We start from the raw sequence: 72,089 nt of genomic DNA on the forward strand, positions 1-72,089 counted from the left end.
TGTTTCGTGCCATTTCTGTGGAGCAGTGTGGTGAATCAGACTGGATTATTAACTCTAGTCCTTTAGCTTCTCTTGTCTCATTTGTCCCTAAATGCGCACTCCATTCTTTACAACCAAGTGCGCCCACAGCCGCATACTTTGACAGATAAATACGGACAAAAGCTGCTATTGTTTTTAAACGACGTGCTTTTAGTGGTCGACTGCATCTGTAGTATTTCCCAGCACAGAGCACGAGAAATAAAAAGCTTGGTGTTTTGGAAATTGTGCTTATTCGCCATTTGTATTAGTTAGGAAGACAGATACCGCCCTCATGTCTGTTCAATAAATGTGGGGTGAAATATGAGCCAGCAGCCACTTAGCTCAGCCCAGGAAAAAGACAGGAAACAGCCCATATATATAGAAGTGGGCTAACCCTCCCTAGCCTAGCGGGCCCTATGGGATTAACGAGAAGAGTTTGTGAAGTTCAGTGTAGCGTTTCTGGTTGTTGCCATCTTGGCTGTGCTAATGGTGTGTTCCATTTGTACTCAGAAGTTGGAATTTCCAACTGGAACGTTCCCACCCCGAAGTTACATTTTCTACTCAGAAAGTCCTGGAAGTTGAAGCTGGGAATGACACACCAGAGTTATCGGCGTTTCAATTCCAGAACATCTATGAAACCTCTTGCCTTGTCCGAACATAACTTGGTGGAAACGTAACACACAGGGCGGCCATCTTGGTAACTCAACTCTGGGGTGGTGAGGATTCTCCAACTTTCTGAGTAGAAAATCCGACTTTGGTGGGGCGTTCCAGTCGATAATTACAACTTGGAAATTGGAAATTCAAACTTCTGAGTATAAATGGAACTCACCATGAGTGGAGTTACCAAGATGGCCACCCCATGTGTAAACTGCAATTAGAAGCTCCTGTAATATTCGGTTTATATGCACTTCTGATTTGTTTTTATTGCTTTATATCGGTTGTACAGACAGTATTTTTCCACATACATACGTTGAAATGCTGTTACAGTGTAATCTAAGTTTTTCATTATGGAAACTACAAGTCCATGTCGCGCTAACTAGCGTTTAAAATTAAATGCAATAATATTAGGTAATACTTTTAAAAAAAAAATTAAAAATTTTGCTCTGAACTAAAAAAAAATTAACTACTGAACACACCAAGTTTCCACCAAGTTATACGGACAAGGCAAGCGCTTTCATAGACATGGCCATCTTGAACGCACCATTAGTCAGTGCAAAACTTTTTTTTTTTTGAACTGAACTGAAACCTCCTCATAATGTAAACTGCTGCTCATCATCACAACACTTTGGACTTGAAAAATTCATATAATGTTACACTATTGTATTAAATCAAAAGGACAAAAAATTGAGCCAAAGACAAAAGCTTTATTTCTGTCCTGTCCTTCTCACAAGCCTTACGGATAAACAGTTTAGGGGCCCTGAATGAAACGTTTGTTTCATCCTCTTTATTTGCTGGTTCTGAATCCTCCTTCATGTCAGTTCAATCCAACACTTCTGCTAAACGCATAACAGAATAGACAGTCACACTTCAAGACGAGTAGATGACCTTCACACAACAAAGGTGATTCTGATTTATCTAAACTTTAAAACAGTCTGCTGAGTGTTGAGTTTCACACATGAAGTGGGTGTTTTCAGGCAAGATGAGCACGTGTGAATTTGCAGTTTCTTTTGTCAGTGGTGCCATTTCACTTTCTATGGACTTCCAGAGCTAAATGCTGAAATAATAATACACAAAACAAAACGAAAAAAAAAAAAAAAAACTCAAGGACACCTAGCATTTGATAAACCTCAGAAAGCCAAGACATTAAATAAGATTAGATCAACTTCATAATTGTCCCTGACAATGAAATCAGGAGAGCCACTCTGGATCGACCCTGGCCTGTCCATCTAAATGTCAGCAGCGATATCTTGGATGGCAGTGATTAGATTTTAATAAAATTTTGCCGGGGTGCAGGGCGTGGTGGTTGTCATTGCCTCGCTGTGGCATTTTACAAATTACAGTCTTATAACCAGAGTGGAGCAATACAACGTTCACCTGGACCATCACGCACAGTTTTCTAGATGGCGTCGAGATAAACTGTCAACATAAAAGCAGTATTAAAACACTACCCATTCAATTCAATGAGAAGGTGTGTCCAAACTTTTGACTGGCTTGATTTCTGTTAATTTTTTATGCCCTGAGAGAGAGTAAGGGAACTTTATGAAAAAAGAAAAAAAAAAAAATAAAATAGAGGAGGCAGACTTTTTTGATTTTTTTTTCCCATCATGCACTTTGAGAAAAAAGTCAAAATTTTGGGAGAATTTTTTTTTTTTTTTTTTTATTTTGAGTAAAAACTTGAAATGTAATTCAGAGAAAAAAGTCGAAAGTAGAGCTTTGAACCGGCAGTACTGTATGTGTTCGGTACCGCCAATACGCCGCTGAAGAGTACTGGGGCTTAATTAATATAAAGAATTTACAATCGTATCTTTTCAGTTATATTGCCAATATATTGTATTGGATTGTTGCATGTAAACTGTGTTGCATCACCACAGTACATCTGTGTCTGGCTTCAGGACTCTATGGAAGGATAGGGACACACTCCTGAACCTTGGATTTTATGTCCCTCACTTAGTGGACAGTCCAATATATACATACACATAAAGATAAAAAACTGAAAAAATAAGTCTTAGTGTTAATTAAGCCCCAATACTCCTCTGCGGACTATCGGTGGTGCTATGCGCATGCGGTACTGATGGTTAACTTTTGACTTTTTTCTTGAAATTTTGACTCTTTCTAAAAATTTTGACTTTTTTCCTCAAAGTGCACAATGAAAAAAAAAAAAAAATCTTCGTCATCTAATGTTTTCTCATGGGTGGCTCTAGATCTCTTCCGTACAAATGAATCATAAAAACATGCAGCTTTTGACTTAATTGTCCACCTAAGCTTCTGTTCCATTTTGCAGCAAAAAATTGGTGAATCGATTCCTCATGATCATTTAGCCATTTATGTTCCTTTGGCAAATATTCTAAAAAAACATGACAAAATGGAAGCCTGGTTTATGATTCAAGTCAACTCAAGTCACAGTTTATTTATAGAGCACATTTAAAACAACCTCAGTCGACCAAAGTACTGTAAAGTTGCAGAAACACAATATAGTTAATCATAAATATTACAAGGGATAATAATCATTCAATTTAAAACAAATTTAGATTAAAAAGAGACTCTAAAAAGATAGTAAGAGAGAGAGAGATAGAGAGAGAAGATTACTCACTTAGCTGGGAGTGAATGCCAAGGAAAAAATATGGGTTTTTAGGAGTGTTTTAAAATGCTCAACAGACTGTGCAGCTCTAACATGGAGAGGTAGGCTGTTCCACAGCTTAGGACCTGCGACTGAGAAGGCTCGGTCTCCACGAGTGGAGAGCCTGGACCTGGGTACTGCCAGGAGCAGCTGGTTTGACGACCTAAGTGCCCTAGCAGTGGTGTGCAGCTGTAAAAGCTCTAATAAATAAGGTAGTGCCAAACCATTTACACATTTAAAAGCAATTACTAAAACTTTAAACTGAATCCTAAAATTAACAGGCAGCCAGTGCAAAGATGCAAGGACAGGGGTAATGTGCTCACACTTTTTCTTTCCAGTCAGTACGCGGGCAGCAGCATTTTGAACAACCTGCAAACGGCGCAGTGCTGTGTGGTCAAGGCCAACAAACGAGGAATTACAAAGCTCAAAGCTGGAGAAGGGAATTGACGGTGACAGTTGACACTAAAAGCTGGACTTGAGAACAGATGCTACCCCTCCACCAAGACTGGTGGATCAGGGGGAGCTGAAATACACACAATCTGGGGGAAGCAGTTCAGAGAACCGGATAGACTCACCGATCTGAATCCACGTCTCCATCAGAAGCATAAAATCCAATTCACGAGAGGTGAAGAAGTCACTCAGAATAAAAGTCTTGTTTGCTAGCAATCTAGCATTCAGGAGAGCCAGGCTAACAGTCGTCTCTTTGCCGGCCTGGATGGACGCACACCGTAGCAGTCAAAGGATCCTGAAATCCACACCTTTGTCATGGACCCGGCGTCTGGGAGGGGGAACCTCCGTCAGCAGGTGAGGGCAGTTAGCGACCGGGCACGGCAGAACAGCAAGCCGAATCCAGTGAAGGTACGTATTTTGTCAAAGCAGCACATAAGATCCTCTGAGAGGATGGCGAGGATCAGTCCGGCAGGTAGATCGCTTAAGGATCTTGAGTTTCACCAAGATACCTGCCCCCTTTCCGCATCTGCAGGAGCGTTTCCTCCATGGAATAACAACCGGAGACCGCAACAGGTAAGCTGGAACCGCCGCCAAGGGAGGAGGGAGACCCGAGGTTTGATCACTCAGATCAATTTCTGGCAGTGTGCTTCGACATGCTCCAATGTCAAGAAGTACTTGTCGATCATATACCAACAAGGTAGAGGAACCTTGGCGCAGAAAGCAAAATAATACAGCAACAAACAAACAGAGTAGAGCCTGGAGACGGCAAGCCACACACACTGGTGCCATCAGCATTTTATACTACGTACCTGTGCCCAATATTCCTTTGAGTTATTTTAGATGTCCGTGCATCTTCGCTCAGCATGGTTTAACAAACCCAAAAGTGACTCAGGCTATGGAAAGACTAAGATGCTAAACATCCAATGGATTCAAGGGTCAATGCGGAGGCCAAGTTCTGAGCCAAGCATCTTCAGCCTCAGTAGAAACAGATTTATTAGACCAGGCTACGTTAGCCTAGACCAGAACTGCTTCGGTGAAGCTGAAGCTTCTAAATCTGACTCCGTTGTTCCAGCCCATCCACCTCGAGGTTAAACATGTTGAACGCATTGTGACACACCTTTCCGCTCACTCCAATTGCAAAGAGTGGTTAACTGGGTTTCCATAGTACCACAGCCTTTCAGATCTCTCTCAACAATGAGGCGTTTCCATCTGCAGAACTGCTGCTCACTCACCGAGATCTCATGTTATCTCCATTCTGATCTTTGGTACTGACATGAACTGAAGCTCCTGACCTGCATCTGCACTGTTTTATGAACTGCGCTGCTGCCACAGACTGTAATTTTCTAATAGGATAGCTGCATGCATAGTCAGCTCCTGATACATAAAGTGCTTGGTGAATATATAAGTTAAGTTTAACGCCCTGCTGGGTGAAGAGAGTCAGCTAGCGGAGCTGGAGCTCCTGTGATACTCAGCTCTACGTAGGAGATGATGAAGCTAATTGTTTTCAACCGCCACTTGCGAGCCGCATTCACCACCTCACAGGGAGCGGCTGCGACCGCTCGCCGGTGTCCAGGCATGTGTTAAAAGCTTTCCCACAGTGCAACTCGCCCTGGACTCATTTCACACCCTTTGTTATTGTGCGGGAGCCCAGTGGTGCGTTACACCGAGTTTTATATTTTGTTGTCAGTGCGTAATTGAGTGTGCACGTTTCTGTCTTTGCGCGCACCACATATGTTCTCGTGTATGTTTTTTTTTTTTGTGTGTGTGTGTGAAAATTTGTGCCTGCGTTTGGGCTCGTCATCCAGGCACGGCGGCCAACAATAAAGGCAGCTATGCCTCTCAGCGTGATTTGTGTCACCCAGAAGATTCGCCTAAGCGAGGAACATTTTCCACATGCCCGCACCTCTCCAAACACTCAGTGGGAGAACATTCTTCTAATCCAATTTAGAACAGGGGAAACAGATTTTGGTCTCACAGCGCCGCTGTGAAAATATACTATTTTTTCTATACTTGCCTGTAGGAGTTCTTCGTATGTTCCTAGAAAGGATGCAACTATGTTTGAAAAGTTCCACCTACCCAACTTTCAATTTAGAAAAAGGTGCGAATCATATAACTCAATGTATTTTTGTGTCTTAAATTCTCAAAACGACTTTAATTAGGTTGATTAACCGGAAAGAGGGTACACATGGTTACTGACTAAGAATAAAAATAACCCGCAGAGGTCACACCACCATCTCTGAAGTGGTCACTGTGCTATCAAGATCTTAAAACATCTCTTACATGCTTTAAGTGAATATGTGAGCAAAGGCTAAATGTCACCGTTACGTTCCCTTAACCGCCGGTTTCCAGGATCCATCCGTAGTCCAGATACGGGTGTTTGTGTGTGATGCACGAATCTGTAAAGCAGTATCTTGTCACATGTTGCCTTCAGGCACAATGGAAAGCAGTATCTAACATGATCATATTGGTTTTCCTCCCCCACATAAAAGATGGCTGTGCAGGCCGTAACAGTTATTGCACATGGGGAGTGATCTTGCATGTAGGCGTTCATCCGTTTAGATGTTGTTCTCGTGTATTTATATGTATTTTTATGAAAGTGCCTGTGCACAATACACGTTTCAACACTTTGATGTCAAGTATATCACACGTGTGTGTTTGATACAAAAGGAAACAAGAGTGTGTTTAACTGTTTGCGTGCTCCAGTTCTCAATACTGAAAATGAAAGATGGGGGAAACATACATATCATTCTTTGGGTAAGTCTCAGAGAAGTAAGCTTGTGATCTGTTTGGCTGAAGTCAAATAAGCTTGTGTCTTTAGAAGCCCTGTGAGGCAACTACAATCAGGGCAGAATAAATTCTCTCTAGCACTTCCCTGCCTGCATGGCTTTAAGTAAATGATGTTTGCTCAAATGTCCTCTGTTAGGTGACTGAACCTTCATACGTTTTGCCTCCGTCTCTAATTTAATTTTTAAAAATCTAAATTGTACTTTTTGGGTCCTCATCTCACGGATCGCTGTTGTGAAGTTGCGCATGTTAAAATATACACGAGTAAGGTCTGATTTTTTCAAAGTCATTTTTTTTTTTTTTTTTTTATTATTATCACATTTACTAAATGTTAAACCCCCCCCTCAATGCAGCCACCACACAACAGTGTGACTTTCAACCGAGAGATTAGCTTAGCCCTACTACAACTGCAAACTACGAAAACTGCTCAGCTCTGCTCAGTACAGGAAGACATCATCTAACGGTGGGGTTTTCAGCATTTGTTTGCCTGAAGGAGACAGAGACACATACTTGGTCTTCAACTTGTTGTTTCTGTACCAATGCTCCCTCAGCAAAACCTCAGAGCACATTCTAATTTCATTATTTGTCTTCTAAATAATAATAATAATGATAAATGCTATAGTATTAAAACAGGGTTTTGGCATTCCCTTGGCCATTTAATACAAGATACAGTTTAGCAGCTATTTTAAATGATAAAATTGTAATTAATAACAAATCTCAAACTGTGAGAGAAACAAATACATGAAAAGATAATGACACCAGGCGGTTACAGAAAGAAAAACAACAAGAGAAATGAGTAGAATAGAGACACATTTAACACATTTAACAAAGGAAAACACATACCTGCACAAGGCACAGACTACAGTGTTTTCAGATTGTTCTTTATGCACCTCTGCTCCTGAAATACAAAGTAGAGTTAGCATTAGCTACTTACCATATTCCGCGCTAGCATGAATCTTGTTACAAAAGTCAGACTCCAAACCTCCAGAAAACTCATATCAGTGCTCCCAAATAACACAAAACCATCAGATAACGTGTCAGCAATCAACATAATTGCCTTACATAAAAATAAATAACACCAATGGCTGAATTTACGGAGGAATACCTCTAAATAACACAGCAACTAACAGCTAACACCAGCTAACCTTGGTGACGTCTCAAAGCCAGCCCACTGGGCGAGGGCAAACCGGAAGGAGCTACGGAAACTTGACAGGTACACAACAGACAATGTGCGAGATGAACATTTGCAGAGGAAATTGTAAAAGTAAACAGAGTCAAACTGACATATTCCAACATATTTTACAGATATGACGCGAGAATTCTAAAAATAAATAAATAAATAAATAAATAAATACCCACAATTCAAAACTGCAACTGAAGATTTCATGGATACAAAATGACTCCAAAGGCACCAGCTAGCTGAGGGTAAACAATCAGAAAGTGTTAAAGAGTTGTTGTCGCATGTGCCCTTAACACTGATGTCACTGTCTTGCTAGGCTAAACAGCTGCAGCAGCAAATCATTGTTATGACTTGCTCACATCACATTGTCACATCACTGTGAAATCATGACATCGCTGTCATAATCAGTTCCCAGCGAAGCCACGATGTCATCATCAGGAACAAAAACAAATGAGCTTGGCTGTTCTTGGTCCTGATGATGTCATGATGACATTGCTGATGATGTCATGATGACATCATGAAATTACCAGCAGGAGTTTTCATATAGGACCTGTTTCTCATAGTCACCAACAGTTTAGAGGTTGGGCTGGAAGGTCCAACCTCCTCCGCTGACTCTGGTCTGTTCAATCCAACAGCCAGATGATCAGCTCACTGTGGCTGCAGGTGGAGGTCTCAGCCTCCTGAAGACACCAAGCGGAGTTTGAGTACCCTAATGACCCTAGGGGCTATGCTGTCTCCAAAGGCAGGTTGGTCCTAGGTGAAGGGACAGACTAAGAACGGTTCATCAGGAACAAGAGCAACGGTTGGGAAGACCCTGAATGAAGAGAAGAAACCAGGAGACAGTGTACCCGGTCTGGAAGGCTACTGGGGCCCATCCTGGAGTCAGGCATGGGGCTGGGGCTCGTGGGCGATCCGGGCCCAGCCCAAATTGGATCATCATCTGGGGTCCAGTAGAATATTTTAACATCCATTGTCTCTAATGGATCTCTACTGCTGCTCCAGAACCAAGAACAGCTCTGTTTTATGTGTGTGCATCATGACCTGGCACACACACACAGCTCATTATTTATGGATCTCCACCCTGACGGTAGTGAATGAATGAGGCAAACACCTGTAGTAGTTAACAAGTGACATATGAGGAAGTTTATCTCTAACACATACAATACTGTTGAGAGAAACTAACACAGGTTAGTGTTGAGAAGTGTTCAATTTTAACTAAAACATTTCCGCATGTCACGTACATCACTGTATCGGAAGTCAGTAAATGCTAATACATGGAAAATGACAGTTAACGTAAGTAGGCTATTAGAGTTGTTACAGCTGATGATAAATTTTGAGCATAGCTTGATTAAGCTGTGCATGTAAACGTACTGAATGAGTCCTGATTTGCATTAAGGACGGCCTACACTCAACAGGGGTGCTCCTACCTAAGCAGCGTTTTGCCTCATTCATTCACTGAGGTCAGGGTGGAAATCAATAAATAACAACCTGTGTGTGTGCGCCAAGTCATGATGGACCCCATATGATGTCAGAGTGAGAAACTGAGATGGGATCAAAGGAAGCATTTTGTTGTATTGAGTTTGGATCCACGACATCAGCCACAACGACAGCATGGAGCTGATCTGACGATCCAAAGGGTCACGGCACCAGTGTGATGGATTGGATGAGGGCGTAAAGGAGGACATGATCCAGAGGGTGGCTTTCCAGCATTTCTTTGCCTGTAGGGGACAAAGACATATCACATGGTCTTCAGCTTGTTTCTGTACCTCTGCTCCCTCAGCAAAGCCTCAAAGCACATTCTAATTTCAGGATTTGCCTTCAAAATAATGACAATAAATGCTGTAGCATTAGAACAGTTTTGGCATTACATTGCCCATTTAACTCAAGGTACACTTAAACCGATATTTAGGAATAATACAATTGATTGGAAACTCCGTTAAGTGTAATTTGCATCAAATCTCAAACTGTGACAGAAACAAATACACGGGAAGATAATGACACCAGGCGGATACAGAGAGAAAAACAAGAGAAATGCTGTGGAATGGAGAAAGTACACGGACACAGCTACAGCTTTAACACATTTAATGAAAGAAAACACACACCTACAGAAGGCACAGACTACAGTGTCTTCAGATTGTTCTTTCTGCATCTCTGCTCCTGAAATACAAAACAGAGTTAGCAGTAGCATTAGCTACTTAAGCCGCGTATCATATCCCGCGCTAGCATAAATCTCGCTACTGAAGTCAGACTCCAAACCCCTTGACAACTCAAATCGGTGCTCACAAATAACACAAAACCACACTGGATAACGTGTCACCAATCTACATAAGCGCCCTACAAGCTAATCAATGACGTCAACTGCTGAATTACGAAGGAAAACCTCTCAATAGCACAGCAGCTAACAGCTAACACCACTTACCCTCGGTGACGTCTCAAAGCCAAAGCCAGCCCACTGGACGAGGGCAAACCGGAAGGAGCTACGGAAACTTGACAGGTACAAAACAGACAATGTGCGGGATGGACATTTGCAGAGAAAATTGTAAAAGTAAATAGAGTCCATCTGACATATCTCAACATATTTTACAGATATGATGCGAGAATTCTACAAAAATACCCAAGATTCCAAACTGCAGCTGTAGTACGTTTAAAACTAAAACCGTTTCAAAACAAATGCATCAATTGGACAGTTTAAACAGTGTCTAACGAGTTCATAATCCACGACTGATACACGGAGATGAGCAGTGAACAAAAGTCAAGTGTGCACCATAAGTCAGATTATTCTTGCATCTGATCCGTTTAAATTCAAGTCGAACACATTTCAGCTATCGGGAGGTTCTGGTGCTATGCTGCGCTGCGCCGCGGTCGCCTTGACACTCATAGGTGTGATCTGCAGTAGGAAGATTGGAGCCTTCCCACTGTCCCGATTTGGGGTCCACCGGGGAGCTGTGAATGCCAACGCCCCCGTAGCGCAGTTGGAGCAGCGCCTGCACTAGTGCTCCCGCTTTTGTGACTCTTACATAAAACACCCTTTAACGCATCTCATCTTCTACTATCGCTTAGCCTCACTCGTATCGCCTACCACCGTTCAACCCACATGTGAAACATTTCATCGTTTCTCTTCTGTCTGATCGTGAATGTGTTTCACAACCAGAAGGTCCGGGTTCGAATCCGACTGGGGCCTTTCTGTGTAGAGTTTGCGCTTCCTGGCTATAAGTATGCTCCTGCAGCGAGTGCTGGTTCTAATGACTGGATGACGTAGCTTGAGGAGATCAAAGGAGATCCTTTGTCCCAGTCATCAGACAACGTCACTCTTTAAATGGTCAAATACAAAGATATGCTATCAACTGTACATCGTTTTGAACCACCACTCAGTTATTTTACAGACATACATGTTAACACAGGGATAAAAAGGGATACACTATGACAATATGTAGGCTGTACATGTGTCTGGAATCCTATACAATATGCTGAGGTAATGCCTTGTTTAAGAAACAGTCCTCCAGGTTTACCTCATGCTGTCAGCCAAGCCAACTCCAGTCTTGTCAACTTGTTGGATGAGCTCACAACATCATAACTGGCCCCTCTTCCATCCCAGCTCTCCCCAGAACCTCTCCTCCTTCCCTCAAGGTCAGCCTCTCCACTGTATGTTCCTCCTTCCTTGTTGGCAGCGTGTACTGAGGACCAGCGTCTAGAGGAAGAACAAGGCGTCTGAAGCTGCTGCTGCAGGACACGGACCAACATCTGACAGGAGATGATGCAGTGCATCTGGTGTCTTTGTCATTTCTTTATCAAGTCGGTATTGTTTGTTTACATGTCCACACAGTGCAAATACCTCTGGACAAATAATAATGGTTGACAACAACCATTATAGAAGTCTGCTTAATGATGTCTCCATTCTCTTACGACTCCGTCTGAAAAGACACAAGGTGAACTGATTATGTGCAGTCAGCAGTAGTAGTTTGCCTTCTTCAACACTTTCCCTGAGTTGTGCTCTGGAGGCGTTTTGTATGAACAAAGCTTGTGCTCCACGTTTGAAGCCCTTCTCCCTATTTGTCCTAGCCGGGGTTGGAAGCAGTGATCTTCAGGTCCTCAACCAGTGCCCTGGAGCAGGGAGTTTGCCTTTGGAGGCTGACGTGCAGTCAGCGATGGTAGGGTCCCACAGCACATGAGAACACGTGAGGTTAAAACATGATGAAATTAAACAGTATGATGGCTCACATTAAAACAGCCACAGTAAAACCAAACACTGTGGCATCTGAGTCAAGGAGAAAGGTCATTTAGAACATGGTGTAACGAGTGTAGAGAAAGACACGATTCAAGGTGTGGTGTTCCAGCATTTATTTGGCTGCACAAGACATGAGCTCATACATTTCCTTCAAATTGTTCTTTCTGCCGCCAACAAACATCGATGAACTTGTGCAAACGAATGGAGAAAGTTTGTGGAGACAAAATGACTCCAAAAGCGCCACCTAGCTCAGGGTATCAGAAAGTGTTAAAGTGTTGTTCTCCAATGTGCCCCTAACACTGACGTCATTAATTTGCTAAACTACACAGGTGCAGCAGCAAATCAAAACACTGTAATGGCTTGCTCCTGTGACTAGTTAATGCCAGTCAAATACAACTGAAGGCTGTGTGTTTGTGTTGGTCCATGACTAAAACTGAGGCCTGTGTAATGGCAGGATTATGGACTTAGCTCAGTAACTTCAGGGTTAATCCTGGGTTTCCCGTATCACGAAGCTGGATTCATAACCATGGTAACTTACTCTGAATGGGTAACCTGCTTCAGGTCAGGGTAACTTTCAGGATTTATCTGAATCCGATAAAAGGCTCCACCCACCGGCCAATCAGCTGTTCGGGAAAGAATGATGTGCCCTTTTGAGATTGAGATTGGAGCCCAAATCACGAGAAGAGCGTTACGGCGTGAACGCATCTTCCAGGAGATAACCACACAAAGAAGAGGATATTTTTGCCATTTGTCCCCACTAAGCTCAAACACAGCTAAGGATCAGGATAATTTCATTAAGGCCAACAACTTGATGTATCTAACTCTGGCATCAGTTTCCAGCTGTAAAGTCGCCCATATAAAATCATGAAATTAAGAAATCCAACTCCGCAGATGAATTTTTTTGTGCTTGGTTTGTCCCACGTTCTTTTTACTCTAGAGGGATTACATCTGGGGGAATGAGTCTGTCAGACACACGATTCATCTATGCAGCATAGTGATTGGGTTTCATGGCTGCGTTAAACGGAAACTAATTGAGCCATTGATGTGTAATTTATGCATTTGTGCAATCCTTTGCCATGCCATTTGGCGTCTCTTCGGCGCAGTCACTGTGTTTAACTTTTTTCTTCATATTTGAGGAGAATCAATCTTTGCTCCTTTTTGCTGGCGGATCAGTGCTAATGATTGTGATTGGTCTGCTGCCTCGGAACCCGCCCTAATACGTGCACCATGACCGATTCACAACAAGACAAACCTGGGTTGAGTTACCGAGTTGATAACCAGTGTCGTGAAACCGCTTATCCAGATTGTCATTGTTGTGGACAGGTTCAGCTGGATAGGTTGGGAGTAACCCCGGGTAAGTTGAGCTTGCTTCGTGACCCAGGCGTCTTGCGTTATAGTTCTTTTGTGACGGCAGCGTCAACAGAAACACTGCACCCTCATCAACAGTGTATTATAAACCTGAGTATATGGACAACTGGAAGCGTAGACCGCTCCAAAGGGTCATGGTACCAGTGTGACGGATGGATGAGGGCGTAGAGGAAGACATGATCCAGAGGGGGGTTGTCCAGCATTTCTTTGCCTGAAGAAGACAGAGACACATACATGGTGTTCAGCTTGTTTCTGTACCTCTGCTCCCTCAGAGCACATTCTAATTTCAGGATTTTCCTTCTAAATAATAACAGTGACAAAAATAATAATAAATGCTGGAGCATTAGAATAGTTTTGGCATTACATTGTCCATTTAACTCAAGGTACACTTTAACAGCTATTTAGGAATAATACAATTGATTGGAAACACCGTTAAGTGTAATTTGTATCAAATCTCAAACTGTGACAGAAAGAAATACACAGGAAGATAATGACACCAGGCGGATACAGACAAAAAAAAAAAAAACAAGAGAAATGCTGTGGAAAGTACACGGAGACAGCGAAAGTTTTAACACATTAAACAAGGGAAAAACACAGACCTACAGAAGGGGAAAAACTCAGTGTCTTCAGATTGTTCTTTATGCACCTCTGCCCGTGAAACACAAAGTAGAGTTAGCATTAGCGTTGGCTACTTAAGCCACGTAACGTATCCCGCGCTAGCATAAATCTCACTACAAAAGTCAGACTCCAAACCTCTCGAAAACTCAAATCGGTGCTCACAAATAACACAAAACCACCCTGGATAACGTGTCAGCAATCCACGTAATCGCCCTATATGCAAATTAATAACGCCAATGGCTGAATTTACGGAGGAAAACGTCTCAATAGCACAACAGCTAACAGCTAACACCACTTACCCTTGGTCACGCCTCAAAGCCAAAGCCAGCCCACTGGGCGAGGGCAAACCGGAAGAAGCTACGGAAACTTGACAGGTACACAACAGGCAATGTGCGGGATGGACATTGACAGAAGTAACTGTAAAAGTAAATAGAGTCCATCTGACATATCTTAACATATTTTACAAATATGATGCGAGAATTCTACAAAAATACCCAACATTCCAAATTACAGCTGTAGCAAGTTTTAAACTAAAACCGTTTCAAAACAAATACATCAATTGACCACCTTAAAACAGTGTGTAGCAAGTTAATAATCCACGACTGAAATATGGAGATGAGCAGTGAACAAAAGTCAAGTGTGCACCATAAGTCAGATGAGTCTTGCATCTGATCCGTATAAAAAGTAGTCGAACATATTTTACTTGTGCGGACGGCCAGTGCTATGCTGCGCTGGAGCTACAGTCGCCTTGTCATTCACGGGTGCGGGCTTGATGGCGCCCCTCGCGTTGGCCCAATTGTGGGGACGCCTGGGAGGCTGTGAATGGCGAAGGCGACAAGTAAGTAGCACAGAGGCAGCGGCCGTTCCGTTTTTTGCAGCGGCTGCACTAGTCCTCCTGCTTTTGTACTTGCATAAAACACATTTTAACGCATCTCATCTTCTACTACCAGTTATTCTCACTACGGTCACCCACATCCCTTCAACTCAAATGCAAAACATTTCGTCGTTTCTTTTTGTCTGATCGTGAAGATGCCTCACAGCAAGAAGGTCCGGGTTCGAATCCGACTGGGGCCTTTCTGTGTGGAGTTTGCATGTTCTCCCTGTGTCTGCGTGGGTTGTGTCCAGGTGCTCTGGCTTCCTCCCACCGTCCAAACATATGCTCGTTGGGTTAATTGGTGATTGTAAATCGGTGTAGGTGTGCAGGTGAGCGTGGATGGCTGTATCTCTCCCTGCTTTACTCTTGCGACAGATTGGCGACCTGTTCAGGGTGTACCCCGTCTCTTGCCCAGTGACAGCTGGGATAGACTCCGGTAACAACCGTAACCCTAGTGAGGATAAGCGGTAGAAGAAGATGGAATGGGATCATGAAGCTGAGCTTGATGTTGCATTGATAGGAGTTCAGCCCTTGGACAAATCTCCCTGTTTTCCTGGCTATAGGTATGCTCCTGCAGCGACTCCTGGTTTTAATAATTGCATCAAGTAGCTTGAGGAGAAGAGAAAGAAACACAAGCGAAATGCTGTGGAATGGAGAAAGTACACAAACGTTTCAACACATTTAACAAAAGAAAACACATACCTGCACAAAGCACAGACTACAGTGTCTTCAGATTGCCCTTTCTGCACCTCCGCTCCTGAAACACAATATAAGAGGTACAAGCACTGTAGCCACGTAACATATCCCGCGCTAGCATAAATCGCGCTCAAAAATTCAGACTCCAAACCTCCAGAAAACTCATCAGTGCTCAGAAAACAATACAAACCCACTGGACAACGTGTCAGCAATCCACGAAATCGCCCTACATGCAAACTAATAACCCCAATGGCTGAAAACGTCTCAATAGCACTAAAGCTAACAGCTAACACCACTTACCCTTGGTGACGCCTCAAAGCCAGCCCACTGGGCGAGGGCAAACCGGAAGGAACTACGGAAACTTGACAGGTACACAACAGACAATGTGCGGGATGAACATTTGCAGAGGAAATTGTAAAAGTAAATAGAGTCAATCTGACATATCTCAACATATTTTACAGGTATCAGGCGAGAATTCTAAAAAGATACCCAGGATTCCAAACTGCAGCTGTAACACGTTTAAAACTAAAACCATATCAAAACAAATACATCAATTGATCACCTTAAAATAGTGTCTGGCAAGTTAATCATCCACGACTGAAACACAGAGATGAGCAGAGAAGAAAAGTCAAATGTGCACCATAAGTCAGATGAGTCTTGCATCGGAGACGTATAAATTCAAATCGAGTACAGTTCCGCTATCGGGAGGTTCTGGTGCCATGTTGCGCTGCGCCGCGGTCGCCTTGACATTCATAGGTGTGATCTGCAGTAGGAAGATTGGAGCCCCCCCACCGCCCCGACCCGGGGCCCACCGGGGAGCCGCGAACGCCAACGCCCCCGCAGCGCAGCCGGAGCAGCGCCCGCACCAGCCCCCCCGCCCCCGCGACCCCCACACAAAACACCCCCAAACGCACCCCATCCTCCACCATCGCTCAGCCTCACTCGTGTCGCCCACCTCCCTTTAACCCACATGTGAAACACTTCATCGTTTCTCTTCTGTCTGATCGTGAATATGCTTCACAACCAGAAGGTCCGGGTTCGAATCCGACTCGGGCCTTTCTGTGCAGTTTGCGTTTCCTAGCTATAAGTATGCTCCTGCAGCGAGTGCTGGTTCTAATGACTGGATGACGTAGCTTGAGGAGATCAAAGGAGATCCTTTGTCAAACAGTCATCGGACTGTACAATGTCGCTCTTTAAATGGTCAAATACAAATATGTGCTATCAACTGTACATCCACCACTCAGTTATTTATGTCAATGCACCATCTAGTACCAGTGAGAAGCAACGATGGAAGCAGGAGGTTGTATTTACTGGAAATGCTGAGTTCAACTTACCAGTAGGTTAAAAAAAAAAAACAAAAAAAAAAAACTGTGATCTGAGAACTGAAATGGCATCTTTAAAAAAGGGGATAAACTATGACAATATGTAGGCTGCTTCATGTGTCTGGAATCCTAGACAATATGCTGAGGTCATGCCTTGGTTAAGACACAGTGTGCACACTTGATCTTCAGGTCCTCAACCAGTACCCTGGAGCAGGGAGCTTGTCTTTGGAGGGTGAGCGTTGCAGTCAGCGTAGAAAGGGTCCCATAGCCCATGAGGACACGTGAGGTTGAAACACGATGGAATTTAAACAGTGTGATGGCTCACACTAATAACCAACAGAAAACTAAACACTGTGACATCTACGTTCAGCAGAAAGGTCATTTAGCACATGTTGTAATAGATGTGATGAGGGCGTAGAGAAAGACACAATCCAAGGTGAAGTTTTCCAGCATTTATTTGGCCACAGAAGACATGGACACATACATTGTCCTCACTCACTGACTCCAAAGGCACCAGTGTTCTAGTCCTTTTGTGATAGCAACGTAAACAGAGACACTGCACCCTCGTCAACAGTCTTCTATAAACCTGAGTATGTGGCGATGTGGAAGGGTAGCCAACGACAACATGGACCTGATCTGAAGATCCAAAGGATCACAGCACCGGTGTCACGGATGGGATGAGGGCGTAGAGGAAGACACGATCCAGAGAGTGGTTTACCAGCCTTTGTTTGCCTGAAGAAGACAGAGACGCAGAGATGGTCTTCAGCTGGTTTCTGTACCTCTGCTCCCTCAGCAAAGCACATTCTAATTTCAGGATTTGCCTTCTAAATAATAACAATAATGAAAATAATAAATGCTGTAGCATTAAAATAGGTTTTCTAAAATGGGTCCCAGCTGCTCCAGGCCATTGGTGCGTTTTCCTCACGGGGGTGGGTTGAAGGTGGCTTTGTGGTTTGTGGTGTCCTCCAGATGCTCCTCCTCTCCATGTACCTCCTTGGTGTTCTCTGTGCTAGGTCACCCTCTGCATTCCTTGCTTGTATTGTCTGTCACAATAGCTTCTCCTCTGGGATCCTGGAACTCTTGTCGTTGTGGTTTGTGTTGCATTCAGGTCCTGGAGTCTCCAGTGAAGATGAGAGAATTAAGAACTTACTTACCTTCTACCTGTGGCTGCTCCTCTGGCCACTATGATGCCAGGAGTAAGCAAGTCTTTTCTGGGGCTCCTGGTGCCTTCAGGTCCCTGCTCCTGAAGTACGCACTAATGTCCAGAGTGGGAGTAGTTGCTCCTTTATCATCAGTGGGATCCTGGGGCTCTTCTTGGAAACCTCTTCCACTCCCCTCGTATCCATCCAGCTCTAGACTTGAAGACAAATAAGAAAACACTTACAGTACAGCACTGTCTCTGTATCCTTCTGAACCTCAGTTGTGATGGTGTGGTATACTTACACGTTTTGAATTTACATAACAAAATCTGGTATTTATATATTTTCACACTATGTTCATGTCATGATAACTTCATTGGAAAACTGACAGAAACCAACAATGTACATCAGTATAACCTAACCAGTAACCCTCATTTGCATAAGATATAACGATAATCAGAATATTTTCCCCCTGTACTGTTCTTGCATCTTGTTCATTTGTTCTCTACACATCATCCTGGCAGAACTTGTTTTTTCATGTGGTGTCCAACAACTATTCTGTGACTGGTCAGAAATGAAAAGTGGGCGTGGTTGATGCAGAAAAGGGGAAATGCTAGCGGGAACTCAGCGCTCCGAGATGCTCATACTCAGTGTGACTGCTAATCTCTCCTGGGTATTGAGAAGAGATTGAGATATTTGCTTGACTTGTTTCTGTAAATGACCAGGGGGCTGTTAGTCCCTGTCCTCTTTCCCTATGAATGCTGCTCTAACGAGCCATTAGTCAGAGGCTCCAGTCTGAAGGTGTGAATGGGGTTAAAACTTGATAGGGACAGATGTTAAGAAGGTATTATAAATAGATGGCAGATTATATCTCAATCCATCTCCTCTGTTTAGAGAAGGTGTCTTCAATCTGACACAGACTGGAAAAGACATCAGTCTTCCCTGGCTATGATTTGGAAGTCTTCAAAGAGTGTTGTTTGGCCTTCAGGTGGAGGTGGAGCGCTGAATAATTTCCTGATGAGCGAACTCTCTTGTGTTGGTACATGCGTTTGGGGATGAGTTGTTTGATTTCCCTAATGTACAAGTCTATACATTCCTCACTGCACTGAACAGCATACACTACATTACTCTACTGTCCAAAGACAAGCTGGTTGGGTTAACCGCTGGTTGTGAATTGGTGGTAGGTGTGAAGGTGAGCGTGAATCTGTCTCTCAGCGCGGTAGCGACTTGACCACACCTCTCGCCCAATGACAGCTGGGATAGACTCCAGCAACCCCTGCGACCCTAGTGAGGATAAGTGGCAGTAGAAGATGAGATGAAGTTTACCTTGATGTTGCATTGATAGGCATCCAGCCTGTGGATAAACTTTCCTAGTTTTCCCAAGCTCAGTCTCTCCACTGCATGTTCCTCCTTCCTTCAGGTCCTCAACCAGTGCCTTGGAGCAGGGAGTTTGCCTTTGGAGGCTGAGCGCTGCAGTCAGCGTAGGTAGGGTCCAGCACCATGTGAGGAGGCGTGAGGTTAAAACATGACATGATGAAATTAAAGAGCGTGACAGCTCATGTTAACAGCCAACAGTAAAACTAAAGACTGCGGCATCTGAGATGAGAAGAAAAGTCATTTAGCACGTGGTGTAATGGATGTGATGAGGGTGCAGAGGAAGACATGATCCCAGGTGTGGTTTTCCAGCATTTATCTGCCCGCTGAAGACATGGGCACATACATTGTCCTCAAATTGTTCTTTCTGCCACAAACAAACACTAATGGTCAATCACTGTGTGTTTGTCTTGCTAAGCTACACAGGTGCAGCAGCTTATCAATACATTGCGACATCATGTCATCGCTGTCATAATCAGTTCCCAGTGATGTCATAGCGAAACTATGATGACATCATCAGGGGAAAAAAAAAACAAATGAGCTTGGCTGTTTTTGTTCCTGATGATGTCATGATGACATTGCTGATGATGTCATCATGACATCATGAAATTACCAGCAGGAGTTTTCATATAGGACCTGTTACTCATAGTCACCAACAGTTTAGAGGTTGGGCTGGAAGGTCCAACCTCCTCCGCTGACTCTGGTCTGTTCAAGCCAACAGCCAGATGATCAGCTCACTGTGGCTGCAGGTGGAGGTCTCAGTCTCCTGAAGACACCAAGCTCATGCTTACTGTGTAGCGCCCAGCCAATCCAGTGGAAGGCCATTAGTGGCCCTTTTAGTATTTTCTCCTCCTTGAACCGTGGTGGAGGAATTTGAGTGCCCTAATGACCCTGGGGGCTATGCCGTCTCCAAAGGCAGGTTGGACCTAGGTGAAGGGTCAGACTAAGAACGGTTCATCAGGAACAAGAGCAACGGTTGGGAAGACCCTGAATGAAGAGGAAAAAACAGGAGATCCAGGCCCCAAACTGGGGACAACCCAATGCTTCTCTTGATCACATCTCAGTTTTGCGCTCTATATGCAAAAGAACTCCGACAACATCTGGGGTCCAGTAGAACATTTTAACATCCATTGTCTCTAATGGATCTCTACTGCTGCTCCAGAACCAAGAACAGCTCTGTTTTATGTGTGTGCGTCATGACCTGGCACACATGTACAACTTATTATTTATGAAGTTAGTGAACGAATGAGGCAAACACCTGTAGTAGTTAACAATTGACAATATGAGGAAGTTTATCTCTAACACATACAGTACTGTTGAGAGAAACTAACACGGGTTAGTGTTGAGAAGTGTTTAATTTTAACTATAAAAAGAGTCAATAACAACACAGGAGTGTTAATAGTGTGAACCCATATAGACACTTTAAAAGTGTTAATATTGACGTTTTTTGCATGTCCTGTACAGTACTGTATCGGAAGTTAGTAAATGCTAATTACACAGTTAACGTAAGTAGGCTATTAGAGTTGTTACAGCTGATGATAAATTTTGAGCATAGCTTGATTAAGCTGTGCATGTAAACATACTGAATGAGTCCTGATTTGCATTAAGGACGGCCTACACTCAGCAGGGGTGCTCCTACCTAAGCAGCGTTTTGCCTCATTCATTCACTAAGGTCAGGGAGGAAATCAATAAATAACAACCTGTGCGTGTGCGCCAAGTCATGATGGACCCCATATGATGTCAGAGTGAGAAACTGAGACGGGATCAAGGGAAAGATTTTCTTGTATCCAGTTTGGATCCACAACAGCAGCCACAACGACAGCATGGAGCTGATCTGAGGATCCAAAGGGTCACGGCACCAGTGCGACGATGGGATGAGGGCGTAAAGGAAGACGTGATCTAGTGGGTGGTTTTCCAGCATTTGTTTGCCTGAAGGAGACAGAGACACATACATGATCTTCAGATTGTGGTTTCTGTACCTCTGCTCCCTCAGCAAAGCCTCAAAGCACATTCTAATTTCAGGATTTGCCTTCAAAATAATAACAATAAATGCTGTAGCATTAGAACAGTTTTTGGGCATTACACTGCCCATTAATTTCAAGGTACACTTTAATAGCTTTTTATGAATGATAAAAGTGACTGGAAACCCTGTTATGTGTAATTAGTATCAAATCGCAAACCATGAGAGAAACAAATACACGGGAAGAAAATGACACCAGGCGGATACAGAGAGAAAAACAAGAGAAATGCTGTGGAAAGCACACGTACACAGCGAAAGTTTTAACACATTTAATAAAATAAATCACATACCTACAGAAGGCACAGACTACAGTGTCTTCAGATTGTTCTTTCTGCATCTCTGCTCCTGAAGCAGAAAATAAGACTTAGCATTAGCTACTTAAGCCACATAACGTATCCTGCGCTAGCATAAATCGCGCTGAAAATGTCAGACTCCAAACCTCCAGAAAACTCATATCAGTGCACAACAAACAACACAAAACCATTGGATGTCGTGCCTGCAATCCATGTTCTGTCATCTACGTTAAAAATAATTTGAATTCTGAATTCACAGTGGAAAACCTCTCAATAGCACAACAGCTAACAGCCAACGGCCAACAGCTAACAGTGTTACAGCTAACACCAGCTAACCTTGGTGACGTCTCAAAGCCAGCCCAATGGGCGAGGGCAAACCGGAAGGAGCTACGGAAACTTGACAAGTACACAACAGACAATGTGCGGGATGAACATTTGCAGAAGAAAATTGTAAAAGTAAATAGAGTCCATCTGACATATTTCAACATATTTTACAGATATGATGCGAGAATTCTACAAAAATACCCAAGATTCCAAAGTGTAACTGTTGCACGTTTAAAACTTTAACCATATCAAAACAAATACATCAATTGACCACCTTAAAACAGTGTGTAGCAAGTTAATAATCCACGACTGAAACACGGAGATGAGCAGAGAAGAAAAGTCAAGTGTGCACCATAAGTCAGATGAGTCTTACATCGGAGGCGTATAAAAAGTAGTCGAACATATTTTACTTGTGCGGACGGCCAGTGTTATGCTGCGCTGGAGCTACAGTCGCCTTGTCATTCACGGGTGCGGGCTTGATGGCGCCTCCCGCGTTGACCCAACCGTGGGGACGCCTGGGAGGCTGTGAATGGCGAAGGCGACAAGTAAGTAGCACAGAGGCAGCGGCCGTCCCGCTTTTTGCAGCGGCTGCACTAGTCCTCCTGCTTTTGTACTTGCATAAAACACATTTTAACGCATCTCATCTTCTACTACCAGTTATTCTCACTACGGTCGCCCACATCCCTTCAACTCAAATACGAAATATTTCATCGTTTCTTTTTGTCTGATCGTGAAGATGCCTCACAGCAAGAAGGTCCGGGTTCGAACCCGACTGGGGCCTTTCTGTGTGGAGTTTGCATGTTCTCCCTGTGTCTGCGTGGGTTGTGTCCAGGTGCTCTGGCTTCCTCCCACCGTCTAAAGATATGCTCGTTGGGTTAATTGGTGATTGTAAATCGGTGTAGATGTGCAGGTGAACGTCCGTCTGTTTTAGTCTTGTGACAGACTGGCGACCTGTCCAGAGTGTACCGGTCTCTCTGGGATAGACTCCGGTAACGTTAACCCCCACGAACCGAGTGAGAACGTGGTAGTAGAAAATGAGTTGACACGGGATCATGAAGCTTACCTTGATGTTGCACTGACAAATCTTGCTGCTTTCCTGGCTATAGGCTGCTCCTGCCAGTGTTCGTTGTAATAATTAGATCAATTAGCTTGGGTAGAAGAGAAAGAAACACAAGAGAAATGCTGTGGGATGGAGAAAGTACACGAACGTTTCAACACATTTAACAAAAGAAAACACACACCCAATGAAGGCACAGACTACAGGGTCTTCAGATTGTTCTTTCTGCACCTCTGCTCCTGAAACACAAAATACGACTTAGCATTAGCTACTTAAGCCACGTATCATATCCCGCGCTAGCATAAATCGTGCTGAAATTCAGACTCCAAACCTCCAGAAAACTCACACCAGTGCTCAGAAAACAACACAAAACCACTGAACAACGTGCCAGCAATCCACGAAATAGCCATACGTGCAAATTAACAATGACAATGGCTGAATTTACAGAGGAAAACGTCTCAATAGCACAACAGCTAACACCACTTACCCTTCGTGACGTCCCAAAGCCAGCCCACTGGGCGAGGGCAAACCGGAAGGAGCTACGGAAACTTGACAGGTACACAACAGACAATGTGCGAGATGAACATTTACAGAGGACATTGTTAAAATAGAGTCCATCTGACATATCTCAACATAATTTACAGATATGAGGCGAGAATTCTAAAAAGATACCCAGGATTCCAAATTACAGCTCTACCACGTTTAAAACTAAAACCATATCAAAACAAATACATCAATTGACCACCTTAAAATAGTGTCTGGTAAGTTAATAATCCACGACTGAAACACGGAGATGAGCAGAGAAAAAAAGTCAAATGTGCACCGTAAGTCAGATGAGTCTTGCATCGGAGACGTATAAATTCAAGTCGAACACAATTGAGCTATCGGGAGGTTCTGGTGCTATGTTGCGTTGCGCCGCGGTCGCCTTGACATTCATAGGTGTGATCTGCAGTAGGAAGATTGGAGCCCTCCCACCGTCCCGATTTGGGGTCCACCGGGGAGCCGCGAATGCCAATGCCCCCGCAGCGCAGCCGGAGCAGCGCCTGCACCAGTCCCCCTGCCCCCGTGACCCCCACACAAAACACCCCCCAACGCACCTCATCCTCAACCATCGCTTAGCCTCACTCGTGTCGCCCACCTCCCCCCAACCCACATGTGAAACATTTCATCGTTTCTCTTTTGTCTGATTGTGAACATTCCTCACAGCAAGAAGGTCCGGGTTCGAATCCGACTGGGGGCTTTCTGTGTGGAGTTTGCGTGTCTACGTGGGATGTGTACAGGAGCTCCGGCTTACTCGTTGGGTTAATTGGTGATTGTAAATCGTTGCAGTTGTACAGGTGAACGTGAATGGCTGTCTGTCTCTCTGCGTCAGACTCCGGCAACCCCCGCGACCCTAGTGAGAATGCGGTAGTAGAAAATGAGGCGAGACGGGATCATGAAGCTTACCTTGATGTTGCATTGATAAAGGCACAGCCCTTGGACAATCTTCCGGTTTTCCTGGTTATAGGTATGCTCCTGCAGCGAGTGCTGGTTGTAATAATTAGATGACGTAGCTTGAGTAGACACTCTTTAAATGGTCCAAGTATATGGTTTCAGCCACCACCACTCAGTTATTTTGCACAGATATACATGCTAACACAGTCTTATCATATTATCTTCCTTTTCCTTTTGCTATTACATGTTGATTTTTTGCTGATATTGTTGGTGTGTTATGTTGATGTTTGTGTACAAGCTACTGGACACTCGAATTTCCTCCAGGGACCGAATAAAGTATTTTTCTTTTCTATTCTGTTGTCTATGTCAATGCACCATCTAGTGAAAAAGGGATAAACTATGACAATATGTAGGCTGCTTCATGTGTCTGGAATCTTAGACAATATGCTGAGGTCATGCCTTGGTTAAGAAACAATGTGCACGCTTGCTCTTCAGGTCCTCAACCAGAACCCTGGAGTTTGTCTTTGGAGGGTGACCGTTGCAGTCAGCGTAGAAAGGGTCCCACAGCCCATGAGGACACGTGAGGTTGAAACACGATGGAATTTAAACAGTGTGATGGCTCACACTAAAAACCAACAGAAAACTAAACACTGTGGCATCTACGTTGAGCAGAAAGGTAATTTAGCACATGTAACGGATGTGATGAGGGCGTGGAGAAAGACACAATCCAAGGTGAAATTTTCCAGCATTTAACACGGACACATACGTTGTCCTCACTCACTGACTCGCTGACTCCAAAGGCACCACCTAGCTCAGGGTAAACAATCAAAAAGTGTTAAAGTGTTGTTCTCCAATGTGCCCTTAACACGGACGTCATTGTCTTGCTAGGCTGCACAGGTGCAGCAGCAAATCAACACATTGTTATGACTTGCTCCTGTGACTAGTTCATGTGAGTCAAGCGCAACTGAAGGCTGTGTGTGTTTGTATCGTCAACAGTCTTCTATAAACCTGAGTATGTGGCGATGTGGAAGGGTAGCCAACGACAACATGGACCTGATCTGAAGATCCAAAGGATCACAGCACCGGTGTCACGGATGGGATGAGGGCGTAGAGGAAGACACGATCCAGAGAGTGGTTTACCTGTCTTTGTTTGCCTGAAGAAGACAGAGACGCAGAGATGGTCTTCAGCTGGTTTCTGTACCTCTGCTCCCTCAGCAAAGCACATTCTAATTTCAGGATTTGCCTTCTAAATAATAATAATAATGAAAATAATAAATGCTGTAGCATTAAAATAGGTTTTCTAAAATGGGTCCCAGCTGCTCCAGGCCATTGGTGCGTTTTCCTCACAGGGGTGGGTTGAAGGTGGCTTTGTGGTTTGTGGTGTCCTCCAGATGGTCCTCCTCTCCATTTACCTCCTTGGTGTTCTCTGTGCTAGGTCACCCTCTGCATTCCTTGCTTGTATTGTCTGTCACAATAGCTTCTCCTCTGGATCCTGGAACTCTTGTCGTTGTGGTTTGTGTTGCATTCAGGTCCTGGAGTCTCCAGTGAAGATGAGAGAATTAAGAACTTACTTACCTTCTACCTGTGGCTGCTCCTCTGGCCACTATGATGCCAGGAGTAAGCAAGTCTTTTCTGGGGCTCCTGGTGCCTTCAGGTCCCTGCTCCTGAAGTACGCACTAATGTCAAGAGTGGGAGTAGTTGCTCCTTCATCATCAGTGGGATCCTGGGGCGTTCTTGGAAACCTCTTCCACTCCCCTCGTATCCATCCAGCTCTAGACTTGAAGACAAAGAAGAAAACACTTACAGTACAGCACTGTCTCTGTATCCTTCTGAACCTCAGTTGTGATGGTGTGGTATACTTACACGTTTTGAATTTACATAACAAAATCTGGTATTTATATATTTTCACACTATGTTCATGTCATGATAACTTCATTGGAAAACTGACAGAAACCAACAATGTACATCAGTATAACCTAACCAGTAACCCTCATTTGCATAAGATATAACGATAATCAGAATATTTTCCCCCTGTACTGTTCTTGCATCTTGTTCATTTGTTCTCTACACATCATCCTGGCAGAACTTGTTTTTTCATGTGGTGTCCAACAACTATTCTGTGACTGGTCAGAAATGAAAAGTGGGCGTGGTTGATGCAGAAAAGGGGAAATGCTAGTGGGAACTCAGCGCTCCGAGATGCTCATACTCAGTGTGACTGCTAATCTCTCCTGGGTATTGAGAAGAGATTGAGATATTTGCTTGACTTGTTTCTGTAAATGACCAGGGGGCTGTTAGTCCCTGTCCTCTTTCCCTATGAATGCTGCTCTAACGAGCCATTAGTCAGAGGCTCCAGTCTGAAGGTGTGAATGGGGTTAAAACTTGATAGGGACAGATGTTAAGAAGGTATTATAAATAGATGGCAGATTATATCTCAATCCATCTCCTCTGTTTAGAGAAGGTGTCTTCAATCTGACACAGACTGGAAAAGACATCAGTCTTCCCTGGCTATGATTTGGAAGTCTTCAAAGAGTGTTGTTTGGCCTTCAGGTGGAGGTGGAGCGCTGAATAATTTCCTGATGAGCGAACTCTCTTGTGTTGATACATGCGTTTGGGGATGAGTTGTTTGATTTCCCTAATGTACAAGTCTATACATTCCTCACTGCACTGAACAGCATACACTACATTACTCTACTGTCCAAAGACAAGCTGGTTGGGTTAACCGCTGGTTGTGAATTGGTGGTAGGTGTGAAGGTGAGCGTGAATCTGTCTCTCAGCGCGGTAGCGACTTGACCACACCTCTCGCCCAATGACAGCTGGGATAGACTCCAGCAACCCCTGCGACCCTAGTGAGGATAAGTGGCAGTAGAAGATGAGATGAAGTTTACCTTGATGTTGCATTGATAGGCATCCAGTCTGTGGATAAACTTTCCTAGTTTTCCCAAGCTCAGTCTCTCCACTGCATGTTCCTCCTTCCTTCAGGTCCTCAACCAGTGCCCTGGAGCAGGGAGTTTGCCTTTGGAGGCTGAGCGCTGCAGTCAGCGTAGGTAGGGTCCAGCACCATGAGAGGAGATGTGAGGTTAAAACATGACATGATGAAATTAAAGAGTGTGACAGCTCACGTTAACAGCCAACAGTAAAACTAAAGACTGCAGCATCTGAGATGAGAAGAAAGGTCAGTTAGCACATGGTGTAATGGATGTGATGAGGGTGTAGAGGAAGACGTGATCCCAGGTGTGGTTTTCCAGCATTTATCTGCCCGCTGAAGACATGGACACATACATTGTCCTCAAATTGTTCTTTCTGCCACAAACAAACACTAAATGTCAATCACTGTGTGATTTTCTTGCTAAGCTACACAGGTGCAGCAGCTAATCAATACATTGCGACATCATGTCATCGCTGTCATAATCAGTTCCCAGTGATGTCATAGCGAAACTATGATGACATCATCAGGAACAAAAATAAATGAGCTTGGCTGTTCTTGTTCCTGATGATGTCATCATGACATCATGAAATTACCAGCAGGAGTTTTTATATAGGACCTGTTTCTCATAGTCACCAACAGTTTAGAGGTTGGGCTGGAAGGTCCAACCTCCTCCGCTGACTCGGGTCTCTTCAAGCCAACAGCCAGATGATCAGCTCACTGTGGCTGCAGGTGGAGGTCTCAGCCTCCTGAAGACACCAAGCTCATGCTTACTGTGTAGCACCCAGCCAATCCAGTGGAAGGCCATTAGTGGCCATTATAGTATTTTCTCCTCCTTGAACCGTCACTTTATCGTGGTGGAGGAATTTGAGTGCCCTAATGACCCTAGGGGCTATGCCGTCTCCAAAGGCAGGTTGGTCCTATAGGTGAAGGGTCAGACTAAGAACGGTTCATCAGGAACAAGAGCAACGGTTGGGAAGACCCTGAATGAAGAGAAAAAAACAGGAGATCCAGGCCCCAAACTGGGGACAACCCAATGCTTCTCTTGATCACATCTCAGTTTTGCGCTCTATATGCAAAAGAACTCCGACAACATCTGGGGTCCAGTAGAACATTTTAACATCCATTGTCTCTAATGGATCTCTACTGCTGCTCCAGAACCAAACAGCTCTGTTTTATGTGTGTGCGTCATGACCTGGCACACATGTACAACTTATTATTTATGAAGTTAGTGAACGAATGAGGCAAACACCTGTAGTAGTTAACAATTGACAATATGAGGAAGTTTATCTCTAACACATACAATACTGTTGAGAGAAACTAACACGGGTTAGTGTTGAGAAGTGTTTAATTTTAACTATAAAAAGAGTCAATAACAACACAGGAGTGTTAATAGTGTGAACCCATATAGACACTTTAAAAGTGTTAATATTGACGTTTTTTGCATGTCCTGTACAGTACCGTATCGGAAGTTAGTAAATGCTAATTACACAGTTAACGTAAGAAGGCTATTAGAGTTGTTACAGCTGATGATAAATTTTGAGCATAGCTTGATTAAGCTGTGCATGTAAACATACTGAATGAGTCCTGATTTGCATTAAGGACTGCCTACACTCAGCAGGGGTGCTCCTACCTAAGCAGCGTTTTGCCTCATTCATTCACTAAGGTCAGGGAGGAAATCAATAAATAACAACCTGTGCGTGTGCGCCAAGTCATGATGGACCCCATATGATGTCAGAGTGAGAAACTGAGATGGGATCAAGGGAAAGATTTTCTTGTATCCAGTTTGGATCCACAACAGCAGCCACAACGACAGCATGGAGCTGATCTGAGGATCCAAAGGGTCACGGCACCAGTGCGACGATGGGATGAGGGCGTAAAGGAAGACGTGATCTAGTGGGTGGTTTTCCAGCATTTGTTTGCCTGAAGGAGACAGAGACACATACATGATCTTCAGATTGTGGTTTCTGTACCTCTGCTCCCTCAGCAAAGCTTAAAAGCACATTCTAATTTCAGGATTTGCCTTCAAAATAATAACAATAAATGCTGTAGCATTAGAATAGTTTTTGGGCATTACACTGCCCATTAATTTCAAGGTACACTTTAATAGCTTTTTATGAATGATAAAAGTGACTGGAAACCCTGTTATGTGTAATTAGTATCAAATCGCAAACCATGAGAGAAACAAATACACGGGAAGAAAATGACACCAGGCGGATACAGAGAGAAAAACAAGAGAAATGCTGTGGAAAGCACACGTACACAGCGAAAGTTTTAACACATTTAATAAAATAAATCACATACCTACAGAAGGCACAGACTACAGTGTCTTCAGATTGTTCTTTCTGCATCTCTGCTCCTGAAGCAGAAAATAAGACTTAGCATTAGCTACTTAAGCCACATAACGTATCCCGCGCTAGCATAAATCGCGCTGAAAATGTCAGACTCCAAACCTCCAGAAAACTCATATCAGTGCACAACAAACAACACAAAACCATTGGATGTCGTGCCTGCAATCCATGCTATGTCATCTACGTTAAAAATAATTTGAATTCTGAATTCACAGTGGAAAACCTCTCAATAGCACAACAGCTAACGGCCAACGGCCAACAGCTAACAGTGTTACAGCTAACACCAGCTAACCTTGGTGACGTCTCAAAGCCAGCCCAATGGGCGAGGGCAAACCGGAAGGAGCTACGGAAACTTGACAAGTACACAACAGACAATGTGCGGGATGAACATTTGCAGAAGAAAATTGTAAAAGTAAATAGAGTCCATCTGACATATTTCAACATATTTTACAGATATGATGCGAGAATTCTACAAAAATACCCAAGATTCCAAATTACAGCTGTAGTACGTTTAAAACTAAAACCGTTTCAAAACAAATGCATCAATTGGACAGCTAAAACAGTGTCTAACAAGTTAATAATCCACGACTGATACACGGAGATGAGCAGAGAAGAAAAGTCAAGTGTGCACCATAAGTCAGATGAGTCTTGCATCGGAGGCGTATAAAAAGTAGTCGAACATATATCACTTGTGCGGACGGCCAGTGCTATGCTGCGCTGGAGCTACAGTCGCCCTGTCATTCACGGGTGCGGGCTTGACGGCGCCCCTCGCGTTGACCCAATTGTGGGGACGCCTGGGAGGCTGTGAATGGCGAAGGCGACAAGCAAGCAGCACAGAGGCAGCGGCCGTCCCGCTTCTTGCAGCGGCAGCACGAGTCCTCCTGCTTTTGTACTTACATAAAACACATTTGAACGCATGTCATCTTCTACTACCAGTTATTCTCACTACGGTCGCCCACATCCCTTCAACTCAAATACGAAACATTTCATCGTTTCTTTTTGTCTGATCGTGAAGATGCCTCACAGCAAGAAGGTCCGGGTTCGAACCCGACTGGGGACTTTCTGTGTGGAGTTTGCATGTTCTCCCTGTGTCTGCGTGGGTTGTGTCCAGGTACTCTGGCTTCCTCCCACCGTCCAAACATATGCTCGTTGGGTTAATCGGTGATTGTAAATCGGTGTAGATGTGCAGGTGAGCGTCTGTCTGTTTTAGTCTTGTGACAGACTGGCGACCTGTCCAGAGTGTACCCGTCTCTCTGGGATAGACTCCGGTAACGTTAACCCCCACGAACCGAGTGAGAATGTGGTAGTAGAAAATGAGTTGACACGGGATCATGAAGCTTACCTTGATGTTGCACTGACAAATCTTGCTGCTTTCCTGGCTATAGGCTGCTCCTGCGAATGTTCATTGTAATAATTGCATCAAGTAGCATGAGGAGAACAGAAAGAAACACAAGAGAAATGCTGTGGAATGGAGAAAGTACACGAACGTTTCAACACACTTAACAAAAGAAAACACACACCTAATGAAGGCACAGACTACAGTGTCTTCAGATTGTTCTTTCTGCTCCTGAAACACAAAATACGACTTAGCATTAGCATTGGCTACTTAAGCCACGTAACGTATCCCGCGCTAGCATAAATCGTGCTGAAAAATTCAGACTCCAAACCTCGAGAAAACTCACACCAGTGCTCAGAAAACAAAACAAAACAACGTGTCAGCAGTCCACGAAATCGCCGTACATGCAAATTAACAATGACAATGGCTGAATTTACAGAGGAAAACCTCTTAATAGCACAACAGCTAACACCACTTACCCTTGGTGAGGACTCAAAGCCAGCCCACTGGGCGAGGGCAAACCGGAAGGAGCTACGGAAACTTGACAGGTACACAACAGGCAATGTGCGGGATGAACATTTGCAGAGGAAATTGTAAAAGTAAATAGAGTCCATCTGACATATCTCAACATATTTTACAGATATGATTGAGAATTCTAAAAAGATACCCAGGATTCCAAATTACAGCTCTACCACGCTTAAAACTAAAACCATAACAAAACAAATACATCAATTGACCACCTTAAAATAGTGTCTGGCAAGTTAATAATCCACGACTGAAACATGGAGATGAGCAGAGAAGAAAAGTCAAGTGTGCACCATAAGTCAGATGAGTCTTGCATCGGAGACGTATAAATTAAAATCGAGTACAATTCAGCTATCGGGAGGTTCTGGTGCTATGTTGCGCTGCGCCGCGGTCGCCTTGACATTCATAGGTGTGATCTGCAGTAGGAAGATTGGAGCCCTCCTACTGTCCCGATTTGGGGTCCACCGGGGAGCTGTGAATGCCAATGCCTCTGTAGTGCAGTTGGAGCAGCGCCTGCACTAGTCCTCCTGCTTTTGTGACTTTTACATAAAACACCTTTTAACGCATCTCATCTTCTACTACCGCTTAGCCTCACTCGTGCCGCCTACTTCCCTTTAACCCACATGTGAAACATTTCATCGTTTCTCTTTTGTCTGATTGTGAACATTCCTCACAGCAAGAAGGTCCGGGTTCGAATCCGACTGGGGACTTTCTGCGTCGAGTTTGCGTGTCTACGTGGGATGTGTACAGGAGCTCCGGCTTACTCGTTGGGTTAATTGGTGATTGTAAATCGGTGCAGTTGTACAGGTGAACGTGAATGGCTGTCTGTCTCTCTGCGTTAGACTCCGGGAACCCCCGCGACCCTAGTGAGAATGCGGTAGTAGAAGATGAGTTGAGACGGGATCATGAAGCTTACCTTGATGTTGCATTGATAAAGGCACAGCCCTTGGACAATCTTCCGGTTTTCCTGGTTATAGGTATGCCCCTGCAGCGAGAGCTGGTTGTAATAATTGGATGACGTTGCTTGAGTAGACACTCTTTAAATGGTCCAAGTATATGGTTTCAGCCACCACCACTCAGTTATTTTGCACAGATATACATGTTAACACAGTCTTATCATATTATCTTCCTTTTCCTTTTGCTATTACATGTTGATTTTGCTGATATTGACTGCTGATATTGGTGTGTTATGTTGATGTTTGTGTACAAGCTACTGGACAATCAAATTTCCTCCATGGGACGAATAAAGTATTTTTCTTTTCTATTCTGTTGTCTATGTCAATGCACCATCTAGTGAAAAAGGGATAAACTATGACAATATGTAGGCTGCTATGTGTGTCTGGAATCCTAGACAATATGCTGAGATCATGCCTTGGTTAAGACACAGTGTGCACACTTGATCTTCTGGAGTTTGTCTTTGGAGGCTGAGCGTTGCAGTCAGCGTAGAAAGGGTCCCACAGCCCATGAGGACACGTGAGGTTGAAACACGATGGAATTTAAACAGTGTGATGGCTCACACTAATAACCAACAGAAAACTAAACACTGCGGCATCTACGTTGAGCAGAAAGGTCATTTAGCATATGGTGTAACGGATGTGATGAGGGCGTAGAGAAAGACACAATCCAAGGTGAAGTTTTCCAGCATTTATTTGACCGCAGGAGACACGGACACTTACATTGTCCTCACTCACTGACTCGCTGTCTCCAAAGGCACCAGCTAGCTCAGGGTAAACAATCAGAAAGTGTTAAAGTGTTGCTCTCTAATGTGCCCTTAACACGGACGTCATTGTCTTGCTAGGCCGCACAGGTGCAGCAGCAAATCAACACATTGTTATGACTTGCTCCTGTGACTAGTTCATGTGAGTCAAACGCAACTGAAGGCTGTGTGTGTTTGTTGGGCCAAAACTGGTGTTCTAGTCCTTTTATGATGGCAACGTAAACAGAGACACTGCACCCTCGTCAACAGTCTACTATAAACCTGAGCATGTGGAAGCATAGACAGCGACAGCATGGACCTGCACCGGTGTTACGGATGGGATGAGGGCGTAAAAGAAGACATGATCCAGAGAGTGGTTTAGCAGCCTTTGTTTGCCTGAAGAAGACAGAGATGCAGAGATGGTCTTCAGCTGGTTTCTGTACCTCTGCTCCCTCAGCAAAGCCTCAAAGCACATTCTAATTTCAGGATTTGCCTTCTAAATAATAACAACAATGAAAATAATAAATGTTGTAGCATTAAAATAGTTTTTTGTTACAGGTGGGTACCAGCTGCTCCAGGCCATTGGTGTGTTTTCCTCACAGGGGTGGGTTGAAGGTGGATTTGTGGTTTGTGGTTTGTGGTGTCCTCCAAATGGTCCTCCTCTCCATGTACCTAACACTTACCTCCTTGGTTTTCTCTGTGCTAGGTCACCCTCTGCATTCCTTGCTTGTATTGTCTGTCACAATAGCTTCTCCTCTGGGATCCTGGGACTCTTGTCGTTGGGGTTTGTGCTGCATTCAGGTCCTGGAGTCTCCAGTGAAGATGAGAGAATTAACAACAACTTACTTAACTGGTGCCTTCAGGTACCTGCTCCTGAAGTACGTACTAATGTCCAGAGTGGGAGTAGTTGCTCCTTCATCATCAGTGGGATCCTGTGGCTCTTCTTGGAAACCTCTTCCACTCCCCTAGTATCCATCCAGCTCTAGACTTAAAGACAAAGAAGAAAACACGTATAGTACAGCACTGTCTCTGTATCCTTCTGAACCTCAGTTCAGGATGTAGTGGTGCGGTGCATTTACATGTCTCTGATAAAAAAGCAATCGTAAGAGATTGAAAGCAGTCATTAATAAAGCTCTAAGACTTACTAGTCGCCAAAGTTGTCCAGGAAAACAACAAAAATCAGTACAATAATATATAACAATTGGTTTCTGTATAAATGCAACAAAGTGTTCAACAAAAAAATATGTATTAAGAGTTTAGAAGACACCACCTCATCCCCTGCATAGAAAGTCACATACTAATATCAATATATAATGCCGTGTAAAAATATACAGCATTAACCAAAGCCCAGTTGTTTCCTCAGCAATCACATCAAACAGTGTCAGTGAAGTAACGTCAAGACTAAAATAAGATTAGATTTATTATCATTACACATGTACAGGTACAGAGCGCCCAGGGGAGCCAAGCCACAATTTGGAGGAATACACTGTGAACACTAAACTCTAAAATCTAGGTAACACTCAGAAGGTAATGAACTGTAACAGAGCAGGCAGTGATTTAAGTGTTTTGTGAGAGTTGCCTGGTGGGGGCCTCAGCGGAAACCAATTTATAAATTAAAAGTGCGTGCAAGCTGGAGTTTGTATTTCATGTTAACACAGAGGTTTAGTCCTCAAAGCAATTTATAACCCACTCTGAACGAAATGTGACTGTGAAGGAGAATGATGTTTCTCCAGTTCCGTAAATGTTTCCTCAGAAGTGATTGAGTGAATGCTTAATAACGTTTCTCTTCTCCGTGAGAAGCCAGAAGTTTGTTTTTGCAGCTTGTTCTCTACACATCATACTAGCAGAACTTACTTTTTCATGTGGTGTCTGACAACTATTCTGTGATTGGTCAGAATTTTGAAGTAGGTGTGGTTAACGCAGACATGCTAGCAGCCACTGCGTGAGCTCCCAATGCTAATATTAGCAGTTTTAGCGCTAATCTCACATTGCGGATATTAGCATCTGGGAGCTCACGCAGTAGAGATTGTCATACTGCTCAGCCATCTTATACTGGAATATATACTTGTTATTCATTTTGGTGGTTAAATTTATCGTTTTAAGTTACGGCGTGGAGTTTTTGACCACTAGGAGCGCTATGGAGCAGTATTTCTATCATCAGGTATCCATTAGTTTCTGGATTGTGGGTTTTACCTACAGCTGAACATATAAACATTAAAAATCTATTAAGGAATGTGAATACAGGAAGGATGAAATAAGATCTGCCGGCTGCAAAAGTAACAGGCGTGTATTTGGCTTGTTAAGTTTTCACATTTTTCTTCTTTTCTGTGCCTAATTATATTTATTCTTCGTTGAATGAACTGAACCAAGCTTGAAGCAGTTTTGTTTAAAAAGATCAGCCTCTGTTCAAATTATTTTTCCCGATTTGCTTAAAGGATTGTTTCACTTGAACTACTTTTTGACTCCCTCCTGGTTTTATGCATGCGTACGGCCGCATGTATAATCAGAATAAATGAGAAGGTAATACATCTAAAACAAGGTTCCTTGAGCTTGTCCTCCAGCACATTTCACGAAACGACATGGTCATACTCTGATGAAACGCTCCTAAGTTGCAAAATGTAGCATGATAACACAACGTTCTGATGGCCATGTCCATGCGCATTACTGATTTGGAAATATTTTATCTATAATAATACGTATGAGGAGAAGCTACCCTGTGATTTCTGAGTTTGAGACTCTAACTCTTAATAATTTATGCTCATTAGAAGTGGCACAATAGTGGGACATATAAAGAGCCAATCTTTATTCATTCAAATAGAGGTCACCCACCCCTGGTGTCTTTCTTCTGTAGATTATAAATTGCACCTCTCTCTCTCTTTTTTTTCCTCCACCCACCATCTCTCGACGTTTGAGAAAGTCGACTGAATTTAAATGGGATAAATCATAAATCTGATTAGGTGAATATTCTCTGTGATCTACAGGGCAATATGGAAGAAAGGTGATGAATTGAAAATGATGAGAAGACTTCTTTCATTTTCCTTTCCCCCCCTCCTCTCTCTGTCTGTCTTCCGATCCACCCCCTGTTAGGAGTTTAGTTGAATAATTTACCAGCAGGGCAATAATGTGAGGTACTTCATTAGATGGAAAAGCTCTCTAGTGTCAATGGAGATGTCTCCTAATTGAGAAGCCTTTGATAAATCTCGATCAGAACTGTGACGATTTCAACAGTCTCGAGACATATTACCGTAACCTGGAATTTTCAACAGCTGCCACAGAGGTTTTAATACTGTGGCGCAAACATTAATTAACTCACTATTAACTCTGCCTCGAGGTGGACTGAAGCACACTCCTCCCGGCCTAAATTAAAATGTTGGTTTGAAAACTAAACAGGGCAGATTGATAAGTGGTGATCTTATTTAAAAGGGTGATGATATTGAAATTATGAAGTCATGTGCTTGGAAAAGAGAAGCCTATTTAGAAGGGGCTTAAAGTGTTACAACACTACTTCAAAAGTCATCAATTTATCCCATGAAATTTTAAGTCGGTGAATGTTTTCCACAAATCATTAGCTAAATTCACTTCATGGCAGTAGCACAGCTTCTTCAGCAGCCGACTGTTTCGCTTGCACTGTGTAAAGGACAGTTACTGTACAATCAAGCATGCTCCCAGTAGACCACATACGAAGAACTACATATACATAAACATATTTAATTTGATATTTATTTCATGTTTACTTTTCCATCTCTTGTGTGCATTGCCCTTAAAACTGCAACACTGCAAGTAATGATAAATGGCTTTTCCAGTTCTAACAGGCAGGTGGCAGTCCCAAGCATCTAGTGTGGTCTCATGGCTCTCAGTCAGTGCGTTTACATGCACATGAAAAAAACTAATTATTGCCTTAATCGGACTATAACAGGAGAACTTAAGCGCATGTAAACACGTTACCCTGATTAAAAGTTCTCATTATCCAATTGGGACACCCAGATAATATGATTGGAATTTGATTTTCTCCGGCATGTATACGGTAACCACAGTTTTCCAATCGGATAATGCATGTGTGCATGCTCCACAACCACTGCGCTGGCGTGTGACCCCAGAACAAAAACATCCAAAAAAGTCAGTCACAGAAGAAGAAGAAGGTAAACGGAGCCGCCTGAAGAACCGTCTGAAGGATATTGCGAAACTTATCTGCACCAGAAGTAGCGTGAACATTACGTACGAGATTAAAAAAATTTACTATTGTCTCTATGGTTGTTGTTTGAAATATCGGTATGCCGCATGAACGACTGTTGTTTATTATATGACGTAATAGGTCAACCGGAAAACGGGCCATATTAAAGTGGTATTATCCTGCTGAAAAGACACGTATCGCCACCTAGTGTGGAGGAGGAGAACAGTTATTTTATTTTCTTGCGCTGCATGTAAACTGGGACAAGGACTGTAGTCAGAAAGTAGAATTTTGAGCATAGCTCGATTAAACTCTGCATGTAAACGCACTGAGTCAGATCTACCCGTTGCCCCACCCCAGCTCCTCGCTTTTATCTATAAATGGACACTTATGGCTCCAATGGCTGACGTCACTGTGACTAAATCCACCTTTTGTATATAGCTTTAGAAAGAAGTAGTTTCTTTGTGCTTAGCCAAGACAGGAAAAGGTGTATTGTTAGAAGCTAAATGTAACGTGTAAATGTGTAATTATGAGATTGAAAAATGTGAGGGAAAAAATCCATTGTGGAAGAGTGTAATTTCTCTCAAAATATTTCTAGAAACTAGCAGAAATTGCACCTTTCCATCACATTTTCCACATGTATCATTCTTTTAGTGATATCATTTTGTTGCATTATATTCTGAAATGGTTTTATGGCTCATTGGCGGCAGCTGTTTATTTATCTCAATGAATTCCTATGACATGTGCATGGAAAAAAGCAGTTCCTGATTTTAGACATAAACAACACAACAAAAACAGACTGTTCACTGTCTCATATTGATAAAGGTCAGTGTTGTAAAAGCAGTCCAAAAGGTGGCCAAGAATTGTTGCCGTCTGACACCACCAGTGTCCCAGTAGGATCAGTATTTTTTCTCACCTTTCTTCTATGATATATAACATCCTGTTGCAAGACACTGCAGGACACCCTCAGAAGGCCCATGTCCATTCTCTGATGAGTCACAACTGTTTTGGAGGCACAAGAGAGACATACACAATATTGGTTATAAAGCCACTTCTAAAGCTTTCGTACTCAAGCAAACCACAGTGAGAGCTATTATCCACAAATGGTGAAAACATGGACCAGTGGTGAACCTTCCCAGGAGTGGCCGGATGACTAAAATTACCCCAAGAGCAGCAACGATTCCACCATACGAAAGAGACTAGGGAAAAAATGGCCTGCATGACAGAGTTCAGGACAAAAACCACTGCTGTACAAAAAGACCATAAAGGCATGTCTCGGTTTTGCCAGAAAACATCTTTATGATCCCTAAGACTTTTGGAAAAACTGTGGACTGATGAGACAAAAGTTGAACCTTTTGGAAGGTGTGTGTCCCATTACATCTGGCATTAAAGTAAGAACATCATAGCAACAGTAAAATATGGTGGTAGTAGTGTGATGATCTGGGGCTGTTTTGCTGCTTCAGGACCTGGAGGACTTTCTGTGATAAATGGAACCATGAATTCTGTCTACCAATAAATCCTGAAGGAGAATCTCTGGCCATCTGTTCATGACCTCAAGCTGAAGTGAACTTGGGTTCTGCAGTGGGACAATGATCCAACCACCTCTGGATGGATGGAGAAAAACTAAATGAAGACTTAGGAGTGACCTAGTCAAAGTCCTGACCTGAATCCTATTGAGATGCTGTGGCATGGCCTTTAAAAGGGAGGTTCATGCTAGAAAAACATCCAATGTGGCTGAATTACAACAATTCTACAAAGAGAACAAAATTCCCCAAAGCGAAGTAAAAGACTCATTGCAAGTTATCACAAACGCTTGATTGCAGTTGTTGGAGGAATCACTTTTTCACAAAGGGCCATGTTATGTCGTTTTCCCTTAATAATAAAAACCTTCCTTTAAAAACTGAATTTAGTGTTGACTTGTGTTATCTTTGATTAACATTTAAATTTTTTGGTGATCTCAAACATTGAACCGCGACAAACACACACAAAAATAAGAAATCAGGAAGGGGGGAACACTGTTTCACACCATTGTATGTATAAAAAGGGAAGTTTAAAAAACACATATACAGTGTATAAAGGATAAATGGTTGAGATGTCTATCTTGTGCTATTCTAAATCTACAAAAGACAGTGGAAAACAGACAATGCAATTCAGAATGGAAGCATGCTGTTATCTTTTATATAGGTTCTGAATTTATTGACAAAAACACATGCGCACATCTGTATTTTTTATAACCTTGCTGACCTTCTTAGCAAGGCAGAGTAGATGTAGCCCGGACTCAGTAAGCATACAGAGTGAGGAGAGGTTTATCATGCCAGAGACTCTGCAGAGGAGAAGTCATTGATCTGTGAAACCACAGTGTCAAACCTCAGCTCTGCTCTGTGAACAATGTGAGTCGACTTCCAGCCTGCAAGCCAAAGGAAACTTTTCAGTCCGAAACTTTTAAATAATGCTTTGTTAATTGGTTTTGTGTACTCTGCACAAGAGGGATTACACACTGGACTGTGTAGTGCTGAACTATTTTTATTACCATACGAGTTAGTGGAGTATCCTTTCTCAGCTCGTGCCCTGTCTCTAGTCTCTTTTTCGGATTTTCATGTAGAAGTGCTCCCATATGTCATCTTTGGGGCCTGAATAGCCTGTGGCTTTTAATGTACTCTTGAATGTGAAGTGTCTAAGCTTGATGTTTATGGAGCCCTCGCCTAGGGCTATGTGAATAAATGGTTTGCTTCATCCAGATGGTAAGGATGTAGCTTCAAGGTGTTGCACTCAGGCCTTTTAACTCAGACTGAGGGTCTTTTGGCAAACATAATGCCACAGAATAAAAAAAAAGCGAAAGAAAGCAGATTTAACTGAGCAAAGAACTTGGTCAACAAAAAGTTATTAAGAGTTAAATGGCTGCATGGCCAAAAAGTTTGAAAAAATTTGAAACCAAAGACAACCATTTTTGATGTCACATCACTACTACCACCACCAACTGCTAAGCTAAGTTTAGTTCCCAAAATAGAGTTGAAAATCTCACAAGAGGGTTGTTGAACAATTCAGCTCCTCTTCAGTCTTTATAGAACCAAACTGCTGAGTTTCAGGTGTATTACATGCAGAAATACATTCCTTTTGTACATGTGCCCTACGTGTTGTAAGGGCATTTTAGACGTCTCAGTGGTTGTTCAAACCGCTGAATAGTTTCGGAATTGTTTAGCATATCACTATAAGAAGTTAAGAGTAGCAATCACAAATTCATGTGAATTGGTGCTGGACATTGGTGTTGGATACTGCTCGCCTCTAAACATGTTAAGCGCACGGCAACTTAAAGGAGTTCAAAACAAAAAAATGTGCTCGAGGGATCACATCCCTTACATCTGACTACGGAATCCCACAGCTGGGTGGAGTTGCCCCACAGGCTAACGTGTGCTCTGCCCGGCGAGCTGTAGCAGCAGCAAATGGAGGCGAGAAAAAATAGACACCTTGCGGTACCCGGTGATTTTCCGTCCATCATTTACCCCTACATGCCATTCAACACGTTTACAAGCGAGCAGCACACGAGCCCCCCCTCCCCCGCCCACCCGCCTCATTCCTCCAAACCCTGCAGCGCACACACAAACAGCCTGTATCCCCCGCAGATAAACTATCACTGTGACCGGCGCATTTGAGCCTTCTATTTCTCCAATGCTCCCTTTCACTATCCCTCCATCACAAGCTGAGCGGGGCATCAGAATGCCATCATGCTCCAGGCAACCAGAGATACAGTCGTATGTCACGAATAGGTGTCAGCTCTCATTACAGCAAGGGGGAGGGGTGGGAGGGGTTGAAGCCAAGTGAAAACTCACTTATCAGAAAGAACATAGCGGTGACACATCTCCCCCTCCTCCTCTTTCTCCATTTGCCCAGCCCCGTGCTGGATATCAACCTTTTTCCTTCACAGGGCAGCGATATTTGACCAATAACACAAATGTAATACCCCCCCAACACCGCCGCCGCCGCCTCTCTCTGCCACAATCCCAGTTGATTTAATGGACCTGTAAGCTGCCAGTATGGTTTATTCAATGTCTTTTAAAGGATGGGAAGTGAGCCTGCAGCTATGGGAAGGACACACAGGGCTTCGTCTCGATTTTCATTCAGTAGACTTGACTATTATCAAGTTATTCGTTGGAAATTGCTATGATTTATTGCTCGGTGTTAGTTCTGTCCCAGTTTAGCAAAGTCGTTGTGGGAAAAGTTTTCATATCGCTTATCATCGCTCTCTATTTATTACATTTCCTGTCGCCTGAAGGTGTTTTGTGTTTAGACTGTCTCTAAAACAAAGTTTTAGGGTCATGTTATTGTAAAATTGCAGCTAATGTGATGGCTGGTAACAAGACGCTTTGTCTGAAGTTTTTAAAAGTTCATCTCTGCATTTTCCTAATGTTGAGCACCATGGAGCGTTTGCAGAAACACACTTTCATTAATGGCATTTATGGTACGTTTCTGGGATTCAATAAATGAATGTGCAAATACAGACAATTAATGTCTCTAATTTGCCTGAGATATTTGTATAAAAAGGACATTATGCGCTCCATCTTCCCCAATAATAAACAAATTTTAAACTATGCACAATAAAATGAATTGACTGGAGGCGCTCAAGTGGCAAAACTCTGTTCTTGTAAATCAATAAACTCTTATTCAAAGTCAAATGATCTGACGTGATTGGAGAGAAATCCATACCCAGTCCTTTGTGCTGGAAATATAATACTCATTTTGTCTGAAAGTACACATGCGCGGAGAAAAAAAAAAAAATAAAGGGCTCGCACAATACGTCGCACACGGTTCACGGTGCATTGACCTTGCAGATCCATACTGCAGGCTTTGTGAGCATCGGTCACGCCGACACGTGGCATTACAGGATGCATCTGGAGCCGGTAAACGAGGCGCTATGCAGCAGGCGGAAATGATCGCGTTAGGAGATGGACGGGAATTGCAATTTTAGTTTGTATTTATTCGCATAAAAGTGCAGCTTTATGAAGTTCTCACTCGCTCGGTATGTGCGTTAGCGTTCTTTCAGGCCGTCGGTGACCTGAAAAGGCTGGCGCGTGGACACGATGGCAGGACAGGGAGGCACAGAATGGGTGTGAGGTAATATATGCTGACCTGATGACAAACGATGAGCAGCAGCTGTGTGCACCGGTGAGCTAGGTTGACTGATGAGCGTGGCTGGTGGGCTGAGTGAAGCGGGTCAGTGGAAAAAAACCAAAAAAAAACCTGAGAGGGTGATTGGTGACAAAAACTTTGGAAATGACTTTTGGACCAAATGGTAAACGTTAAAAATGATTTCGGTTTTATCCGGGTAAGTACCCTCAATAAAATACCCTAGTCATGCTCCAGTTTCTGATCCGCAACACCCACGATTGTTGAGAACTTTCCAAGACATGTTTAGTTGTTAAACACAAAAGTTTCCTTTTTTAAATTTTTTTTTATTGACAGCTGATTTCTTTTTAGGTGAAATTGTGTCACGTCGTGAACTGGCCAAAATAACATTTTCCCCATACGCAATAAGCAGAGAAGTAGCTATGCATTTTCCACAAAGCATAAACCTTGGAAATGCACAATGGCTTCAAAAGAGAATCAATCCTCACAGACCCCCATTTTAAAATGGTCAACTTGCATGGATTTTGTTCTTGGTCTCTATAGATGAAGTCCCGATTAAGGACAACTTTATATAACTCGTCGTTTAAATAGTACCATACTCTAAGGAACTCAATGCAACCATTTCCATTAGAGTTCTAATTATGACCTGCTTAATATTTGCTATCATTTTTAAATTGATAACTCATAAAAATGAAGTTGTTCCAAATAATTCCTTTTCAAAATTTAGCAGAAATCTTTAGGTGTTTAATTACTAAAGTTATGAAGTTGACCACCAGTTTAAAATAAAGTTTTTCAAATCAGGAGTTCTCATTAGCTTTAAAAAATTAATTAATTCAACCACGACACTTTTAGGTAATTCGTGTGTTTTTGCCATTAAACTGCAGTATTTGAATACGCAATGTTTAATAGCTGCATAGGCTGCCTCAGCTCTACTCAGCCACACGTTGGGAGGAGCTAAAACATAGCCACCACAATGAGTTTCAAAGCTATGGCTATCCCCCCCGAAAAACTCCTTTCAGAATCTGATCCATTTGTTGAAGTACCGGCGATGTGCTACCCTTTCATCTTGTTCTTGATGCGTCCTTGGTCTCCACAGGTAGTCAACCATCGGGGTTTTTTTTGTTGTTGCCGTTGCTGTTTCTCACATTTGTAGTTTAAAGACATGCCTCCTCTTTGAAAAAGTTGAGCTGAGTTAAAATTAGTGAAACACACAGATGGCATTGATGCCGTATAGAGACACCGTATGGACTTGAAAAAAAAATTGTGAAAGGGTATCACCATTTGTAGACCAGGCATCATTATACCCCTCTTACAAGCTCCGAGAGGGCTGAAGGTATTTGTAGAAAATGTGTCGATGAAAATGATGTGCAGCATAAATTTGTGTTTTTCTGTTCCAAAGTTAGTGATTGTACTAAAACTTTCAATTACTAGATTAATGTATAGCGTTCAGGGACGACCTGGGCCATAGGCAGAGGTTGTGCTCGCGTTTTTCCTATTGCTCCAAAAAATTAAAAATAAATGAAAAGCATCTCTCCCTTCCTCCTCACCACGACTCCCCTTCACTCACTCTGTACTGAATTTAACCCGACGGCACGGTAAACTCACGTAGCATGTGAAGGCTTTTGTGTTTTTTGTTCTCAAATAAAATTGACGTTCCATAAATAGGTATGAGTGAGCAGGGTGGCAGTATAATCCAGCCCCGATTAAAAACTAACTAATAACTTCAGAAAAGAGAACAACGTAGAGAAGACAAACACTCATGTTTGATCATTATTAAACAACACTCGGCACCTTAATTTAAAGTGACCTGCTCGTGATCCCGTCTGACAAAATCCCGCTTCCTCGTTCCCCTCACCAAAGCACCGCTCTGCACATCATTGTCCAAAGCATTGCATTCTGGCTCTCTCATGCCTGCTGGACACGATCCACTGCCACTATATGTGTGTGTGTGTGTGTGTGTGCGCGCGCATGCATTCTTTGTGTTTGTGAGCCACATGCGACCCCAGCTCTTCTGCTATCTTTACGCCCCGGGTTTGTTTATCCCGAACTGACTCTCGTCTCTGCCAGTCCTGAAATTCTCTTGTGACTGCGCCGTATATGGATCCCTCTAATAATGACAAATGATTTGCCAGTCTTATATTCTCAACATACATGCACTGTCATGGACTTGATTTGTGTCTTAATAGAGAGAAAGAGAGCCAGAGAGGAAGGGGGAGACGTGGTCCCCTCGCCCTCACTGACTGTCATTACACATACAGACACCTTATGCAAATTCATATTATAGCTGTTCTCATTTACATATTTTTTTGATGTTAAAATGAACCAAAATACAGGTTAATGGCGGCAGCTGTGCCGTAAGATGAGCGATGGCGGCCCCCCTATCCGCCCGGAGGCGACCGGATCGTCTCGCAGCGGAATGAAGACGATCGCTCAACCCTCGCTCATCATCTTCCCGACGATAATAGCGGCGGTGAAACTGTCACATCCTCGTAGTTGAGCTGCATAATTTATCCCCAACGCTGCACAATATGGCGCGAAAACGCGCACACGCCATATGGAACCGTGCCACATAAACCCAGTGTCCTGCACACGTGGCAAAGGCCTCCAGCTGCGGCCGAATGAACTTCGCTTTGAGCGCGCTTGAGCGCGTTTCAGCGTCGGTGTTGGGGTCTGTGAAACAGAAAGGGGGGAAAAAAAAAAAAAATAAAAATAACAAATCAACATTCTCAGTGGAAGGAAAAAAAATTGGGTGCAGTTGCAAATCCTATTTTTAAAATTGTTATTTCCCCTTCTCCTCGACTCTATTCATCCGTTGCCTTCCTCTTCAACCATTATCAGAGACCATCTCTCTATTCCTTTTTCTATCTTCTGTGATCTTATCACCGCCTTCTCCTCAGCCACCATCTGCCCGTCTCTCTCTCTCCCCTCAAAAGTGGAGGCTCCTGGACACTGGCTGTCTGGAGAGACTGGTAAAATAAATAAATAAATAAATAAAAATCACCCGGCGAGGACAAGTCAGCCATCAATCTTCCTCTCGTCCATTCCTTCACTATCACTTCCACTGTGTCTGCTCTCTATCTCTGTCTGTCTGTCTCCCTCCTCTTCTCTCTTTAATCCCATCTTCACTCAAGGCTGGACATGTGTGATGGCCCTTCTTCCTCCTCCCTGCCATCCGGCTTCGACTAATATAACCCTCCTCTTAGCCCTGTTCTTATTACTCCTCTGTCTAGATATGATCTCCACGAGGCTCCAAGCCATTGTACTTCTCTGTCCTCCACTGGCCGTCTCTATGGGACGGACGCGGAGGGGGAGATGGCTTAGCGAAAGTCACAGTGGAAATCCTCAACTGATGGTTCCTCAAGGGGAGGGGAGGAGGCTATTTTAGTTTGGCTTCCACGTTTTGGAGTTTCAGGTGTCTGATGTCCTTAAAACCCACTTTCAGCCGTCGCTTCCGAGCACCGAGACGACGCCGGTTTCGCCCGTGAGCCAATCGACTCTCGGCCTGAAAATCGAGCCGATATCCACGAAAGATAAAACTGCATAATAGCCATAAACCGTGTTAAACACTCAAGGGTCTTGAGGAGGGAGGTCGGGGTGACGGTCTGCTATTTGGTGGCTAATGTCCGTGCACGGTGCCTGGGGATCACAGAGAGGTTTTAACCTACGCTGTCAGTCTAAATTAATGAGGTAATTAAGGGCTCAGGTGGAATTAGCGGCAGACACCTTAAGTGCCCTCGGGCAGCCAGTATAGGCGAAGATGTAGAGCTACGGCGTGGCTAGAGGACAGGCCGTGTCATAAAAGGTTGTGGCGAAGAGAAACGGGTCAAGAAGCAGCTGGCGTTTAGTGGGAGGCGATTATAGGCGCTGTATCGAGTTGCTTTAGCGGCGCTTCCCGAATTTTCGTCGGCATGCCTTCCCGCCTGCTCCGGCAATCGCGTGTAGTATATTTCTGCTTAGGGGCAAATGTATCTGGTGAACATCAGGAGGATTTAGGAGCTCCTTTTACGAAGTTTAATGTGATTATATTACATCGACTGCTGAGGTCATAAAAATCAGCCAATTTAAAGCATCCATAAAAGACTCCCCTCGGAATAATATTCAGATGATAGAGTCTTGATACTTCCACTAAGGCTCTGTGGTTCTTCTCAGAGATGCATTCGCGGACGCGTTAAAAAGTAGCATGTCCGCTCGTAGCTAGTCCTTAAAGCTGTGATCTTTGAGATTTCGGTCCCGGGCGATAGTTAAACATCCGAGGCGACTAACATCGGGAGCGAACGCGCCTCGAGCAAACCACTACAGCTCAAAAGCCGCTGATTTATCTGTTTACAGCGCGGCCAAACAAGCTCCCATTGCTTAGTCAATGATGCCACTAGATCCTGATTTGATTTCGCGCTTTACACAGTGTGAGTAATTTTCCACACAACAGCAGGGAGTGGTGGAGTTGGTTTCCTTCGGCCTTCATCAGCGAGCCTCTGCGGTTAATCGACATCCATTGCTTTCTGTAATATTCAAAACTGCACTGCAGTTAAACAGTATTGAAAATATCAGATTTCTGATAAAATACGGCTTGATGTGCTGAAGGATTGCGTCTCCCATGAGGGTTTCACAATAAACAGAGGGTAAGTGGTTTGATGTAGTGATCGCAAATTTGTAGAAAAACACCTAATAAATACAAGACCATTTACCCTATGTACAGTGTTAAGAGAGTGGCCAGTGTACTTAAGATCTATAATGTAAAAGTCTGAGCATTGCAGCAATAGCAAAAGTTCTGAAGGCACAAGGTAGACCCTGTTATAAGAGGAAGGGGGTTACCCTCTGGTGTAACCAACTGTGTGCCCAATGTGGGTGTACTGTTTACACCTACTGGAAACTTTTGGTTAGCATTGGGTTTCTGGACACTTATTGGACGTGTTCATTAGAAACTTCCATCATATTTCATAGTTCCTCAAGTATGACCAATGGAAAAGTTGCCTAAGTGGACAAAACTTGGTCAAAGAGAAGCCAGTGCTCCGGCGTTGGGGGGGGGGACACTTGACAAGAAGAAGGCTCGTGACCGGCGCAGATCATTTCACCGATAGCAACAGCAGCAACGCCGAGGAGAGCAGTGAATCCACATTAGCGACTGAGCCGAAGACACAGGTGGGTTTTTAACCTGTCGCTTTTCTAATTTGAAACTCGGCGGGGAGCCCCGGAGTCGTTTTCTCAGGCAAACACCTTAAAGCCTTATTACATTCACAGTGATCATTTTATGTCCATCGGGTAGAGGTAATTAGGTTCGCTACTCACACCGTCTCTTCCAGTGTCAGTGATATTTCATCAGGGGGAGAACGCTATATAGAGGCGGCAAAATGAGTGATTATTATAGGGAACGTAGCCTGTGGGTGTTCCTGGCAATGACAACCGCCATCCATGCATTCATGCGTGCGGTCATGAATGCGTCCTCAGAGATGCATGCGGCGCACTCAGAAATAGACATACAGGAAAATTACATTATTACACTGAAATGTGCAAGATCACTTTTAATGATTCAAGTTTAGAGGCTGCATTAAAAGCCTTAATGTATATAGGGGCCTTGAGTGGAGCTCTGTTCAAGGGGTTGAGTGCAGCGAGGGATCACGTCCTGTCTCAGCACTAGTATCTCTTATTCTCTACTGGTTTATCCACGTTATGATGGATGTACATTTGAGCACTCCTTTGGCGTTTTTTCTAAATCTAGCAGAAAAATGTTTGATTCAATATGAAAATACCAGATTTTCTAATCTAATCTGATCTGATCTCCCGTGAATAGAAATGGATTTGCCAGATCTACACAGAGTTCTAAATTTACCATCTTGTCGCCTTAAATGATTGATGCTGAGGGTTTTGTGATATTTCCAGATAAAGTGTTCTCAGAGCTTTCAGCACCATCTTAAAAGGACGTAATTACGTACGTTTGAAGGCACAAATTATACAAAAATAGACTTGTACAGTCATTGTACTTGCTAACAGCGAGCTCTCTCATAGGGCGCTTGCTGTTGCGCCTTACATTTAAAAGGGAACTACAGGAAAAATAATGAGTAAGACGCATTCATAATAAAGGTCTGCTGAGTGTAGTGAAGGATAGTTTGTATTTTCCGTGACTGCTCCACAGTATTTCTTTGGTTTGAAATGTGATCTAGCTCTGGCAGTACGAACCACATGCATGTATCATCATCTGTTAATCTTTTCAAATGATTGTAAAGTGCTTAATTCTAATAACCAGACACATAGCAATATAAAACATAAAAAAATACGGTTACGGAAATGCTCTTTGGTGTTGTTGGTTGAGGTAGAGGTTTAAAGGAGATCACACGGTCAGCTGACTTGATTTCCTCCGGCAGATCATTCCACAGCCGCGGGGCCTCGAGCGTAAAAAACCCCTTTCGCCTTTTGTTTTCAGCCAGGCCCCAGGAATAGCCGGTAGCCCTCTGCCCGAGGATCTCAAGGTACACACTGGCTGGTATGGTGCTAAAAGGTCAGCGATATAACCAGGGACATCGCACATGAAGAGCTGAAAGTGATCAGTATCTTAAAATCAATTGCAAATCATGGTGGGAGCCTGTAGAGAGCTGCAAAAACCGGAGAGATGTGATCCTTTTTCTTGGTTATGGTTAAAAGTGTGGCAGATGAAGTTTGTAAGTCACGCGATTGACTTATTGTTGCAACCAGTAAAAAGGCTATTACAACATATAAAGTTTAAAGTAGCTCAGTAATGTGGGACCCAAATGTAGGGGAGATTCAAATCAGACACCAACAGTTTAATGACATATTACATGACTAGAGTTGAGCAAATTCAGAACATAAATAGTATAAAAGGATCTAACCCTAACCCTTGAGTATTGAAGAATTGAAGCGATCCACAAGGTTGTGCAACATTATCCTGGACCATTTCAATGTGAATGCACACATGATCTATAAATAGACTTCTATTGCACTTGTATACAGTGGTGGCAAGTGCTCCTATAGGGTTTGCGCTCGTTGTTGTGATCGTCCTTACAGCGTGTCCTCTGGCGTCAGTCAATAGTTTGGGCCCTGCGGGTTCGACTCTCTTCCTCCAACACATGACAAGGGACCTGCCGTGTACTCCGTAGGAGTAGGACTGCTTCCCCCCTCCCCGTTCTCTCCCTCTCTCGTCTCGGGGTTATCCACATACGACACCTGCCAAGGCGGCGCCCGCGGAAGGAATTTCTGACATTTCATTCTCACCTGCGGCTTCGACCTTTTTCTCCTTTCCCACCTTCACACTTTAACCTTGAGTGTTTCCACTCGCGCGGGACCTCTGAGAGGCTGCGGCCGAAAAACCCCCGGAAAAGAAGCGATCCAAATGTCAAGGCGCGCCGTGTAACTAGACCAGCGCGAGGCCGCCGAGCATTTGTTTAGCGCGAACTGCTGACAGGCGGCTTAAAACCCGCTTTTTGTCACCGCGACTCGAGCTCGTTCCAGAAATGTCCGGCGTCGGGCCACGGGGCACAGGTGAATTTGTCGCAAACTGACATTTTTTTTGCTGTAGTCTTCTTGTACTTCTTCTTCTTCTTCCTCCTCTTCTTCTTCTCCTCCTTTTTTTTCAGGCTCACTGAACTGAGAGAAAATGACATTTAATTACAGGAGAGCAGTCACGCAGTTCGGCTAATTACGATCCCGGGAGTTCAGTCATCATATCTAATTAACTTTCACTTTCATGAAAGCTTAATGCAGCACCATGGCTAGGCGCCGCATGTGCCACACTTCAGGAATATTGACAACTCTTTGGAAAATTAATTTTAAAATCTATTTTCTTTTTTAGCCTATTCCCTTTGTGTCCAAATTAAAAAAAATAATACTTCTTTTTTTTAATTTAAAGTCTCTTTCAATGCTTGGTTTATTTATGGCGCTGTGGAGCAAACTGATGATTGATCTAACCCTGCATTATGCTTAAATATAAATGAATATAATCAATCACTTGGATGGTGGTGGCAATTCATAGTCATATTGATTGTAAAAAGCACACTGCGTAGTCTGATTCACATTCATTATGACACTCTCAGAGGACAATCAATTCATTATTATGCTTGCCCTTGACCATGTTGTTAGTGTGCTTACTGGGGCATAATCTTCAAAGTGCATGCGTGCATTTGTTGCCGGTGTTATTTTTCATGGATAGTTTTGCACGACGCACAATATTATTTGACTTTATATTAGCATTAAAGAGCAGCGTGCAATACAATATAATACAATACACGATCTATCCATCTAATCCATGCAACCTCTACCTGAAGAAGCCCTTATGTATGTATTTGTTGTTGACCACGTACGTGTCCCGCCCGCGTGCTTTATATGCTGATGCTGTTGAGGGGCTCGTGTGCGTCTCTCTCCGAGGCCTGAGATCACAACTGAGAGTGCTAATTGGTGGCTTGAACTCCCCCCAGTGTTGCCGGAGCTCTGTAAAGGTCATCCCCACTCATAAAATGGAGCGCTTACTTGTTTTTTTTTCTTTCTTTCTTTCTTTTTATTAACCAGGCTGACAGACTTGGCCCAGAAAATCAGATACAGAAGTGTACGGCAGGTACTGTCGCCCATAGCCCTGTCTCTTGTTGCTTCCGTAATGGTCAATGGAGGAGGTTTGTGTATTCTGAAAAAGTGTAAATGGCAAGTGAGGTGAGAAAAAATATTTAAAGGAATAGCTTTTTTTATGTAAGAACAACTGTGTGTAATTGCTGATTATTTGACATCAGATTTGTGGAGTCACATAATGCTTGTTAAAGGCTTAAAAAGAACCATTTTATATCATATATCTTTATATCTAGCATACAGAGTGAAGCACAGGTCATACTGGTATGTAAGGCTACTTTATATGGCAGAACTGTTACTTGATCCATTTAAGTGGAAGCCATTTTTTTTGTCTCACTTAACTCAATTTGCAGTAGCTTAATGCACATTTTAAGTATTATATTAGGATGAAGTTACATAAAGATAAAATATTTATATTTGCTATAGTTAAAGTCTTTTTTTCTAATTGAGTTGATCCACTTCTATCTTGGACACACATTTTCTGACGCAGAGAATATGACTGATCAGCTGTTTCGAGGAAAAAGACTCTTTCTCCCCACAAGTTTTGCACAGTAGTAACTAACGTGAACAAAAACTACAAATTGACACACATACACAAAAAAGATTAAAAAGACCTCTTTCTATTTAAACGATTTGTTTTTTTTTCTTCTTCAATTCTCTCAATGTCCAACACTATATGTAAGCTACACTGCCCCCTTCAGATGACAGTCAGCCCAGTTTGATCTCAAATGGACCAGACCAGTAACACAATAGGATATTAACCAATAAAACACGACTACTCCAAATTTTTCCCTCTGTTTTAGTGCAAAGAAGTACAAGTATGTTACAGAAATGTTTGCATTTAATGAACTGCACACTCACAACACATGGAATGAATTTCATGTAATTTCTGTTTCTAGTTCTAGGTCTCAGTGTTGTGTTAAGTCCACAACTCTTACTAAAACGGTGTGAAACCTCAGAAAAAATCAGTTCATTTCTTTCGGAAGACTTGCCGTTAATGTCTTCAATGTAATTTTTGTACTTTGCAAGTTCAACCCACAGGTCAAACTGGACGCTCTGTAGGAGCCCGTATCCCCAAGCCACCATTGTTATTCCTCAGCTTATATATACACAAAGAAGAAGAAGAACATTTTAAACATTTAAGATGATTTACACAAAGGGCTAGATAGCTGATTGAGCTGCCCGTGCAGTTTCAGTTTTTAGATCTCCGTCTCCTGTCTTTGCTGCGTGTGAATTATATTCAAACACCCACCACTTTAAGAATTGCTATATAATAATGATGACACAACATGCCAGGCACACAGTGATTTAACATTACACTTACTGGTGGCCCTCTAGATTGAGTCCACCTCCCCCTTCTCTCACACACACACACACACACACACACACACACACACACACACACACACACACACACACACACACACACACACAGCGGAGACGTGAAAAATGTCAGTGGCCTGCCGTAATGCTGCGAACATCAGCGAACCCCACAAGGAGGATTAATGCCTCGTCCGCCTTTTATTATGCTGTCCTGCCGTCCTTCGCGGGGCGGCCATTCATCCTTGTAAGGTGTCTGTATCTGCTCGCGGCGTGGGCGCGTACGTGCGCTCGCCCACGTGTGACGCCGGGCCGCATTTGCATGTCGCACCGTGCGTAGGAAAGTGCTCGTCCGCTGCCGGTGCGAGATCTCAGAAGTTTATCCCAGAGGGGGCTAAATCACTTGTCCAGCCGTGTGCTTTCCAGGGCCACGTCTTGCTTGTCTTATCAATCTATCGACGTGGCACCCGCGCTGCCGGTCGCGCCAGCAGGCCGACGCAGCGGCCGGGCCCTCTGGGCCCACCGGCGAGGAATACTAATGGGGATGCGGATAGCTTTCGGTTTGGCCACCTCAGCAGACATTGATCCCCCTGCGGACTTCTGCGCAGGTGACAGATGGACTGTCACCTCTGAATGAGAGAAGATTGGGACACCACCTCGCACGTCTCCCTCGCCGGGGGTTCAGCCGCCGCCGCCGCCGCCGCCGCCTCCTTCTCTGCTCGGCTCTGCACACGTCTCCCTTTTCATGTCCCCCCCCACCCACCTCGCTTTCCGCTCATTTGTTCCTCTCCTCTCTCTCATCCCTTCAGATGCAACAACAGAAAGGTTGCAGGTCAAGTCTGCGCAGCCGGCGGCTGTCGCGTGCGGACGTGAGGCCCCTCGGCCCGTTTGAGGCGTCCCCCGAAGATCAAACGCGCAAAGTCGTTTTCAGGGACGTTTTTCGGCTAAAAATATCCCGGCCGGCTTCCTTCGTTTAATTAGGAAAACGGATGAGGCGGGCTCCGTTTGTGCAGGTGACGCGCTAAGTCGTCTCACCGAGTCGAGCAGCAGAGAGTGACGGAGAGCCTCACAGTGTGAGGTAGTTTATGATGAAGGCATTTATAATTCAACGCTCAGTGTGAGCAGGTTATCACTCAGTTAAGGGTGTGTGCAAGTCTGAGGTGTTTAAAGAGTAATTGGATAATTAGAAAGTATAAAAAAAATACAATTTTCTGATTTTTTTTTTTTAAAAAATGCTTGCTTGTGATTGAGAGAGGATTATTGCTACATTTGGATGTTTGACCTTTGTTATGCAGTAATGGCACTAGAGGGAAATGCACATAAGTTTAATTCTTGAAGGTGGTTCTGTTATTGGTAGTAGCATGTTTCCGCTTCACTATTTCCGTCTGCTTCTGCATCTCTGTTTTGGATCAGTAAAGATGGAACACATCGAGGAAAGGTTAACTGAGGAGGCTCAGAGATACAAACATCTGTTTGACTCGTCTTCGGCAAAATCTCGGCAAAAGTTTCAGCCCCTTGTCTTGAAAGTGAAACAGGAAGTGGAAAGTGAAGCAGGAAGAAGAAACAGCACCGACTAGTGTTTGGCTGGCGAGCCAGACTGACGTTCCAGCGTAGACTACAAGCGTGGATTACGGTTTCTGTGTCCCCGCAATAACTTAAATGCTCATTTTAAGTTTAAAATATGTACAGACGTACGTGCATCACTTTGAGCCATCATATAACTGACAGTGATAGTTGGATGTTAGAGTTTTCTCAGGGCTCAAAGTTTCTTTTAATCGTTGCGGGAAATTATCAAAAAGATCATCAATTATCAGTGTTAGCAACCATTATCTTTGCCATGTTGGTGACAGAGCTGGCAACACTTCATGTAATTAGTGTATTAAAAAGTCTACTAACTCCGACACACACACACACATATATATATATATATATATTTGAGATTTAAATGAATGTGCACCATCTTAACTAAAACACACAGAACAATGAAATCTAATGAACATACTTCGTCTATAATTTGTTTAAAGAATTCTCAGATGTAATTTTACATTGAATACACAGTCTATTTATTTTTTTCTCGAGGGGATCAGTTTCTGAGCTGAATCATTTACAAAAATGTTAATGTTATCTGATTATAAAGAATCTGAAGGACTCACTGGCATCGTACATTAGATTTTGTTTTGTTTTTCTAAATGCAACGTTTAGTAAATTCATTGGAGATTAATCAACAATAAAGGTAATAACTGGTTTTAGCCGTATTAAAATTTGAAATTAAATAAAATTGCTGCCTTTACATTTGTGTAGTTATGCTGGTCTTGTATTAGATTTAGCGCTAAGGATCTAAAAAAAAAAAAAAAAACTGTCTTAGGACGGTTGTCCTAAGATGCTAACATACAATAAACAAACGTATTCAGTGTAAATTAAACCAAATATATTCAACCACAAATTTAACGTGAAAACTCAACCTCATTTTAGTTTCTGCCAGTTCCCAAATGAGAACCTTGGTGTCTCTAGTGCCAGTTTAATTAATTACCACACAATGATGTCCTATCTAGTGACACTCATGAAGTCCATCCCCGCAATAAACTGGAGAATCATCAAACATTTTTAAATCACATGTTGAACCCTTCAGGCTCCTCTCTTCTTCTTCTTCTCCTCATTGCCAAATCCCACTTATCAGCCAATGGCCGTATCATATTGAAAGGAACTATGCAAATGACTGGGAAGGAAAGGCCAGATCTAATCTTAAGGTTTATTCTAATTAAAAGTGATTTATTTTCCTCCACCGTTCCCTGTGAGGGAAGCTTAATGTCCTGTTCTCAGAGGAGATGGCATCCACTAACTCAATTAGGTAGAAGAAGATGCAGTTTGGTAAAGTTTATTGAGGATTTAACTGCTTAACATGCAACCTTTACACTTTTACCGGCGAAGGACAGAGAAAAGTCAAGGTTGGGGATGGTCCGGATCCGTTCCACCTTGTGTTTTTGCAGAGAAAAGGCTTCACAGAACGGTAGAAATCAATAACTACGTGCAGGCAAACACAACCTCAGACTTTATTTAAAACACCTCATCTAGTGTTTGTATTGTTGCTTTAAGTGATTTTCTTAGGTACAAGGTATGAATGTTGACACCAGCCCAGTACTTGTCAAGCATGTTTATTCCAGTGGAAACTGAACTACCTTGTTGTTAGAGGCAAAACATGGCTTCACTCAGACATTCAACCAACTCTGACTAAAATCCATGAACAAATACATATATATGTGTATATATGTAGACCATGAGTGTGGGTTTGCTGCTCACTGTATCTATTTTCCACACACACAGTACAAAGAACAGACTTTTGCTTGAATAACTACCCCGAGATAGGACTTCTATCATATGGAGTTAAAAATATCTACAGTATACATTTGCTGCAGCTAATGATGTGGTGCAGCAGAGCTCAAATGTTAACCCGCTTCTAAAATCCACTATGATTCATTTGCAGGCGGATATTTCACCGGGATATAAAAATTCATAAAAGTCTGAAATGAAACTGCCTTCGAGCCTCAGTGTTGGACCAGCATTTGTTCTCTAGAGAATTCACAGCTTCATAACTTTTGGTCAGGTCCAACTTCACAAGATGTTATATATCGTCTAAGCATTCGTATAGTTTGCTCTTTATAATGAGGTTATATGTATAAGGGAAATGTTGAAAATACCCAACAGCCTCATCCTTTCAGTGTATCTTTACATTTCCTACATGATGTCGCTTGCTTGTTAGCTTGTGAAACTGCCTTTGTGGCTTGAGCAGTTGAGTAGCAGTGGTGTTTTCATCACATACAGCTGAACGCCAAGCTTTTTGCCTACGCTTTCCATGACGTAACCACCATAGACTGTAGGAAAAAAAAATGGATGAAGCATCTCCTTTATCACCCATTGGTTAAGCGCTAGGGAAGTGTGTGTGAGTCTGGAGCCTGAAACAGTGCAGCACTATCTGAGAGTTGTTATATTAGATGTTATGTTATAGATCCTTCTGTCATACTAGCTATAGCTAGCTATGTAACCCAAATTCCAGTGTTAATGCCAAGCTAATACCACTAATTTACACATACATAGCATCTGACAACCTACAGAAATCCAAGGACCCATTGCTAACATAGCTCATCGTAAACAGTTTTTTCACAGTTAAGTCTTTGTGCTGATATAAAAAAAAACTCATTTGTAACTTGGAGAGCTTAAGAGGTGCTAGTATATATTTTTTTCCAGTGGACAGAGCAAAGCTAACGATCTTTGTCTGTTTTTGCTAGGCTAATTTGACGATTAGCTGCTTTTGACGATCACCTATGCATCTCACAATCTAACTCGATGCCCATTTCAGGAAACCAAAGGGTGAGGTCTTGGAGGGTTTGTTTGTCCGTCACATTCAACTTATTTTACTACTGTGACACAACACCTAATACTGCCACATCAGGTGAACCACTGCTCATTCATCTCTTCCAGACCTGTAGCTAGCCCACAATTCAACCTATTGTCTACTACCATTTATACTTATCCTTGCTTTTATTCTTAAAACAGCTTCCTTTAAAAATATTAGAACATACATGTGGAATAAAAAAATATTAGTACATTAATAGGATATTATAGATTTAACATGTAAATAATGACAAACATTACAGTAGAATATTCTGACTATTTAATTTGGTGATGTTTACCTTTACAGTTAATTAGAATTGAGAACGAGTTGTTTCTAAATGGTGTTGTTATGCAGCCTTTTAACCCTGTGACATATAAGCAACATCCTTTCAATCACCCACAGCTTATATAATTCTGAGATTTCATTTTGTTGATGCAACCGGCCAAATCATTATGTAGTCTAACACCTCACCAGTGTTCCTCCACCAAACACCTCCGCTGCAGCTGCCCGTCTTCCCCTCAAGTGCCAATTTGGAGATTATTATTTTCTTCGGTTCACAGTGTCATTAAATGAAATAAAAATCGATAATTCTCTAACCGAACGGGCGCTGCTGATCTGAAGTGAACTCGATCCCAGTCAATTCCAACAGAAATATAAAAATATCCCAACTTGAACCAAATGTTCCGTTTTCTTCTTTTGCATGGTCTCCTGGGCATTTACAGAGGCTATAATTTGACATTCTTAATAAATGTCAAACATGGAGGAAGTAAAATGCATAAAAAGTCTGGATCTAGACCTCCTCTGTGTGTGTCTACAAGCTGATGTTTTGTTATCTCGTGTTTCATCCTTCTTCAAGTGAGCATTCGTGTCAGTCATGTCCGTCCCATGGTGAGACAACATCAACATGCTGGACGAGGCTGGGTGAGGGAGAACACTCAGTGTGATTTAGATAGAAGCTGTCATGTATCGTGTGTGTTTGTCAGTGGAGGGGATAGCAAACGTCGCATATCCTGCTGGTGCTTTAGTCTGTGTACCATCTAAAGCAACTTTTTGTTGTGCCACTTGAGGACGGCTCTGTCCTGTATCTGGTTTCATCGAATTCTCAGATCTGTCAATGTCTGAAGCCAACAAATCCCTTATTAAATGTTCTAGTCAAGTTTTCTTTTTATTTATTAATTATCCATTACTGCTTATTCCCTTGGGGAGAGGTGGGCAATTTTTTTTTTTAAAGATTGGCCACCAGTAGCAGACTGGGGGTGAACTAATATACATTACATGTAAGTAGTGAGCAAAGGTCGTTAGCATTTGGAGTGCACCAGCTAGCAGATAAAGCCGAAATGCATGGTTTTGCAGGACAATGGCTAAATAAATACTAGGGATGCACCGAGCCGCCTTTTTCACCACCGATACCGATATCTGAGGTTTAGTATCGGCCGAAACCGATCCGATATCGATACAGAAAAACAACGTGAAATTATGTTAACAAACGGTAAGTTTCATTGTGTGGAAAAGACTGGGATCATTCTTTTGGCAACATCAGACTTGACTTTTTAAACATATAAACAGATAAATGTACTGAATTATGTATTTATTTAATAATTGTGCACCAGTAAAACAATCTTAACCATAAAAAATATAACAAGTGTAACTGGTTCAGTCAGTGCAAGTTTTACAAATCCAATGTAAAACAAAATAAATATTAAATGATAAATAAAGGAACTGAAATTGAGAAAAAAAAAAAACAATAGCTTCACTAGCTTGGTTGATAGACTTTCAAAATAAATAGCAATCAGCTCTTAATATAGTTCAGTGCAAATGGGAATTAAACATCCATTACCGATATGGATTGGCTCCTTGTCACTGATAACCGATCTAGAATTTTCTTCGATATCGGTACCGATTCTGATCCAAATATCGGATCGGTGCATCACTAATAAATACTGTCCCATCCTATCCCACCTGTCTCTGGGTGAGACCTGGAGTACACCCTGGGATGTCACCTGTCTGTCACAGGAGACACAAAGAGACAAACAACCATTCACGCCGACATTCACACCTACAGCCAATTTAGAAACACCAATTCATCTAACGAGCATGACTCTGGAAGAATGTGCAAACTCTACACAGAAAGGACCCAGCTGGCTGGTGGGTTCTAACCCAGGACCTTCTTGGCAACAATGCTGCCCCATTGCCTGAAGTTTTCTACTCTAATCTTTTAGTCCCTCTCTCTGCATATCCTGGTTGTTGACATAGATACGGTACTTTCAGTGTTAGTGCAATACCTGTCTGGTAATTTTTTCCCTTAATCAGAATCATAATTACAGATATTATACTATTAATGTAATTAGACGAGGCGTAATTAATGCCGCTGCCACTTAGAAAAATATCACCTCATATCTTATGTTACACGCAACTCAGCCAAATGTAAAACAAAACAGGGAAAAATTAAAAGATGACTTTAAAACAGATTTAGGCCTGGAGTTTTGGAGTAAAAAAAAAAAAAGTGTTACATTACTGAATTTGTCAATTAAATATGTTTGATCTCTTTATAGGCCTGTGTAAAGTACAAAAAATAAAAAACAGTACAAAAAAGTCTAGATATCATACGGATAATAAGTCATATGGAAGATGTCTTGCTTACTGTTTGGTTGTTGAACCTGGTCAGAGGTTTGAGAGGCTGGGATTTGAGGGTGAGTCACTTTAAAATATCAGGACTGAAATTTTAGCTAATGAACAGCACTTTCTACTGTGCATCCATAACCCGAGCCCCTCTGAGCTCCCTGGGCACTGCACATGGCTGCCCACAGCTCTGAGTGTGCTCCCCCTAACTGCAGTGTGTGTGTCTTCTGCTAGACCTTCATATTAGTTGCTATTTTATTGTTAAAAACGTAAAAAACATGACCAGACGACATCAGTTTCCACCCCTTTCTGAATGAATGTATTCACCTACTTCCACATAGGCAAGCTATTAGTGTCGAGAAAATAAAGGACATCCTTAACCCTTTAAGGCCTGAACATTTCGCTGGTGATACTTTACTGCGTAAGTGCACGCAGTATTTGAATTACCGTAACTCACAGTGGTTTGCTCTGTTGACAACATTCAAAGTGTATTCCATGGACTCCCAGTCTTGCGACGCTCTCGCACCCTGCAGCCGACAGCAGCGGTAGGTTATCATAACCGTAATGGCAGCTTTTTTTGTTCCCCAGAAAGCAACTTCCCAGTATTTTTGTGCGCAGGTGGATGTTCACGTCTTAAAGGGTTAAGATCTGGCACTTCAACCTTTTGAGAATAACCCACGAGACGTTCTTAAAGGCCTTCCGTTCAGGCTGTAACACAATCGAGACTCATTACATTGTTATTCTACTAAAAATTGTTTCAAGTACAATTCAAATACTAGCAAACCACAGACGCTCCACTCTCAATTATATTTCCATCATTGGGATGGCTAACAGACAGGCTGAGATGTGCATTTCCTGTGCAGGCCCCTCATTGACACGGGCCCCATTTACCGCTGTCAACCCCCTTCACCACCGCCACCACTTAGTGAATAAAGGTCAGGCAATCAGGCATCTGGAAGGACAGCTAATTTGTCATCCCTCGACAAACGTGTCAGCGTCCGATCTTGTCCGCAGGGCTTGATACTGCAACAAGCCGTAAAGGTTAAGAGATTCAAAGAACGCTCCCCCTCTTCCCTTTCCCAGCTCGCCCTGTCTCCATCTCAACAAGCAACATGCGACAGAGCAGAAAATTCAATTTTGGATTTGATACTGGGAGGGTTATGTGGTTTCATGGCTGTAACTCTTCAGAGTCTTTAGGCATGTCGTCTGCCTTGCTCAGTTAGACTCCAGCAGAAGCCGGCTACATCGAGACGTCGACGGCTCCTACGTCTGACGGTGCAGCATCTTACCCAACATTTTTTTTTTTTTTTTCAATAATGAAACACCGAACGGGTGCACAGTTGAAATTAAGGCGCCTCTCTAGTTGGAGCTGATAGTGATTTATGGCCTCCATCAGACAAGTTTAGTTTAAAATTCTCCTGTAACTCAACTAATATTCATGGAGTTTTTAATTAAAAGTCACGCCAGTATTTTTTTTTTTTTTTTAGAAATTTGATTCGTATGCAACGCAGAAGCAGTCATCCCGAACAGTCTGTCGATCTAAACGCGACCTGTGTGATTATAGAGGCATTACAAGTCGTCCCTGTCATCCCTGAATGCATCCTAATAGCCTGTTTAGTGAGGCCATCTACAGCCGCAGGTGTGTGTCCCCGTCACATTCCCGGGAGTGTAAGTGACAGAGGGTAGGACAGAGAGAGAGACATGAATGAGCGACTTTGATCAGGTGAGTTCACCAGACTCCAGAGTGTGTTTGTGCGTGTGTGTGTGTGATGTTCGGTGTGGGATAATGGAGACTCGGGCTGACAGCTGCACGTCAGATGCACTTAATGTACATCATTGCCTGGAACAGCTTTAGCCTAACTTCACATTAAGTGGTGTTTACAACGTTTTGGAGACCTTTGCGGTGCTGCTAAGCCATCTTTAGAGAGTCATGAGGGACCGCCGCAGCCTACGAGATGTTGTCAGGTGGTACGCAACCAGCTAAACACATCGGCGGGTTAGTTTTAGTAGTACACGCTCACATAGCTTGGCCTTTACATAGCCTATGCGAGTATCCTACAGCACTGCGAGCATTTATATTTGTGCGACTGTGATAACCCCACTAAAGTGCTTGTTGACAGTCAGCTGAGTGATGTTGCTGTGATGTCCTCAGATTCAGATTCAGCTTTATTTGCCAGTATAACACGGAAATTTGAAGCACTTAAGCATTTACAGAGGTGACAAGTGGAAGTGACAGTTATATTGCACGGTGTAGTGTGCAGACAGGGTGCATGTTCAGTGTCCAGAGAATAGTCTATTGTGAGTTGAGGAGTCTGATGTCCTGCTGGTAAAAACTGTCCTTCAGTCTTTTGTTGCGTGCAGCCAGGCTCCTGTACCGTCTGTCAGACAGCAACATGGAGAACAGTCTGTGTGTGTGTGTGTGTGTGTGTGTGTGTGTGTGTGTGTGTGCGGATGGCTGTGGTTCCTGATTATGCTGTGTGCTTTCCCCAGGCGCCGTTTCTGGTAAATGTCCTGAATGTGTGGGAGACTGTTTCCAGTGATACAATGAGCCATTTTCACCACCCTCTGCAGTGCTTCATGACGGATTTATTGACTGGGGCAGTTCCTGTACCGTGCTGTGATGCGGGCCGTCAGCAGGCTCTCGACGGTAGACCTGTAGATGTTTCTGAGGATGTTCACACCAAACTTCCTCCGCGTTCTCTGGAAATAAAGCCTCTGCTAAGCTTTCCTGACCATGCTGTCGGGCTGTAGAGACCAGGACAAGTCCTCGGTGAAAACACAGGGGAGTCTAAAGCTGCTGGTCAGTGCTCTCTGGCAATCTCGCCATTGTCTGTTATGAGACCCGAGATGGTTGTCGTATCGTCAACAAACTTGAAGATGGTGTTAAACAGGGACAATGGGAGAGGGCTGAGAACACAGCCCTGTGGTACTCCTGTGCTCAGAAAAAGCGAAGAAGAGGTGTATTTGAACCACCTGGGGCCCGCCACTCAGGAAGTCAGATATCCAGGTCTCCAGGCCCAGATGGGCGGCTTGCTGTTCGTACTTCAAACAATGGTTGCTTCAGAGCTTCGGAGATAACAAATTTTATCAGTTATCATCAGTTACTTTTACTCCTCAGTGAGCTGATGGATTTGTACGACTATCGGACCCGACCAAGGTAGAAGGAGGAGAAATTTTCTGTTAGTTCTGCCACTAGGAGAGAAGAGGATAAGGGAAATAAACTCTGGACGAACCACAGTTCCCTGCATCGTGGCGATATCCAGTTATATTTCTGAGGAGGTGCATGTCAGGCTACAGCAAAAACATGAATCTTGCAACAGACAGATATCGTTGGTCTGCTAGTAAATTTTCTCGCTTGCACCAGTTATTGTCAGGTTTATTGATACAGTACGTATTGCATGGTGGGCAATAATATTCATATTATCTATATTTTTTAGTTGAGTGGTATTACATGGCATGATATGATCGTAGGGGCTTTTTAATAGTTAATTCTAAGGACTGACTGTCACCGAGTTCTTTGCCGTTCATACAGAGCTTTCAGAAACACTGGCGTCTCATATACTTCATGCTCTTAAGAAGAAAACAGTCATTTATAACAAACACATTTAGTCACGGTGGTTTGTTCTCAGTACTGCACATCAGTGGAGGTCTATCGCTTGGAGCTGTATTGTTCAGCCACAGTGTAGGTTAATGTGGGGCACCAATTATCAAGATGGACTGGAGGGCTTGCTATAAAGTTTCTGTTCCTTCTCTTCTTTAAATATCTCCCTTCTATCGTTGTCACATTCACACCTTTCTTTGCCATAGTCCTCTACCGGGTTATATTCCTGTCTCTCAATCTTTTCATCGCCTCCAGTGATTTACAGTCTATTCTGTTTAAACCCACACCATGATACGACCAACTGGTGCACACATGACAACTGTGCATTTATTCATGGGATCATGTGCAGAAATACATGCATGTCTCCCACCCACAAACTGAGAGAAAAGGGTACGTTTGTGTATCTGTTCGATTCTATAGATAGCAGACGTACCACAGGGGTGTCTCTGTTTCAAGTCATTGCTCTGAGCTAATGTGACTCCAGGCTCTCCTGCAAACGAGGGAGTCGAACGGAGAGAGAGGAGAGGCGGAGGGCTGTGAAAGCGAGGTAGATGTCATGCTGAGAAGGCATCACACCCATGTGTGAAGCCTAATCAGACACAATCTGCTTCACAATGACGCAACGCGCAGCCTGAGTGTGTATTTTGTATTTATCTAAAATTAAAGCTGTTGCACGCTCATTGCTGCATTTCATTACGCGGTACATTAAAAGGTTTCCAGTGGAGTTGATGAAATGGCGCGGGGAAGGTGTTGAAGGGGGAGGCACAAACATCAGCACAAAACTGCTGCAATAGAGGGACAGCATTCGGCAATGGAGAAATCTACACAACAAAAGGAGACGTGGAAAGCCGACTTCCCAACATGCCTCAAAGACTGCAGACTGGTGTCGAGTCCGATTTTCCTTGGTTGATTCATTGTTTGGTCCATAAAATGTTTTTAATAAGGAAGGAAATCTGTTGATGTGACAAACAGTTTGAACCTGATTCAATCCCAAAAGCATCAATCAGAATAAAACTGAGAAAAAGTTTTTCTTTCCACTGTGAAGCCTTGGTTTTTCTTCCCCACTTTATTGATGGAACCACATTTTGAAGGGTCCTTCCTACATCGATTCCGTCTTTGTTCAGGCTTTCTAATGCTTCCTTGAACAACTCACATCAAGGTGATTAGGGTTAATGTTTTCCTATTTAATGAATTATCAAATTTTTTCACCATCAGTCATAATCCGATTGAAAATCCTTTCCAATCACACCAGTTTGGTCAGACTGAGGTGGTTATACCAGCTAAATTTAACAATTAATTGGATTATAAGCGTAACTGCAACTACTGTCTTCATTTCCGCCATAGTTAAGGCAATTATGCATTATCTGGGCTGTTAGTGAGAACCTCAACCCCAGCGATTTTTTCGACCCACGTTAAAATAACAAAAGCCCTGAGTGTACTGCAGTTGACCACCTGCTTGCCCATTTGAAACACACTTGTAGCTCCAGCACCGTGATGATGGATAGCATGTATTTGCACGCCAATGCACGGTTGGCTGCTGAAACGTGATGTTCAGTTCCTTTGCGGAAACCAACAAGTTATGTAATTTTTCTTGATAAATCCAAAATGGCTTTGTATAAACCAGCTTTTCTGTTTCCTGGCAGTATGGAGTTGATTAGTTATAGGCTGTTTTCCCAAAACAGTGATCTCCGCTCGGTGTGCCCAATCTTTCAGAAAAGACGCTTGTTTGGGAACTGTGCAAGTCAGTAGAGTAGTTGGAAGGGAGCTTCAGTGACTGTGAAATGGTGACTAATTTGGGGTAAAGAAGCGTCGCCTTTGATCTTTGCATTGAATAAAGCTGACTGTGTCTGCCTCGGCGCCCCTTAGGCCTCATTGTCAGCCTGCCAAAACGTCATCTTTCTCCCATCACTGAATATAAAGCTGAGGAATACATCATGCAAATAATCAGGCTGGAAACAAACACAAGCAGCGCATTCCCCCAAAGGAAGAGGCAGCCGTCTCTAATGAGCAGGGTAAAATTGGAATATTCATACCTCCTTCCCTGCGCAGAAACGACTGAGTGACTCCCTCCTCTCCCCGCCGCTCCACCCCACTTCTCTCCTCTTCCTTCCTTTCATTCGCCGCTCTCTCTGTCCCTCCTTCTCACCTCCATCTCTGCTTCTCCTTCGCTCTCCGTCTTCCTGGAACATACCGATAAACAGTAACGTGAATAGGCAGCCAGTGATGTTGACAAAGCCGTTCACAGATTACAACCCTGGATCAGAGTCACAAATCTGCCAGAGAGGAGACGTTTATTTATGGGTGAATCGGCAATGAATGCAAAGCGAAGAAAAAAAAAAAAGATGATTAGGAAGCAATGAGAAACGCTCCTTCCCCAAAAATCAAACACACTTGAGATGTCACCAAATTTAGACTAGAGATTAACAGGCCGTCCCCCACGTAATGGATTTAGTTGTCAGATGTGTTGACAGAGTCTTGTTGCATGACTCCTGAGTGTCACCGCACTCAGACAAAGGGAGGTCTTGTGAATGATATTGAAAAAATGCCCACTTAGACTAGTTTGCGTTTTCAATCAGCATTATCACAGGGGAGACAAGTGCTCGAAAAATGAGCAGGAAAACAAAGCAGAAAGCATATCTCAATTAATGCTGCAGCCTTATTAAAAATCGAATGAAAACATCTCTTGGCCTTTTTACTGCTCTCGGAAAAACGTGTTTTCTCGGTGGACAGGCGGACGCCTGCAAGTGAAATGAAGAAAAATGCGAGGAAGCGGAGGAAGATGAACAGCATGATGTACCTAAGGCCAAGGATGGATGATGTAGGAGGAGAGGGATTCTGTTTCTCTTCTCCACCTTTTGAGAATGACCTAGAACATGAGACAAATTATATCCTATAGTAAGAACGTGTTATGCTAAAACTGCCTTTTCTTTATATTACAAAATATATTCAGACCAGTCTGGAAGTGAAACTATCACAATAAGTAAAATAGCAGATATTTCAATTTAGTGTAATCATCAGTGTTAGTTGCTAAGCAAACGTTCCTGTTTGGTATTGTCATTTGGTTTAAAAATAAATAAATAAATAAATAAATAAATAAATAAATAAATATTTGCTGAGTATGATTAAATTTTGGACCACTGATCAACTAAAACAAGCAGTTTTCATATCTCACCTTGGACCCATGTCGTGTTATAATTTCACTATTTTCTGCCATTTTGAAGACAGAGCGATTAGTTGATTAATTGAAAATAGCAGGGGGATTAACTCAACAACAACAAAACGGAAGTTTTGCATAGTTAAATGAAAATCAATGTTGAAATAGCATAATTAAACCTCCAAACAGACTGCAACAGTGCTATTATGTTTTCCAGAAGTTGTAAAAATCAGCTATGCTTCCATGAATGGATTTATAGAAAAAAATAATTATAACAGGCAAATACGGGTTGTTTTCATGTCGAGTTATCTGTACACTGCAGTAAAAGTGTAACAAGAACATTGTCCTGTTGTCAAAGAAAATCACACAAGTAATTGGTTGAGGTCCATTTTTAGTGGTTATGCCAAGTAACTGAGAAAATTGAGAAAACACTGAAGAAGGTAATGTTTTTGCTAAGTAATGCAAGAGTGATACAAATTACAGACATTTGATCAAATCTTTAATTTGTGCTATGATAGAACAAGGCTACATTTCTCAGCTGGAAAAATAAAATATTTTATGTGAATACAGCAGTTACAGGTATCCTTTGAAAAGAACCACAACACGAACACCTGGTTATGTTGATGCCAGGACTAAATCGGATCTGCTTTGGTTAAAGTTCCAATGAAGGTACATACTGAAATATGTCCCGTTAACACAAAGCGATAACAATTCCTTAAAAATGTTCTGATTGGTCAGCTACAATGTCCTGAGCTGGCACCAGACATACATGTTGAGCCACAATTTAAAGCCAGTGGATAGAAGGTTGACATAAAACCACTCTGCTAGTGGGGGAGGTATAATGTATGGGCTGCACGGGTCCGCAGCACCTCCAGCACAACAGGGCTGCCTCTGGATGTGCCTGTCTGTAAATATTGCCAGGGGGAAAATTATCTATATCTATGTATCGGCCAATGCACCTGCGTAACGGCCGATACTGATACCAGTATGCAGTGACTCTGCCATTGCTGTGCCAGGCATCTGTGTATAGTTTATAGTTGATGTAGATGGAGATACTATGTACCATAGGTCTTCAACAGGGGGCCCTGGACCCCTAGGGCCTCCATGGGGGTACTGCAGAGAGGTCACACAATCTTGACTGATTAGACATTCTTTAGATAGTTTTTTCATTTTCCCCCATAATTTTAAATTTATTTAACACAAATCCAATATATTTAGTAAAGGGGTAAATGGAGACAGAAAATGCTTCTGCCACCATACTGTTGCACATGTTTGATGATAATAATAATAAAAAAAAATTACCTGTGTATTATTTGAATCACTTAATACTGAATGTAAAGACATAATACTGTATATTTATAAATAGCACTGGGCTTAATGAGTTTAATATATAACACATATAGTAGGCAGGGGGTCCCTACCTAATCTCTCCATCAGTTTGGGGGTCCTTGGCCTGAAAAACGTTTAAAAGACCCCTGATATCTACCATAAAAATACTTCATGAGGATTTCATGAGGACTTCAAGGGTTTTAGATTTGAAGCTGCAAATTTCGGTTAACAGAATAATATTATCCATGTACATACGCCAACCTTGTCTAGAAAACACATATTGCCACAGCCAGAAACTCCACAGGTGTCTTCAAAATATGGTGACTAATTCACACTATTTTGCAAAATTAGAATTGCACTAATTTGATACTGTAATCTCTATTAGCCAAATTAAAACCATTAATATTATGCTATGAATAATGTAGATTTCAGCCCACACAGGTGTCACCACTGATTGCTTGTTATCTCAGAGAGCATGGCCTCTTCTTTTCATGTTTCTCTAAATCATTATGGATAAGACCCAAAAATTATGACGGCGAACTGGTAGCAGCGGCTAGAGGTGAAGCTTTTATGCTCGAGTTGTAATAATATGCAAGGTGGGCATTTGAAAGCAAGTGTTGCATTAAAAAGAAAAAAAAAATGGTGGAAGGGCATTTGGAACGGGGCGAGCTGGCTGTGATAACGAGGAAACAGCAAGAGACAAGAAGAATGTTTGCTGCAGGTCGAGTCGCCTGGAGGTTTGGGATTAAGAAGGGGGCATTTTAATCAAGCTGTGAGCAAAGAAAAAAAAAGTCTAAGCTCTGATATGTGAGATATTATCATTTTGCGTTGGGTGCATTCCCACAGTTGTGCTGAGCCCGAGGCACACAAACTAAATTCCATTGCTGAATCACAAAACTTAAAAGTAATTTAATTTCTTTATTGGTCACTTGATTACTCATATCATATCTCAGAATTACTTAGTTAAAGTCGTCTCCAAGCAACTTTAAATCTCCATACCCACGCAGAATATTTTGTGTTTGTGGCGCATTGCAACAGAGAACAAGGCGTTGAGGCAAAATTAGCAGCTGGCAGATACTACCCATTAATTTATCAGCTTACCACTTAATCTATTTCTCTTCTTTTGGTGAGGACTAACCACATGCTGACACTACCAGCCCTTAAGCCAAGCTAATACAACAATCTATCAAATGAATGCAAAGAACTCAAACTGAGATCAATCTGTGCCAGATAAGATAACAAGGAGAACTAAAAATTAAAAAGGAATCGCTTACTGCTCAAGGCTGGAAATAGATGTAGAAAGAGAAGACGTGTTAAAAAAATCGGATTTAAGATAGCTACACTGATTTTACACACTGAAACACAACAGTGAAAAAACTCAATTGCGAACAATTATTTACATTTCTTTTTTGTCTGGTCTAAAATGTATAACTTTGCTCTTGCTAAAAACGCACAACCCCATCTTGCCTAATTATGCCATTATTACATAGGATAAGATGCTACAATCCCAGTCCAACTGAAAAATCAACCAGCAGGCTAGCAGTAAGCTACCAGCTAGCAACCAACACGATGACACCTGCTACATATCCTCGTCAACGGCAGTAGTCAGTATACGTGAAGATTTGTTACAGTTTATTTATTTACTTGCAGGCACATCCACAGGCAGCCCTGAGCTGCTCGAGACACTGCGGCCGTGCAGCCCATATATTTCCCCTCCCCCACTAACAGAGTGCGTGCAGCTGGAAACTGGAAAATGTGTGTACTCATAAACGTGTTGAGCACCCCTTTGGGTTCAATAAATGTTTATGTATTTGGTTAAGTTGAGACTTGTAACATTTGTTGCCACTGTGTCATTGCTATCATGTAAATGGAGGGAGAAAAAGTATTGGCTCCAATATCTGCTCAGTAAAATCAGCAGCACATATCGGCCATTGGCCAGTGTTGACGTAAAAAAAAGAAATGGTATCGGCCCTAAAAGATCCATATCAGTCGATCTCTAGTCCTGATTTACTTACTCCTACTGAAACTATGGTGAAAAACCAAAGGTTATGCATCTAAACTGAGGTTCTACGATCTCAGGAAGGATTAAATAAGATGTAGAACTGTTCAGCAACTCTTTGCTCAAAGGAAGGATTGCTGTCTTAAAAAGAAAGGGACTGACCAACAGTACCGAATGGTTTGTAGACATGTCAGGAGGGGGGAGACAGAAGTTGTGTATTGTGGCCATAACTTGTTTTATCTGATTTTATCCATTAAGTGTCGCCATTACAAAGAAGAAATTATCCAGAAATGTTTCCAACGCATTCATAATCAAAAAGGTCTCATTAGACATTTAATGGTTAAGGCAGAAAATTTCATCAAAGGCTTAGTTTTAAAAACCTAGTAAGACTGGTTCACCCTGATCAGCCCTAAGAACTTATACAAATGCATGGTGAAAAATAAGCATAATCCTTCCAGTTGAAATATGTGGGAAATGTGACAACAGACGCTCATTATAACCTTGGAGTCTTGGAGTTGTGGGGGTTTTCCCTCAGTGCTAGTCTAAAGATTGGCATGGGGAAGTAATGTATTTAATAACATCCATGGGGGAGAACAGTGTTGTTGACACTCCCGTGGATGAATATGGAGATGATAGAATTATCTCTCTGGGGTTCTAGATTGCGAATTTGAATTGCAAAAGGTAATTTTAATAACTTTTCTATTGTAAAATCTAATGATCCAAGTTGAGTTGGGTTAGCGAGTTAGCGAGATGTAGGGGACTACGAGATACAATTTTGGTGGGGAAAAGGTGTCTTTGGAATTTGTAGATGGATAATTCTATCAACTGGTTTTTATGTATAGTTCTGTTCCGGTTCTGTTTTATCAGCGACCTGTCTGCAGCCAGTCAGCAAACACTAGTTTTAAAAAGGTATCGTATTTAGTTTTGCATTAGCTTTCATCTTTGCTAATAAAAAGTTGGGCAAATAAACGTTCTGTCTTACAAGCACAGCAGTGTCCATCAGTTCGGCTGTAATCACACTGTTAAATGATTTTCTTTCCCTCTTCAGCGATCTCCCACCCCACCACAGTGATGATGACATTTATCATCTATTTCTAGCAGAACACAATGCGTAACTGTACATAGAAAATGCGAATATATTCGAGTGGCGGATGCTGGGTGTACATGAAAAGCATAACATACAAGCATTCTTCTTAACTTTGATCAAATATTTGCTTGCCTTCCTCTCGCAACACATTCTCCTTTGTATTATTGCCTGGAGGTTACTTCTGATCAGTTTTGTTTTGCATAAATTTGTGACAACCACGCCGTATCCTTGATTTCTCAGTATGAATGCTGCCTCCGTCTCCACTAATAATGGTGCATCTCTTATAAACAACAACTAATAAGTTAAATATGTAAAACAGCTCCTCTTCTATCTGCCGACTGTCTCTGCAGAGCATGTCTTCACCCCACATCATGCGGGATAATAATGCGCTAAATGGCATCGATTAACGCAATCATTTGAAGCCGGTTTGCACGCACATTCATTCATACATACTTTGATTAGTGCTTGATTACAACCGAGAGGAAGTCTGCATTCGTGAAACCCCTGCACTTCTCTTAAGAGAGATGGAAGCAGCAAGGAAATAATTAGAATGACAATGGTAAACTGTGATTGTCCAATAGTGGCAGCAATAAAAAGACATAGCAGGCAGTGTTAAGCCTTAGCTTTTGTCCACACGTCAAAATGATGTCCTTGGTGCTTTCCTGTTCTAATGCTAGGTGAAATCCTGAAGGGGCACACCTACAGGAAGACGCAAGCAGCGATACGGCGACAAGAGACCATGAAATGTTAATGAAATTCAAAAGGTTGTATTTGTGTGAAAAACATCGATCGTAAGGACGAGGACTAGTCTCAAATATAGGGCAACGCTATTGAGGTGACAACCAATCGTGTTGTCATATGGTTGATCGAGATATGACCCAAATGTTTAATACAAGGAAACGCCGTCCATAACTTTGGTTTCGAACACCAAATTCACCCTGATAATAGAGTTCCAGCTGAACCCAGATGCTGCAACATTGTTGACTATATTCTATCTTCAAAAGGAGAGTTGACAGCAAGAGGACCTAGATCTGCGTCATCCATAGTCAGTTTATCCTTTCTTATATATGAGGTGGGAAATATAGTGTACCTAGGCAACCAGAGGCTGCTAGCAACTAGAGAAGGGCAACTAATAGTGGTAGAGACATGCGCTGTATATTACTTCAAAACTGCAAAGAAGTTAGCTCTCAATGCTGTAAAAGGTTAGGCTAATATTAGTAAAGCTGTCCATCCATCTTTCTGGTGGATTAGTATTACATTCATCATACACATTAGTCAGTTATTAGTCCTCACCCTCAAACATCAGTCTCTTGTAAAGTTAACACACAGCCTAAGATTTAAAAATACAAACAAGCTGAGTAGTCAAACGGGGCAATGTCAGCAATGGTAGAGGATCCAATTTTTCTCCACTACAAAATATGAATACTGTTATTTGGCTTCTCATCAACTGGC

The 72,089-nt window shown here is 42.7% G+C and overlaps 5 long non-coding RNA genes across 13 annotated transcripts; all 5 read right to left on the reverse strand.

Annotated features, from left to right (window-relative positions):
• Positions 1-6,502: 6,502 nt before the first annotated feature.
• On the reverse strand, positions 6,503-15,768 carry LOC124999710. 2 transcript variants are annotated; one of them, XR_007111217.1, is made up of 4 exons: positions 15,497-15,768; positions 14,624-14,736; positions 14,220-14,337; positions 6,503-7,427 (listed from the first exon to the last, which is right to left on the reverse strand). It is a non-coding gene; the product is annotated as an uncharacterized LOC124999710 (long non-coding RNA). The 2 variants fall into 2 exon arrangements; XR_007111216.1 differs by having other exon boundaries at positions 14,624-15,403.
• On the reverse strand, positions 12,024-14,204 carry LOC124999709. Its single transcript, XR_007111215.1, has 2 exons — positions 13,902-14,204; positions 12,024-13,513 (listed from the first exon to the last, which is right to left on the reverse strand). It is a non-coding gene; the product is annotated as an uncharacterized LOC124999709 (long non-coding RNA).
• Positions 15,769-16,795: 1,027 nt separating the features above from the next.
• Positions 16,796-31,266, reverse strand: LOC124999707. Of its 8 annotated transcripts, none has more exons than XR_007111209.1 (7): positions 23,507-23,971; positions 23,204-23,258; positions 23,026-23,075; positions 22,373-22,485; positions 21,636-21,690; positions 19,278-21,254; positions 16,796-18,169 (listed from the first exon to the last, which is right to left on the reverse strand). It is a non-coding gene; the product is annotated as an uncharacterized LOC124999707 (long non-coding RNA). The 8 variants fall into 8 exon arrangements; XR_007111210.1 differs by lacking the exon at positions 22,373-22,485 and having other exon boundaries at positions 16,796-17,883; positions 17,967-18,169; positions 23,026-23,110; XR_007111213.1 differs by lacking the exon at positions 22,373-22,485 and having other exon boundaries at positions 16,796-17,544; positions 17,738-18,169; positions 23,026-23,110.
• On the reverse strand, positions 24,191-31,237 carry LOC124999708. The gene is made up of 4 exons (XR_007111214.1): positions 31,070-31,237; positions 29,681-29,735; positions 27,339-29,299; positions 24,191-26,230 (listed from the first exon to the last, which is right to left on the reverse strand). It is a non-coding gene; the product is annotated as an uncharacterized LOC124999708 (long non-coding RNA).
• Positions 31,267-33,609: 2,343 nt separating the features above from the next.
• On the reverse strand, positions 33,610-38,456 carry LOC125000344. The gene is made up of 3 exons (XR_007111319.1): positions 38,369-38,456; positions 34,171-34,271; positions 33,610-34,095 (listed from the first exon to the last, which is right to left on the reverse strand). It is a non-coding gene; the product is annotated as an uncharacterized LOC125000344 (long non-coding RNA).
• Between the last annotated feature and the right edge of the window lie 33,633 nt (positions 38,457-72,089).

This window comes from Mugil cephalus, chromosome 22, assembly GCF_022458985.1.
Source record: "Mugil cephalus isolate CIBA_MC_2020 chromosome 22, CIBA_Mcephalus_1.1, whole genome shotgun sequence".
NCBI lineage: Eukaryota > Metazoa > Chordata > Actinopteri > Mugiliformes > Mugilidae > Mugil > Mugil cephalus.